Below are 54,839 nucleotides of genomic sequence, written 5' to 3'. Positions count from 1 at the left end.
GAAGAACAAGAGGAAGAAGATGAAGATGAAGGAGGGAGGGAGGAAGGTGAGGATGGAGTGGTTGGTTAGGAAGGTGTGGTGGCACACGGTAGACCTCCCTCCTCTCTCTCATCATTTACTCCATGCAAAAACTGAGGTGGTAAAAGAATGGAATGTCTGTACTTGCACCAGTTTTTTTGACTAAATCCTGGCCGTTGGTTCTTGCCTCCCCTGGGATCTGGGTTACTTTAATCCTCGAAAAACTACTTATCCATTTTTCTCTTTGCTACCTTTGGTCTTTAAATTACAGATCATCTACCCCCGTTAGGCTGTTACCATGTTAGATCGGATCTCTATATTCCCACCACCCTTTTGTTCCATCGGTGAAAGGGTGCCACTTGTATCTGGTTTATGTGGTTCCTAATGATGGGTTTTCCTCTTCTTCTCTGAGTAGGAGGAGGAGGAGGAGGAGGAGAGAGAGATTTTGAGAGAGAGAGGTTGGGATGAGAGTTGGATTTTAATGGGGAATGTAACATCTGGTGTGGCTGCAAGATTTGCCTTCTTTCCACCAGACCCACCAAGCTATGATGTCTATAGGGATGAGGGGAAATTCTTTCTCAGTGGGGTGGCCCCTGATAAGAACATGGATGTTCATATGTTGGAAACCAAGGGTGGGAACAAGATTGTTGCGGCCTTCTGGAGGCACCCAGTTGCCAAGTTCACCGTCTTGTACTCTCATGGGAATGCAGCCGATCTTGGTCAGATGATGGAGCTCTTCTTTGAGCTCAGGACTCACCTCCGTGTCAATATTATGTGGTACTCAGAGATGACATTTAACTGTTCAATTTCTTGGACATTTTTAATAGAATTTTTATTGCCGCTTTTCCTGGTTCATTTTTCTTCCAGTGTTTCCCCTTTTCTCTTTGGTTTTGTTGTTTCTCTATGTCAACGGAGTCCTTTTACATGGTAGCTCTCATTTTTCTCCTTTTCCCTCTGATCTGTTTCGATTGATTAGTCTTAGCACTGTTGATGGCGGTAATTTGTCCTTTTCTTCTTTTCTTCGGGCGGCTCTCTCCAACCGTCATACTGGACTTTTATGCGATGCACCTATTGGTTCTCTTGGCTAAAAATTTGGTTATCTCAGTGAGATTTGAGGGACACCCATTTCTTTTTTCATGTCATTTTTCCTTCATCTGGTAGCCTGGTGTATTCCTGATTGGAAACATATGGATGAATTGGTTCTTATTTCCTATGCGTGCTGTGGGGTTAGTTTTTGGTTTCCAAATAGCAGGAATTAGAAAAAGTCGATTATTTGGTCGTTTCGTTTTCTTTCTTCCTAGACCGAATACGTGACCCTTCTTTTTCTTCTGCAGTTATGATTATTCAGGGTATGGAGCTTCTTCTGGCAAGGTAATAAAATAAATTGTGTTATGTTCTGTATATTTTTCATTTGGCCGGATTACTCGTTCAGCCTGAGAAGAATGGCTATATAACTCGATAGATTATCTGTACAAGGAAACGAAGGAATCTCTATATTGCTACATCCATCTAGGTCTCATTCTTTGGCGAATAAAATAAAGGAAAATAGGTAGGTATCTGTAAGATTTAAGATGGTTCGTTGGATTGTTCATCTGAGAGAATTGTCGCGCCAAAATACAAGTACCTGAAATTTTGGTTCTTTTCAAGCTACAAAGATTCAGTGTCGATATTTCATTTTGATCAAGTTTTGTCCCGTTCCTGATTTACAGGCAACCGAGTTTAACACGTACTATGATATAGAGGCTGTTTACCAGTGTTTGAAAAGAGAATATGGAATAAAGCAGGAGGATATTATTCTATACGGGCAGTCGGTAGGGAGTGGACCAACATTACATTTGGCTGCACGTTTGCCAAAACTAAGAGCCGTTGTTCTACACAGTGCAATCTTGTCAGGCATTCGTGTGCTCTATCCTGTCAAGATGACCTTCTGGTTTGACATCTTCAAGGTAAGTGCAGCTTCTGCAACATTCTCATGTTTCATATATGTTAAAAAACAGAATGTGGTCTTTATTGTGTATACTTTGTAATCCCTGGTTTATCTGCAGAACATTGACAAGATCCGGCATGTCAACTGTCCTGTCCTTGTAATACATGTAAGCCTCCCGTATATCTAAGAATCTTTTAACCTGTAAGAGTAGTTGCTGTCTTAATTGTTTTAGTTGGTTGCATACATGGTTTCTTTGGTCAGGTATAAAGAGTAACACGGATACAGTTTGTTGATGATGCATGCTTTCCATTTTTGACATTTATGTTTTGTACCTTATGTGCCTAAGGTTATTGGTCCTTCCTGTTTCATGAAAAGACAGCAGTAGAAGGAAGTTGGCTATTAAGTGCCACCAAAACATAAATACCTAGAGTTCTTATTATATCGTCTGGTGTCATGGGCAAGCTATTTTTTTTTTCCTTTCCAAATATCTGTGCAAGTAAATGAGGGCTTTTAATTGGAATCTTGGTTGTCTAGCCAATGCCAAATTTGTCTGAGTGGACCTGCAGGAACATATTGACATTCAAGAATTTAGAAAGTGGTGAAATTTCCTATTTATTGTTTCATGTGCACATTTAAATTCATTCTCATGAAGAAAGTGCAAGGGTGGCCATGCATACAACGTATGCAAATAATACTACTTTAAAGAAAGTTGAATACATTATTCGACTTTAATGAGAGATGAACTGCCATTTGTTACAGCAAAAATTTGTGTTACTCTTGTAGGACAGTATATATCATTTGATATGGACAATGTGATGTGATGCATAACTCCACAATCAAGAAATTTATTTTCTTGTACAAGTGCAGAAGTACCCAATAGAGAGAAAAGAATCAGGTATTTGTGAAACTTTCCCCGTTGCCGTAAAACTTCTTCAATAGTTACAAACTTCTTTCATTACAAATCCATCGAGCAAGTGGTTCTTCTAAGTAAGTCATTCATTTGCCTCAGAAAAAAAAAAAGTTCTACTTTTCTACTTTCTGATGAATTTTATACTAAAACTATGGTATCTATCTAGCACATTGAATACTTTATAAAATGATGCTTTGTCTGTCAACTGAAGACAAAATGTCCTTTGTAAAATTGAGAAATTTCCCAATCTAAACTTTATATTCAAGAATTGTCAAACAGCTTTAACAAATCTCCCGTGCTATGTCCTTGAAATTCAAGCCTATGTAAAACCTCTAGAATGTTTTTTCCGCCTTCCACAAAATGCGATGGCATGTCCAATACACATAAATTTCTTGGTATATAATCATCTAAATTTTTATCAGGAAATTCTGAATCTTCTCAAGGTTAAAAGTGAAATTTCATTATTTGACATAATTCAAGGATAAAACTTTTAGGAATATGAGGGAATCTGTGGATTATGGGAAGTCAGGAAATTGTTAACTGTTCAAGACATTTATATGTTATGATGGTATACCTTTAAAATGAACTTATGGATCTGCTGGAACATTTACCAGTTATTCTTTAATATGGGATAACTGAATTTTCTGTGCATGGGAGAAGGAGGGGAAGAGGAGGTTGTCCTTTTATACATAGTTTTCTTTCTTATAGGGGAATCATTTGTTCAAAATTATTTTACGTCATCCAAGTAAAATCCTCTGGGGTGGTTTCATGGAAAGCACCGTGTCATATATTCAGGTCGATTTATTGTGCATTTCACAAACAAAATATTTTCCTCTGAAACAGCAACCTTTGCATTCTATTTTGTACATTTGGTCATAAAGTAAGAAAGGGCGGTTTTGAGATACATACTGTTTGTCTGACTGTGTGGGTGTGTTTTTTTTTCTCGCTTTATTTATGACTGGCAACCATAGCAATGTTATTGTAAACATGAAAAATATCCTCCTAAGAAAATGTCATTGGGTGTTTAGACATCTTGATAGGGAGGTGGAGTTGAAGTTTGAGATGGTCAATAGGCTTTCTGAGATGTAGACATGGGGGAAGTGAATGCATTCACAAAAGTGAACTTGTGTCACTCTGTTGGTGATGCTGATAGAGGCAAAATTGCAGTCTTAGTGAATTTCTGTGGTGTTACTGGTATGCATAGATGTTGCATGATAATTACATTTGGTGGCTGCAAATTGTGGTTTTAATGCTACATTGCTAATGGTGAAATCAGTATAGAGGTGGAAATTAAGTTGGTTACTGCAAAAGGCTATTGATGGTGGACCATTGGCAGTGATTGATAGTACTAGGTACTGAGTGCTTAGTTGGTCTACAACATAGCAGGCAAATTTACAAGTCATGCTTGTCTTGGCGGTGGTGGAATTTTGAAGGCAGATAGTGGTACCAGTTGGACATTGGATGCACCGAGTTTGGTTGCTTAGAGCTTGATGGTCTAAAATGATGGCGGCACCTCTGAGCTTATGGCTGCACAACCCTGAGTACAGACTAGAGTGATATGCCTGTGCAAATTTTGTTGCATATTATTAGGTCCAGTTATTGGCAGGACTTTATGAATGTGAATGACAAACGTTAAGACACTAGTGAGATAGTGCCTTCAATCACAAGATATCTATGCAGAACATGAAGCATGAAGGATAGGCATCTTGATGCAGATGAGATACGCTATTAGTGTTGAGATGCCCAATTTCCAAGTGTCATGACATGACGTAGTGATCTTACTCTAGCCATGTATTTCTAGAATGGAATATCCTAGGCTTTGTACAGATGAATATGTCCAGGTTCATCTGGACACCCTGGAGGTGTGGCAAAACCATGAGTGCCTGGCTTAAGGATCTTAGTATGTTACCCTTGTAGGTGAAGTTGTATGTCTTTTTCAAAACTTACTGGCTATGGCTGTGTCTGAGACCCGAGAAGGTATCGGAGAAGATAAAGCTCCTGAAACAGAGGAAATCCTGTCTTTTCTGTTTACATATCCAAAAGAAAATGACATTTGAAAAGTCTGGAACTTGTCTGATGTCTCTGACCAACAGGTTGTTGATATAAGGTAACTTATGTTGTAGAGATAAAGTTGAAATCTTAAACTTAAAGGGATCCAGCTCTACAAGCGCGCATCCTAAAGAGATCCAGCTCTACAAGAGCGCAACTGAATCTTGGTATGCCAAAAATAAGGTGGCCCAGTGAGTAGCTCAGGCGATGAAATTTAGCAATGTTACGACTGTACAGGATTGAATTCTCTTTCAATTAAATTCTGTCCATCCTTCATTGTATTTTAAAGTGCCTATTAAAGTTAGCAAGATTCATGGATGAACTTGCAACATATTCTACATGAGTCTTCTCTATATTGAAGTGCCTATTAAAGTTAGTACAAAACCTCATGGATGAACGCGCTACATATTCTACATGACTCTTCTCTAACATTCCATTGAATTCATTTGTAATGTTATGACTCGTTTAATGTATTATTACTTCTGTTATCCATTTATTGCCTGTAATCTGGTCCACATGATTAAGACTGCGTAAGGTGGATGCTACCACCTTGACTGCAACATTATTTATCCGAGCATGTAACGTCTTTGCCCGGAACTATGACAGGGAACTCAGGACGATATAGTTGATTTCTCTCATGGCAAGAGACTGTGGGAGCTTGCCAAGGAGAAGTACGAGCCTCTATGGATAAAGGGTGGAGGCCACTGCAACTTGGAGACTTATCCTGAGTACATCAAGCACCTAAGGAAGTTCATACATGCAATGGAGAAACTATCTGCCATCAAGCCGTCGAAGCTGACAAATCCATCAAATGACAGCTTCGCAGAAGCAAAACATAATAGATGCTTGAGATTTGGCAACAGATAGTAGGGTTAAGAAAGCAAATAGCAAAAGAAATTGAAAGGCGGATTCACATCTAGTCAGAGCTGAACCGGTGTACCATATCTGCTATTCTGGTCAAGATGGCGCAAACAGAAGATGGGGTTTGACAACTGACGAGGTTTTGTTAAGTGTAGCAGCCAATGTTAGCCATGTTTTAGTCTTATCCAATTCCTGACATCTGTAGACACCCCTTTTTTTTTTCCCGTTTCCTCAAAATCAGCTTGCGAACTGTTGTAGCCGATGCAATCGGTTGCTGCCTCGTCATACTAGCCTAGGATGGGATCTAGACTTGGTCCATCAACTACTTACAAAGACTAAGAAATTCACAAAATGTGTCCATTGTCATCCGGTTTTATGGTCTCTTCATCTCTGTCTATCTTATATTTCCTACCCCCATGTCAAACTGTTATTTGTGGTGGTCATATACACTTGCAGCCTTTTTGTATCAAATGAATCAACTTTTTCTGCAGGGGTGGTCACACACACTTGCAGCCTTTTTGTATCAAATGAATCAACTTTTTCTGCAGGGGTGGTCACACATTTGTACACTACGGGCAATTATTCCTTCTGGCTCTGCCTCTGCACCTGCCTGCATGTGTGTGTGTGTGTGTGTGAGAGAGAGAGAGATTGTTAAGTTTACTTGGGCAAGGTGTTGCTCAATGCCACTACTATCGTCATCCGTGAGGAAAATGAGCGTACTATTGCGATAATGTACGAAAGTAAGCTATTCGTTTCGTCGAAAACTCGACAATCGACATGAAATACTACAGTAACAAGAGCAATAACAGTAGCAGCGCACACTTGATAATCTTTATCGTGACTATATATACAAGAAAAATTGATTGGTCTGATTCCCTCATTCTGTCAAGAAGCCTTCTTCTTTACCAGCCTGATCTTGACCGGAAATCATTGTTCTCCCGTATATGCTCTTGTAAACCACTCTTGTCCTGTAGACCAACACGAGGCTGGACACTGATGCAGCAATGCAGACTCCAGCCATGATCAAGTAAGCAGCAAAGAAGCATGAATCTCCCACACACTCTTGTCCATATCTACCGTATCTTTTTTGCTGTTTCTGAGCTTCCAAATCATACATGGTCCCTGCAACTGCACTTGAGAAGAAGAAAGCTCCTGTAGGGCTTGTCATGGTGAGGAAGTTGTAAAGAGTTGCAAAATGTTTCAGACCAAATATTTCAGAAACAGTAGCCGGTGCAACAGCCCAGTGTACTCCATGACCAAGGCCTATAAGCATGGTTCCTATATACATTGATCCTGCTAATGACATGGCTAATATTATCAGTCCAACTGCCATAGCCACCTCTGCGACAATCATGGAGACAGGGCGCGGACAGGCGTGATTTCGTACGAGTAATTCAGAAACATAACCTCCTGCAATCCTACCAAGGAAGTTCCAAATGCTCATGAGGGACACGAATACATGGCTACTTTTGTAACCCATCGACTGACTCATCTGTCCAAGGTTGTCTATAATGGTTAGACCAGTGCCAGAGGCGAAAATCAGAGACATAACCATTAGCCAGAAGTCAGCCTTAATTAGTGCCTGTGTGAGAGTGAAGTCTTCTCCTCTCCTCGGGCCTCTCCTTTTCTTGATTCTAAGTGCACCTTCTGCTACTGCGTACAGGTAGTCAGCTCTCTGGTGGGGAACGGCTCTTCTGTCGCATTCTGGCCTCAAGTTCACATCTTTGAAGCTTTCATCTTCTGTTTCACTTGTCATCTCCTCTGCTCGGACCAGAAGACATGAATCGAGATTCTGGCCTTTCTCGTCCGTCCTAGTTCTATCGTTCATGTTCCTCAAGGTGGTTATCACCGAAAAAACAAACGGAAAAATCAACATTATCACCAACAAGACCGTAAGAATTTCGTTTACAGTGTTACTCATCAGTTTCTTCAGTAGCACATCTTGGAGAAGGACGACTAACATAAGGTAAGCAGCCAATAGGAGGCAAACGGCATAGAAGAAATTGAAAATGGTCTCATCAAAGGGGTACGTCTCTTTACATCCATCTACTGTCCTTAAAACAGGCATGGTTGAAAGAGCAATAACAGAAGGAGCAACAGCCACCATGAGAATGAATTTCTCCTCATTCCCCACGAACATGGATGCATAAATTTGAGCAAAAATTGCACCACACAGAGCCGAGAACCCCTTGAGCATACCAACTACAGGTCCCCTGCTCTTAGGAAAGTTCTTGACACTACAAACCAGAGCAACAGTAGTGAAATAGGTTTCTCCACTAGTTCCTAAACATATAAGGAAACAAACAATCGAGAAACGAAGGGAGTTGATTTCATGGGAGACCACAAGGTAAATGATGCCGTACCCAACAGAATTAAGAAGTGCACCAACCAAGAGAAGGGCCCAGTGCGGGAAGACATGAGATAGGCAGCCAGGGATGAGTCCCAGACTGTCTCCGATGTCCTTTGCCACTCCAAGAGCACTGATCTGCTTCTGATTGTATCCAAGCGATGATTTTATTAGTGGAGAGATTATACCAAAGAGATAGCCAATGCCACCGAATGTTTGTAGCCATATCCCACCAACGAACACCAACCATCTATTGTTCCTCAGACTTCGCATATTTGTCACAGCCATTTCTGTCAATTAGAACAGTTGGCAACGATGGTTGTGGTGGCGCTGGTGGTGGTGAAGGCGGCGGTATTCAATCAAATCGAATCATAACCCAAAGGCAGGGATGCTGGTTTAAATTAGATCGGAAGTGACAAGCATGCCTACCAAGTGCCTTCAATGATCTCCACAATACTAAAATTGATGGAGAGAGAGACATGTGCACGCCACGAGCATGGCTTCTTTCCATGGAGTTCGGTTTCTTTGTGACAGGTGGTGCATGCAGTTCTAGCATCTGAGGTGGTGCAGCCACCCTTCTGAGTCAGGTTGAGACTGGACCGGTTTGTATATTTTTGTTCCTTTTTCCTTGGTTTCTCGGATCAGCTAAAAGATTATTCCTACTAGAATCTCGACTTCCACAATGGGGAAATGTCCTCCATTTGTGACCGTAAAAAGTTTAAACCGGCGTTTGGGAGAAGGGAAATGAAGGACCTGACATAAATGCTGGTGAGGAAGGTTGCGTCCCGGTACCGTGGGATCGTGAGAGGCCTGTTGCTTTCTCTGTCTACCTTGCTTGTTTATTAAACAAAACATAGCAATTGTGCTTCTCCGGTACCGTGGGATCGTGGGAGGCCTGTTGCTTTCTCTGTCTACCTTGCTTGTTTATTAAACAAAACATAGCAATTGTGCTTCTCCGGTACCGTGGGATCGTGGGAGGCCTGTTGTTTTCTCTCACTACCTTGCTTGTTTATTAAACAACACATAGCAAGTGTGCTTCTTCGACCCTAAAATCTGTACTATCACTGAAATAACCACAAGTTCACAAGTCGCAGAATTTATTTTTATTTTTTAAATTTTATAGATTTAATTGTTTTTTAAACAAAAATGGGCCTTTATGATGCAGTTTTGTCTTTGTTCATTGTAGTGTCTTTTGGGTGCATGCTCCAGCTTCTTGACCGTCAAGATGGTATGTTTACTGGCCCAAGTATAACAAGTTCCTATTTTCATTACTCACATGATTATTCTTACAGAGGTCCTTTTCTTTTTTCTCCTCAATCACTTATTAGGAGTTTTTTTAGCTCCAGTGCTACCGAACTTAAATCTTTGGAATTTCAAGAATACTTCTACATAATCTTTCATATGAGCTTTCTAATCCCAACTACAGTAGGAGTACTTAACCTGAAAAGGCACTCTTGATGATCATGTGTTGTTCCTTCTTCTTCGGTCAGCAGAATGGAGGATTGAGACTTGATCCAAGGTTTTTGACACGACACTTCTTCAATCTCTTTCTTACCATCTACTTACCATAGCATCATAACAACTCCAAATCTTCAAAGACTGTCAATGAGATGTCTTTATTGTTCACTTCTTTGTCATGAATAATTAAGAAAAAGAAAACCCAAAATGAGTTCTAAGTCAGCAGCCTAAAGGGTCAAGCTAAAAAGATACATGAGCTCTAAGTTAACAGCTACCATTACGGCGTGCAGGAACCTAGGAAGCCTACAAAATTTCGCTGTTTTAGAAACCATCATTCAGTGCTACACAAGTAGTTGCATCCTGACTAGGTAGAAGTGTTCAGTTAAACAAAAATAGGATCAACTAGATTGTTTTTAACAGGCTTTTGACTAACACCATTTGGTATTGAAATCTTTGAACCAAGTTTCTTTTTTAATTTCAATTTCCCAATCATGTGGTTCTTGCAGCAACACTCTTTGTGTTACATGCTATATGCTATGCCATGCCATGCTTCAGGAAAGACCAATCTATCTCATCGAATATTTAGAAAAAAACACAATACAATAAGCAATTAATGAATAAAGGGATGTAAGTGGGATTCCCTTGAGAAAACCTACCAATTCAATGTGATTCAGAGGTAAGAGGACAAGAGATAGAAATCAGATGATCAGGATCCTCATACTGAAATTCAACAGATTAAGGAGGGCCAAATCCGAAAGCTGATAAATGACATTAACTATACAAATTAAAGAGAAGGATCTGCGATTCCTATCAGAACGGAAGATGTGGAAGAGTTGCCAAATATTGTTCCTGAAAACTAAAATTAAGAAATCAATGTCATGTCACTGTTCTTATGAAATGTATACAACTAGGTTCATGAAAGGAAAGAGTTGATTAAAAAGCTTATTTAGATAAAAAAAAAAGAAAAATAAATAAAAGATTAAATAACACATTGATTTAAAAAGAAAAGAAAAAAAATGAGTAGTATTACATTCTTTCTTTCCTTCTTTCCCAATCCGTCCAAAAAGGAAAATGATTTATATTATATAATCTCTTCTTTTCATTTCCCTTCTCTTACGCCAAATGAGACTCTTTGCCCTTTGACAGATTGCTCAATGGCCGTTATTTCTCCGCATTTATCCTCTTCTCCTACATTCACTTCTCCTATTTTTCAATATCAAGATTTCTCAATCCCCATCGATCGAACCACTGAGAAAACAAAAGAACTTCAAAAATTAGAGGAATGGGGGAGGGTGAGGAGGATGTGGTGCATCAGTTACAGAGAGAGAGAGAGAGAGAGAGAGAGAGAGAGAGAGAGAGAGAGAGAGAGAGCTTGTCAGGGAGAAGTTAGGGCCTGTAGAAGGACAACCATGATGACTTAGACGATCGCCCAGGAAGTGAGAAGGACGACAATTTTGGCATGCGGGTTCTTGCTGTTGATGGTGACCCCACATGCCTGAAACTACTGGAATTTCTGCTGCATCTCTGCCAGTCTCATGGTTGGTCTTCCTTCTGGTGGCTCTGTCGTATATGTTTCGTGTTACTGGAATTGGTTGTTTTGGTATGACTAATGGAATGAATAATTGTGTAGTACATTTACGAATTCAATGGTTTTTTCTTTATCTGAAATATTTTTGGTGGTTTTGATCTATATTCAGGATCTGAGGTGTTTCGTTTGAGGAGTTTCTGGATGATCCATCAGGCGTCTGACTGGTTTCTGAACCCTGGGTTTTTCCTACTTCCCAGGCGATCACTGCTTTGAAGTTACTGAGGGAAAACCCAGATAGTTTCGATCTTGTTTTTGAGCGACGTGCACGTGCCTGATATGCATGCTTTCAAACTCTTGGAGCTCATAGGGCTAGAAATAGACCTGCCTGTGATAAGTATGTGCCTACATTGTTCGTTGTTCCCTCGATGATTTTGTCCTCAAAGGTCTTTTGTCTCTGCAAATTTTCTTCATATCTTGTTGGTTTATATACTCAAGAATTTCATATCAATTATCTCGGCCTCAATTTCTCATTGTTTGCTTCCAGATTTGGTCACAATGCCAATTTTTAATCCATCTCATCTCATGCTTCATGCGAACATCGATGCAGAAACCTCTTATGGCTTGCTTAACGATTCTTATGCCGTAAATTTTTTTCATTTGACACAAATGGATGGGCTCATCGGCCATGACGCCACCTTTGAAATTCACCATTCTAGCCGTACGTCATGAGCCGAACACTCGGCTGGATGTTCCAATTTCGACCTCAAAGGTCTTATCTATCGATGCCTGCAAGTATGTGGTCAGTTATGGGGGAAGATGGCCTATGGAGAAAAACCAAGAAAAAATTCCAGTCCACATTTGTTTACTGCGCTATGCAAGTCCATTTCGCATAGCCTATTCTCCCCTTGAAGGATGGGAATGGATTTTTTCTCTTGTTTGTTAAATTCTATTAGCAGAGTTTCTCTCTGGTATTTCCATTCTTTTGATTAATGGCTTTTTGTTGCATCTGTGCTTCTGCAACTTCTTGGACGACATATTTTGTTGGAATGATGTCTGTCAACGACTCAACAGTGAAACTAGCACTGAAACATTTGGCAACATGTGGTCAGAAGGAAGAAAGTGGGGCCAAAGGGTCGTAGAAAGAAGGGCAGTGATGATGACTATAACAAATTTTCCCATGGCATTGATTGTGCACAGGGACATAGTGCAGCAGGACAGGCGCATATCAACTGCAAACTAGCTAAGAAACGAAGAGATGGAAACAATGCAGGAGAAGAAGATGATGAAGAAGAGGAAAACAGCAACGAAAATGAGGACCACATGACACAGAAAAAGACAAGGGTGGTCTGGTCTGGAGAGTTTGCTTGAAATTTGTTGTTGCTGTGAATGAATCGGGAATAGATAGTAAGTGCTCTTGCAAAATTGGCACTTACAATACATTTAAAACGTAGTACTTTTATAATGCAGATTTCCATTTTTATATGTTTATTTTTGGTGGAAACAGAAGCTACTCCAAAGAGGATACTTGATATTATGAATGTTGACAAGCCGACAAGAGAGAAGGATGCAAAGCCACCTTCAGGAAATATACCTTCTCGTTATCTCATGTTTCTGTAAATGTTGAATGCATTTAAATCAAAAGTAACCATAGTGAATCACTTCTATTTTTTGGCTAAAGAAACCTCTTGAAACTTCTATTTCTTACAACCAATGATGGTTACCGTTGCAGAAATATAGGCTTTACCTGAAAAGGATTAGTAATGCTGCAAACCAGCAGGGAAATATGACTCCTTCTTTGGGAGTTGAGAACTTAAGAGATTCCTCTTTTGTATCTACAAGTTCAATGGCCACTTTCAGAGATTTTTCATTTCTTGGATCCGAGCAGATTTAAAGCACCAGACTTTCATATTTTCAAGAAGGAACCAGAGCTCTGGGCAATTTAAACTCCAACAGGAATTTGTCAAGCACATCTAGCTCTACCGAGTTCGTTCAAATGGGTTCATATGAGCAACTTGAAAGATCCTTTGATGAATTGGGGAACTCCCAACTGTATTCTTCTTCCGGATGCAAATTTACCCAGGGGGTTGCCCACTAGATTGGAACTTGACCGCCTGCAGAACAAATCTTCGATCCACAACCTCAAGCTGAAAAAGAGGAATCAAATGTATCTAAAATTGCAGCCGGAATCACTTGTTGCAACTTGAGATTTCGGATAAATGCAATTTCTTGTTTTTCATTTTTAATTGATTTTAATTGCTTTCTAAATAAAAATAGGCCTATATGATGCATGTTCCTCTTCCTTCATTGTCTTTTGGGTGCAGGCTCCTTCTTGACCGTCTATTTGGTATTTATTTCTTCACCCATATAACAATTTGGAAACAGAACTGATGCTGATATTGAACTTCATACGTCCTTGATCAGCTTCAAGATTTTTAAGCCAATCTACCTCGCAAACCGAACCCTGGTGGGTGCGTAAAGATCCTTACAACTCTCAAACTGGTAAGAATTTCGAGACTTGTCATGGAAAAGCTTCATTACTCATCCGAGACTTGTCATGGAAAAGCTTCATTACTCATCCAAGGCCTAATAGGTTCAGTTCTTCTTCAATACTGACATGATTTGTTTCATAAACTCTAAAATGCTTTTCACTAGAGCCCACCTGCACTTGCTTCCTTTTTTCTCCACTTATTTGGTCTTTTTCCCTACTTCCAATGTGGATCTTGATGCTACAATTGCTGCATAGTGATCCTGCCGGACCCACTCGCAGTGCCTCACTGGACATCATAGGAATCAAGGGGAATATACTGCATATATTCTTTAATTTAATTTTATAGCCCCAGAATCCTATGCTTAGTTGAGATGCAGCTTTTTTAAGCCTGATAAGGGTCTCACGTAAGCTACATCTGCACTTGCCCCTTGTTAGTATTAAGAAGTGTTTCTATGGTATTGTTTAGCAGTAACGATATTGTGTGAGTTTCTCATGAATCTACCGAAAAAATTGCATAGCCCATCCGAACTTTCCTGGGTTAAGCTTCATGAGGTTAGACAGAAAAAACTCCATAGCAAGTCCATGGATTTGCAGGCTTAAAAATGGAGTTAGACCACAAGGACTAAACCAAGGTAAGGCAGACCTGGTCAAGGTACTGCCCAAGAAATAATCAATACCTAATCACCTGACTATTTTCACAATATAAAAGGACGACATGAAGGTGGATTCTTGTCAAATCAGCTATACATGAAGATTGCTTCTAAGATGTAAAGATTTGATTAGAACAACTTAACTATTAGGCCGGAGCAAGAGGGGCCCGGCTGTGAGGGAATTTTTGAAGACGTTACATTCACATGTACGAAGAAAAAACCATGTCCTACACTTTGACAAGGACATAACTTTTAATGTGATGGCTTTGATGATGCTGCTGAGAATGACATGAATCCAAATAAATCTTTGTTTTTTTTAATCTTTTATGTTTTCCAATATTTAGCAGCATAATCTCTCATATAAGCTTTCCAAATCCCAATTACAGTAGGAGATAACCAAAAAGGGCCCTCTAACCTCTTGTAGACCTTTTTCTTTTCTTTCATTCTTGTGGCAGTAGAATGGAAGATTGAGACTTGATCCATGGTTTTCAACATGACACTGTTCACATTTCTTTCTTACCAGCTACTTTCCACAGTAAGCATTTGAAAACTGCGGAAGTGTTTTTTGTTTACTTCTTGCCAATTGTCATGAAAATGATTAAGAAAAAAAAACCCAAAAAGAGTTTTAACTTTTAAGCTAGCAGCCTAAAAGGACAAGGATGAATAGATGCATGATGTGGGTCTTGTGCAATTCTGCTTATGAAATAAAACATGGTATAACACAGAAGGAAAGCAGCTTGTAGTTCCCTTGCAAGCAGCTTTATATTAGTTTCCTTCAGACCTAAGCAACCACATGTTTAGCAACTGTCCTCTTTTAAGTATCCATTCATGATACGTCCTACTCATGCATATTGACAGTGATACATGCTATTACAAAGATGTTAGGCAAAAAGACTACCAGTAGTACACTTATCATTGTAAGCCAGCAAAACTTAGATATTTAACAAAAGGTTTAACAAAGATCACTACGTTCTTAGATACATTGCTCATACAATGACAACAATAAACTAATTTGAGTCTCATTGCTGGGCAAACCAATTTCTTCAGTTCGATTTTTATTCTTTAGGTACAGCAGGTTAAACCAGCAGAACAGGGCCTCTACTCCGAGAATTGTTGATCCGCGAATCAAATAGACAGTCAAAAAAGGAATCTGCATGTCTCAATCCACAAGGTCAAGCACATCTCAAGAGGACTAGATGGCTCTAAACTATGAATAGTCATGAACTTCCAAATGGAAAGGGAAAATGTGTAGTTCTCTTCAGTGGATGAAGACTCCAGTGGCTGGCATCGTTTAGGTTATTGCTACCTGCTTTCTTTTCCAAAATTTTGCTTTGATCTTCATGTCTACCACAAAAGTGAGTCGGACGTCATCGCTTGCTTCATATTAAAAGAGAGGCGTAGGAAGTGGAACAATATTTTAATCCAGCAAAATCACGCCTGATATGGTGGTGTGGTTAGCACTTATTCAAAGCACAACTATGTGGAATAAATAAATACATAATTAACCGGTTAGGCTGATTAAGCAATTGACCGATGGAGACGATAATCGGATGATAATTACATCATTAAGTTTATAAATAAAGACACGGAATAGACTTTGGTGAGCTAGCCATTTAACTTTTAATAGTCAACACGAGCAAGAGGGATTTTGATTCATTGATGTCACAAACTTTGACGGCTCTGGTCCAAAAAAAAGTTGGTTTTACTCGAAAAGAAAAAGTAACGTTTTATTTCAGAAGTGAATGTAAAAGAGCTAGTATATAGCCAATAGAGAGAAGATGAATTTGCGACCTTTTAATTGCATTTGGTAAGAAAAACATCATGGATATATATATACTTAAACAAAAAAAGCACACGTTCATCGACTACCCAACTCAAAAACAACAAGTTCTTGTACAAAAAACGTGATATGATGATGAATGTTGCTCTTAGATATAATCATATCATTTCTTCTGGAACAACAACACAGCATTCTTAAAGCATGTGCAATAGAACACATGTTCCAAGAGCGCGTACTCTTTTGAATTTGGAGATATTAAAGAATAGCAGTCAAGGCAAGCGTGTGCATGTAAAAAGTCAAGCTCGGCAGGTTGGATTGCATCAACTCTTTGTCAAATTATACCGCGAGGTGCACCTCGGAATCAAGCTCTTGATCTTTTTAATTTGAAGACCTCATGCTAAACGCTTCTGCATTTTATTCGTAAGTGTCTTAGTATTGACTTTGAAGCAGTGGCAGAGCTATAAATTTTATCGAAAGGGCGCTTACCTTAGTAGGTTGGGCTATTGACGTGAGCTTGGTGTGGGCACCATATGTGGCTGGACCACGGTCCATCTCCTTCCTAATAAAAATTTTCAAGGACCGGTGTTGCCACATGTAACTCCACTACTGCTTTGAGGATTATGATAATCATGGGACTCAAATAAATCGAGGTCGTTTGAACTTGAGCTGAGCTCCATAGAACAGGATCGACCCCTCAATTCGATGATATGTTAAGTTCAATTCGAGTTCTTTTGAGTGATTTTGACTCAAGCTCGAATTGGTTCAACTCATTGTGTAGCGCGGCTACATGGTTGAGGATGTATGTGTCGCGTTACGTCCAACTAGAAACAGCTTAGTTTTACGTTAACGCCCTTCTTTTTCTTTTTTGGTTGTACAGTGATGGCTTCATATCCCTGTAATGAAAAAAATTTGATATCCAATTAAGGAATTGGATCAGATTCAAATTTAAGCAATGACTGTTTGATCGGGTTCAGATTCCGGTTTTGATTCATATTCGATATAGGTTTTAGTAAACATTCAATCATAGTTAGATTCAGATTCAAATTCAATGTTAACTTGAAATAAATACCTTATGTCCAATATCATCATCTTGAAAGTTGCATAGCGACATATAGTAATGCAGCTTAAATTTATTTTAAAGGTCGGATTCAGATTCTGATGGTAATCTAAAAATCGAATTTAGACTAGAATCGAACTATGAATTCAGATTCAGATTAAGATGTGGTATAAATTTTTCTTCATTCGTATTTGAATTCGAATCCAAATATATGAACAACTGAGATAGCGAATATGGTAAACAATGTATTTGATTCAAATTCGATCGATTGGCATCTCTAGATTTGGCAATGGCGTTGAAGGTTTCAAGGGCTGCCGATGAAGTCTTATATATATATATATATATATATATATATATATATATATATATAGCTCTACTATGGCGTCAAAGGGCAATTAAGACATTGAACATTGGTTGTACAAGTTAGGCTAAATATGCTTCGTGTTGGGTTCCACAAATATTATTGCTTCGACAAAGCACCAGATTCGAATTTTCTCTTTCAGACTATAAAGGGCTTGAGTTAATTGGGATCAAATTGCATTTTATAATCAACCTGTTGTTCTTATTTAAATGTGAGACAATATCTAACAACTGCACGCTCCCTTTCGTGAGATCATCCATACATTATGTACTAACTTTGTCCTGTTCCCTTAATTAATTATCGCTCTGGAGACTCCCATGCTTTGGCGCAAACAGGAGTCTGAAATCCCAGACGTTTTCATCCCAACTTTTCTAAAACAGAGACACCAAAAAAAAGTGGCGGTGTGGACATGGACTTTTTTTTTTTTTTTTGGTTTCTTATACAAACTGCTTTTGTTTCTTTCTGGATGGGGCAAATTTTTTCCTGGTCATGATGTCCCATGAAAAGTTTGGCCAACAAATGATTATGAGCATTGACAAATGACAATTGACATCTCTCTCTCTCTCTATGTGATTGAACCCGGATTTGAAAATTCCGATCCAGAACGGCTTTATTTGTTATACCCAAATCACATAATAAAGTAATTAGCTGGATTCATTAATACCCATTTAATTCAAATTCAAATACAATATTAATGTGACTGACTAGCCAAAGTTAGGTAGAAATAGCTACGTCCTCTCTATTATGCAAGCTATAGGTACAGGTACGAGTAAGAATGCGACCAAACAATGAAAAATTAGGAACTACCAAGTAACAAGCTATGACTTTACCAATGATAGAAAAAAAAAAAGAAAGAAAGAAAGCAAATTGTTTGCTATTGCAAGCAAGCCGCATCTGCGCCCAAGTCAACACGACTTAGGTGCAGCAGCCATTTTGAAGGGTCCATATTACTTTTTTTTTTTTTTCTTAATAAAATTCTTTGACCACTTGAATACTATAAATTATTTTGAAAAGAAAAAAAATTATTTTATAATGTGCGCTGAACTGTTTTTTTTCTTGTACTCTCAATTTGTTTTCACAAAACTTCAACCACCAATGAATTGTATGGAAAACCCCAAAGACTTGGTAGCTTTTGGTTGAAACCTCGAAAGGGTTGGGTCTTGGCCTTTATACCTACTCTTCGGGTCATATTCTTGAAACAGTTATATATTGTTTCGCTTGTCAAACGGACCCAAGAGAGAAAGAAAGACATTATATTTCTCTCTAAAGAAAATTCGGGTCATATTCTTGAAACAGTTATATATTGTTTCGCTTGTCAAACGGACCCAAGAGAGAAAGAAAGACATTATATTTCTCTCTAAAGGAAATTCATGAAAGAGAGAGAGAGCTCAGGACCACTTTATTTTCATCTAAAAACTGAAAACAGAGGAAAGGTCATGTTTGCAGCATGGTGGGCCCAAATTAATAGAGAAGAAGGACCTTCTGATTGTGATGCTTTTTTTTTTTGTGGTCCTTTGCACTTGGAGTGAAAGATCATTAAAACAAATGGAGACAAAATTGCCCAAGAATAAAAGGAGCTGATCTAGCTAGCTAGGCAGCCCCCTTTCCCCCACCACCAACATTCTGATCTTCCTCTAAAGAGGATATTCTCTTCATCAATGAATCACACACTTATGCACATAATGGCTGTCATGGACTACTCCTGAAAAAGGACAACTCAATGCTCATGGCTTTCTGAACATTTTACTCACTTCCATGGAAGCACTGTTGCAGAAGAGATGTGAGGAGTTGGAAGAGGATAGAATTGTCCTTCCTCACTAAATTATTAGAGAAAATTTCATGTATGAATTGAGATAGCATCTCTCTCATCTTCCTCCCACTTACATCATCTTGGCATCATTGCCATGGCTGCCACTGTTGTTGGTACCTTTTTTTTTCCTTCTTTCCGAAATATCTTGCAGATCTATGAATTCCTGCATCTTTGAATCTCTTACTGCGTGCAGGAACCTTAGAAGCCTACAAAAGTTTGGCTGTTTTAGAAACCAGCAGTCAAAGCTGCATGACCAGATCCTACTGAAAATCAAGCTTTGAAAACGAAAAGAATGGCCGCTTTTTAGTTGCATCCTGACTGGAACCGTTGAATTGCTTCGATTGTGAACACCAACCAGATGGTATTGAAACCTTTGAATCTCTCGTTTCTTTTTTTCCATTGCCAATCACGTGGTTCTTACAGCAACATCCTCTACGCTGTATACTGTATACTATCCTTTCTGCTATGCCATGCTTCGGGAAGCACCAATCTCATTAACTGTTAAAAAAGAAAAGGAAGAAGAAGAAGAAGAAGAACTTAATAAGTAATTAATAAATAAAAGGACGTACTTGGATTGGATTCCCTTGAGAAGATCTACCGAGTGAATATATGGTTCAGAGGATTTCTCCATGCCCATCGATTAAACCACAAAGAGAACGAAAAAGAAGTTTTAAAAATTAAGAGGAGAAAAAGCGAGGAAGTAAAACAGGTGAAGAAGCCGAAGCACATGTGACATTGTGGTTAACAAGAAGTCAGCAAACAAAAGCGGTGGTCAAGTCAGTACAAGAAAACCCATAATTTTTAAATATTTCCGTCCATCCTAAACTAGAGAATATTACAGCTTTTCAACAGTAAAAATAAATAAATACATAGACAAACCAGAAAGGAGAAAAGGCATGTTGGTCTCTCGCTATTAATATTTTAAAACCAATAAAAAAATGTGCCCCGATTAAAATAAAACACCCAGCCCGCACCTACACGGTCCTTTTCTCAGCACGGCTGGTGCACGCGCGCCCGCGCCTGCCGCTCTCTCTCTCTCTCTAACGGCAGCGCTGGAGTGGGGCCCGCAGAATATCCAGGCCCTGCCGGTGTCAGGCAGCAGCCTGGCTCGTGTGTGGGGGTTCGTATTCCGTACTCCCTCCCTCTCTCTCTCTCATCGGATTATTTCGGGGAATTCTTTAATATTTCTTGCAGTTTTTTACGTTTCTATTTTATTGAAAATTTAAATTAATTTTTGTTGGCTGGGCATGGACCTGTCAACGTTCCACTGGGCCCCTCCCTCTCTCTCTCTCTCTCTCTCCTCTTATTGAAGATCTTCATCGGGGACTGCACAAATGTGTTAGCTTTTGACACGTGGCGGTGACAGAGTGGTTCTCCCCGCGAATGATCCCTCCCCCCACTCTTTCCCGTTCCGCCTTTCACCGAACCGTCTCGCTTCTTCTCACCTCGGAATCGTCTCTCCCTGTCTCCACTTTTACACAAAAACAAACACAGTATGAATAAAATTGTATAGGGAATTGACTGCTCAGAGGAGGAGGATGTATGAGTCCCTCAAGCTCTGGCGAGTCCAGGTTTATTATTAGTTTGGGAGTTAATGAGTGTTCAGAGTGGATAGAAACAGGAGAAGAAGACTCGGATCTTATTTCCAACTCGGGCCGAGACTGATGAGATCTCCATATTGGCAACAAAGAGAGAAAAGGCAGAGCATAAATTTTACAAAAGCAGGGTGTATTAATGACACTGATTTGCTGTTACATTGTTTCTCCTCATTCCAAAACCAAATCTCCTGTTTAAACGTCAATAATTGACGCCCCAACATAAAGTATTGCTCAAAAGAAGGCCTACTCTCTCTCTGTCTGCTTCTCTCTCTAAGCTACCTCCTAGATCCCAGGTTTCCACTTTCCATGCGTTTTTCTGCCCTTTGCCACACTAGGCAAAGTGATCAGTCACAAAGATAAGGATGGATTTTCTCATTTTTCATGCTGTGCTTCGGTTATAGAGTTTAGAAGGGAGAGAGAGAGAGAGAGAGAGAGAGAGAGAGACCCTGTCCACGTTTCATAGACTCAGCCTTTTTCTTTTTATGCATGTAGCTAGCTTCCCTTGGTAGCAGAGAGACCCATTTCTCCTGTCCCCTTTTCCCCCTCTGTTGGTTGTTCTCCTCTTTTGTTGGGGCGTGCTGGTTTGCTTGTTTGCATTGTGACACTATATCTGCTTCTTGGGTGGTGGATTATCTGGGGGTTTTTGGAAGCACAGGAAGAGCAACGTTTCGTTCCTTGTGCAGAGAGAGAGAGAAAGAGCTTCCAGGCGAAGTTTGGTGCTGTGGAAGGATAACTAGGATGACTGCAGAGGATTGCCCGGGGAGTGAGAAGGACGATGATTTTCCTGTTGGTATGCGGGTTCTTGCTGTTGATGATGACCCCACATGCCTGAAACTGCTGGAAAGTCTGCTGCATCTCTGCCAGTATCATGGTTGGTCTTCTTTCTGGTTGCGCCCTTGTATGTCTTAAGAACTAGCTATGATCTTTGATCTTCTGAAGATAAATCCGTTACCCGTGGCCTCTCTCTCTCTCTCTCTCCCTCTGTGGATTTACTTTCTCTGTTGATAAATATTAAAGACCATAGCTCTGTCGTGTATGATTCGTGTTACTTGAATTTGTTATTTTGGTATGACTAATGGACATTCTTGTGAATGAATTAAATGGCTTTTTCTTCCCCTGAAAAATTTTGGCGGTTTTTTTTTTCTATTTTCAGAATCGGAGGCGTTTGGTTTGTGTGGTTTCTGAATGATACATTAGGCATCTGATTGGTTTCTGAACCGTGATTTTTACCCTCGCAGTTACTACGACTTCCCAGGCGATCACTGCTTTGAAGTTGCTGAGGGAAAACCCTGATGGTTTCGATCTTGTTTTAAGCGACGTGCACATGCCTGATATGGATGGTTTCAAACTCTTGGAGCTCATAGGGCTAGAAATGGACCTCCCTGTGATAAGTATGTACCTGATTGTTCCTTATTCCCTCCATGATATTGTCCTCATTTTCTGTATATTTTTTTCATATCTTGTTAGTTGGCTTGTATACTTGAACTTGATAACAAGTATTTCAGCCTCAATTTCTCATTTTTTGGTCCCAGAATTTGGTTATAAACTTATAACATCCATTTTTAGTCTACCTCATCTCATGTTTTATATGAACATCGATACAGCAAGCTCTTTTGCACTTCTATCACTTGTGCTTTCTAGTCCTAGATGACAACTGCTTATCCCACATAATCTTATTGCTTGCTCACTTTCCCACAAAAGGATACGCTCACCGGCATGGGGCCTCTTGTGACATTCATCATTCTAAACGTATGTCATGAGCTGAACACTCGGCTTGGATGTTTGCTTGTTGTCATGTTGACCTCAAAGGTCTTATCTACCGATCCCTGCAAGTGTGCAGTCTGCTATAGGGGAAGGTGACTATGGAAGAAAAACAAAGAAAAATTTCCACCGCCACCTTTGTTCACTGCCTACGCAACTTCATTTGACATAGCCTCTATTCTCTCCTTGAAGGATGGGAAAGGATTTTTCTCTTATTTGTTAAATTTTAAACTTTTATTGGGGCTTCTATCTGGTATTTCCTTTGCTGATTAATTGCTTTTTGTTGCATCAACATTTCATTGCAGTGATGTCTGTCAACAGTGAAACTAGCACTGTTATGAAGGGCATAACTCATGGAGCTTGTGATTATTTATTGAAACCAATCCGCATAGAGGAGCTTAGAAACATGTGGCAACATGTGGTCAGAAAGAAGAAAGTGGGGTCTAAAGATCGCAGAAAGAAGGACAATGATGATGATTATAGCAAATTTTCCCATGGTACTGATGGTGCACAGGGGCACAATGTGGTAGGACAGGCACATATAAACTGCAAATTAGCTAAGAAACGAAGAGACAGAAACATTGAAGAAGAAGATGATGATGATGAAGAGGAAAATGGCAATGAAAATGAGGACCAGATGACACAGAAAAAACCAAGGGTGGTTTGGTCTGTAGAGTTGCATCAGAAATTTGTTGCTGCTGTGAATCAATTGGGAATAGATAGTAAGTGCTCTTGCAAAATTGGCATTTGCAGTACTTTTAAAACATAGGACATTTACAATGCAGGTTTCCATTTTTATGTGTTTCTTTTTGGTGGAAGCAGAAGCTTTTCCAAAGAGGATACTTGATATCATGAATGTTGAGAAGCTGACAAGAGAAAACGTTGCAAGCCACCTTCAGGAAAGATACCTTCTTGTTATCCCGTCTCTCTGCAAATTTTAAATTCCTTTAAATCAAATGTAACCATAGTTTATAACTTTATTACTTCTATATTTTTTGCTAAACAAACATTTTCAAACTTCTATTTCTTACAAACAATGATGGTTAATATTGCAGAAATATAGGCTTTACCTGAAAAGGATCAGTAATGTGGCAAACCAGCAGGGAAATATGACTGCTGCTTTAGGAGTTAGAGATTCCTCTTTTGTATCGATGAGTTCCATGGGCACTTTTAGAGATTTTCATTCCCTTGGCCTGACTGGGCAGCTTTCTAATACCAGACTTTCATCTTTTCAAGAAGGAGCCAGAGCTCTAGGCAATTTAAACTCTAGTAGCAATTTGGCAATGAGTGCACCTAACCCTTCTGGTTCTGGGTTGGTTCAATTTGGTCGTATGTGCAACTTGAAAAATCCATTTGATGAATTGGGGAAGTCAAACCATATTCCTCTTCCTGGAAGTCAGCATGCAAATTTACTCCAGGGATTGCCCACAAGATTGGAACTTGACCGCCTGCAGAGCAAATCATCCCTTCCCGACCTTAGTGGTTCCACTACATTACTTGATGACTCGTTACCGTTTTCAGGCTCCCAGTATCAGCCATCAGATGTTTCCAGTTTCAGTGTTCCTGCAATGGCTAACAGAACTTTTAGTAGCCCATTTCTTAATGTTCCGGACGATCCTCTGATGCTACAGCTTTTACAACAAAAACAGCAGCAGCATGGGGAAAAGTATAGGGGAATGGATGGCCAATCCACAAGCAATCGGGAAAACTTTGAGGTCAGTTCTGGCGTATGTTCTCGTATACCTGATCTTGATAGATGTAATAAAACATGGCAGAATGCTGTGCAGTTAACAGGATATTCAACTGCTTTGCCTGTGGCTCAACCCTTGAAGGACGATGACCATTCGACAGCTGGTGTTAGAAACAACATTTTGTTGCAATCCTCATGTGCAGATGCCAGCACACTTCATTTGTCTGGCTGCAGTCCCCTGGCAGCAACTTCACATAATTCAATAGTTGGAAGACAGCCAATTATGCCACAGGCCACTGCAAGTGATGGAAACATGAGACATTTCTCCATGGGCAATGGTTATGCTTCAAAGCTCTCCTCTTTAAGCCCTACTGGTGGAAGTATGACACAGAATCTTAACACTGCATTGAAGCAAGATTGGAACATACAGAAGCCTGGCCATGCCAACTCCTTACATACCACTTTCCAAGATCACCACCTTATAGCTCATGGTGCCCAATATCCAGCACAAACTAATTGTACTTTGGATGGAAAGGTTAATCTTGATTGGGGTAGTCAGGAAACTTTGGGTAACCCATTCTCTATAAATCAATTTGACACTCAGCAGCTAGCCGATGGACTAGTGAAGATAGATAATCACCTTTCAAGGAGAACAAAGTTCTCGGGCATGTTTGAGGATAATGGTTACAATTGTCTGGGTGATGTGGTCAATGCAGCTTTAAAAAGGGTAACATGATTCTTCCTTGTTCAAGTGATGTACGTCTGTTGTATTGGTACCTTTCTCTTTGCTTTTCTGCTATAGCTGGTGATAATGGTAGAAATTTGCATTCTAGCTATTAATCATGTATTGCTGAGGGTGTGGTAAGTAGTCTGAGCTTCCATCATCATTTATTCTTTGTTCAAAAGCTCATAGGTTGCATCATTAACCACATACCTTATAAAAGGTTCCATTTCATCAGGCATAATTAATACAACAATCAGATCTTGATTCTCAACTAAGGCCTTATTTGATTCAGGTTTTGGAACCTAGACTCACAACCTCAAGCTGAAAAAAGAGGAACCAAATGTATCTAAAATTGCTGCTGGAATCACTTCTTGCAACTTGAGATCCTATCCAGTATCCACCAACTATAGCAACGCCACTGTTCATTCACAACTCACTATTAAGCCTTTAATAACAATGGCCAGGCCAAGAATGCTAGTATGGTTATTTTAACCGACTCAGAACTGTACAGATATACAGGTCAAGGGTGAAGATCGCAGTTGCAGTTGCAATATTGCCATGTACATGGGTACAATTGTAGTTGTCAGAAGTGTTGGGCATGTAGATTTTAATTGTTAATATATGTGAATTCAACTTTTTGCATCAAAGAGAAAACTTTTTGCATCCAAAAGAATTTCAAATTTATCAGTCATCTCTCAAGCAAGATATGATTGTTGATATGCATAATGCATGCCTTCATAATAACTTGTTTAGGAAATCTTGGAGATCATTTGTTTAACATACTATTAATTTCTTAACATGGTCAAAGATATCATTTTTGAGTTCTTATTGGCAAGGTTTTTCTTGGTTAACAATCAGATATTTCGCTTTTACCAGGAGAATCTTGAGAACTAAAAAAACAAAATATAGAAAATAATTTTCTATAAGTTTTCTACTAATTTTCTTACAGGAACATTGACATAAATTTAAAAATGCTATTAAGATGTTAAAAGGAAAAAAAAACATTAATTATATTAAAAATTATTTTTGGAAATCTCATGAAGATTTTTGCAGTGATATTGTGATGTTTTTGTGATATTTTTTTTGTTGGTTATATTTTCAAAAGATCGCAATATTTTCCTTTTCTCTTTCACAGTTTCACTTATTTTTGGTGTTTTTGCCATGATATTTTGGATATATTGCCAATACTTGTGACTCTGCTTCTTATTAGGAAATACTTGGAACTTTACTTTTAACAAAAAGCCCAAAACAGTTGGACTATGACATGTTTCTATACTTCCATCCTAGGGAAAAACTTGGAAGGCATGATATGAAACATAATTGTAAGCAGTCCTGTCCAGGAAGGAACACTTCATTAGGCATTCCATTGCTCATTAATGGGGAGGCAAACTGAGTAAAAAAATATTATTCTTAGACTGGTTTAGTCAACTTGTATGTTTCTCGATTAAAATTGGTAATTGCCTGCAGTTGAATTGTGATCTGAACTATTTATTTGTAGACTGGTTTAGTCTTTCTCCTCTGACGTCAGGCATAGTCTTGATCTGCTCTGAAATGAGCAGCCTGCCTGAAGTTATAACCAGCATGGGGGGATTTGAGGCAATCAAGTCATCCCTCCTTAATGTAAATGGCGATCACCTTCAAATTTTTTGGAGCACCATCTAATGGCTGTCTTACGAATTTATACGTATTATCATCTTTCTCTGGTTTCTCTAGTAGTTATTCTGATGTTGTATTAGCATTAGCCAATTGTTTCACTTTTCTTTTGTTGTAATTTCAGAAACAGATGCCACTTCATGAATACATATGGAATTTAGATTATGTTTAGTATTACTCTGATGAAAGTTAGCGTGCCATATGTCGATCAGTGGCTTTAACATAACATCCATAGGCAAATCTCTACCTTTGTCTTTTTTAGGTGCAGCACATTTTGATGGTTCCCATAATTTATTCTCTGAGGTCTTACTTGTCTTATGTCAGCATTTGACTTTCTTTGTGACACATTCTTATGTTTGACAACCTGTTAGTTATGTGTATCATGGTTGTCTGTGCAGGATCAGGGTGATGTTGGATTCATCAACGGACAAGAGGAATATGATCCATATGCTGTTGAGAGATATAACTGAAATGTACTTCTTTTGCTTTTGTCTCATCTGTCATCAAATGATGCTTGAAGGTGTTTGTATCATATTGTAATAGCTTTTGTAGCTGTATGTATCAAGCCTTTGTGCTTCCATTACCTTTTATTTATAGATTTCATATAGAATGTTTGATTTATTCTGCTACTACAAATTTTGGATATATCGTTCCAATTTCCTCGAATGTCTCCAAAGCGACTACAAAATTTTGGATGTGAAGTCTAAATTTTTTTATGTGAAAATTTTCTAACAGCTGCTTTAACTTTCAATATTTTCCTGACATTGCCCTTGAAAATCAAGGTTCCTAGTTCAATGAAAAATCAGACACTTGTCATGGGAGAGTTCTATCATCTGTGGTGCTGAACTTGGAAGATTTTCATGTTATTAAAGATATGCAAATTGAATTTCCGACCGAGAAGTCTGGATGGCTTGTTGTTAAGGATTGAGGTCCTGAACTCAAGTCTAGGTTTGCTAGATCTTGTGCCATTTTTATAGATCTTTCGATGTTGCAGGCCCATTGCTTCATGAGCTGAAAATTCCAGATCTTGGGGGAACTTTCCGGTCCTCCAGTCTGCCTTCTGTATGTTTCGTTGTACGTCAACCTATATTCGGAAACATATCTATACTTTCTTCCGCAGTTATGAAAAAATATCGTTGTAAACTGTTGGGCTGGTTAAAAAAAGAAAACATAAGCTACTGAACGTTTCAGACTTGGGGTGAGTCTTCTGGTTCTCTCTGCCTTCTGTATGTTCTGGGCTCTTCGTCAACGTGTGAGGATTAAGAAATAAATTTCTACTTTCTTCCAGAGAAGCTTTACTTTGAAAAAACAGTTGGGCAGGTTAAGAAGACATAAACTTCTGCTGCATTGAAAATCTGTCTGAGCTTAAGCGGCTTTTGCAGACATGCGTCAAAATTTTGAATGCAGAGCTGCATCAAACAAATTGAGCAGCCTATCCTTTTGAATCTGATGAATGGTGACCGCCATGGCTGAGACAACTACTGATGGCCATGAAGAACTCTTTCCATTTGCTATATCTAGTAAGGCCAGCATAATATATGGTAAGAAGGCCCGTAGTTAGCTTTTCTTTTTTCCATGAAAAAGGAAAAGTTCTCTGAACTTTTCTGATACATAAGCTTTAGTATAGATCTAATTGCACAACAACCAGATGAGAGGCATAAACTCGCTCGTGCATGAACGCAGTCGTCACTTTCACGAGTATATATTCCTCTTTGCTTTGAGCGAGATGCTGCCATTTTTGCACGTAGAAGGCATGTTCAAAGCACGCCCATACTAGTCAATATCTAAAGAGCAATATGCCATTAAATGCACATATCAGCTAAGCGTGGAACAAAGAATCCCTTAGAGCACATGGCTACCTCCGAATTTCTACCCTGAAGAACAGGCTACAACAATATATGGCAAAGCATTAAGGGAATGGTTCATGAGCATCTACAAAAGCGAAGGTGCGAGATTGTTCGTGGAGAAAAGGAAAATCGGTGCCTGACAAGCTTAGGAACTGCACGAAAAGCAAACAAAGATGGCCGAGACGAAGAGTGTTGGAAAAAAGGGGGCGGAATGAGACAAGTTCTGCTTCACAAGCACGCATGCTATAACACGAAGCTGGCTACATACACCGTTCTTATGTATAACATTTCATGCATTATTTTAATAATAACAAAAAATATAAATAACTAATACAAAAAGAAATTATAGGAAAAAAAACTGCAAAAAGAAAATTTAGAGATTTGATAAAAATAAAATTTGTATGTCCATACGTTATGACCAATATATTTTTTTAAATAGTAAAAAAATGTTTTCATTTTTTTGTCCCGTTTATAACATTGTTCACTAGTATAACTTATATATATATATATGTGTGTCTGTATAAAGTAATTAGCATGTTTGTGTAGTGAGCCAATTGACACCATTTGTGTTTGTCTTGAAATGTTCATACATATATAAAATTTAAGATTTTTTTTGTCATATGTAAACTGCCGCTAAAGCCAAGAAAATTAAGATTGTGGACTTTTTAACTTTTTGACATTGGAAAAAACCATCTTTTTGTTTTCTCTCTGTATTCTTTATCATACAAAACTCACATGTCTAGTGAGATTTGGCATCATGGTTATCACATTAAGTGGGTACGTCTTCCTTCCCCCACACTACCCCCCAGGCAAAAGTGACGCAGCCCGTTGACACAACCACGGAATGATGAGAACAAACTTTCAACACAAAATTCCACCTTGACTTGACATCATATGATAACATGCACTTATCCCCAAGCGGAGGTGTTATAATTTTGTTCATGCAGCTTTTGACTTGCGCCGGCGGCGGACCATTATCAGTCGGATAAGACAGCTAAATTGAGAAAGGAAAAAAAGGCAAAACCCGCTTTAAGATGCATGTTCTAACAAATGAAATATACACTTTTGCTTATTGCTGCTACTGGACATATCTTGCTTCAGCTTCGCCTAATCTACTTGCATGCAATAAGATTTTTTTTTTCGAAAATGGAATTTAACTAAAAAGCTTTATTTATTTTTTTCGAAAATGGACTTTAACTGATAAGCTTTAGTGAAGGCAACAGCACTATAAGAAAGTTCAAAGAACAGAATGCTTGAGGGTTGCGACTTGATCTAATGTTTCCAACTTGACGCTCTTCACATTGGTCAACTGGATCTGCTGTTCAGATATTTAAGTTTGATGAGATATTTGATTTTGGTATTTCTAACTTTGGTTATAGACGCTGAAAGAGAATGGATCGGATTCACTTTCACTTTTTTGAACGTTCACATATTCAGATTCGGATTCACATTCAAATATCAATAAAAAAAGACATTTGAAATGGGAATCAAAAGTCTAATTTCACGATTTGAACCCGATCGATCGTAAATTCGATAACGGCAATGCTTTCTGGTTAATTTCTTAGAAAAGTTCATTCATATTGTTTATTTGCCCTTACATATATGTAATTAGGCTGTATTTTTTTTCCCGAGATATTTCAAGATAAACAAAAATTAAATTAAAATATTTCAAAATTAAAATTTTCAAGAAAAACTCCCGAAAAACCTATGCGCCATTTCTACGAATTGCAAGCTTTTTTCATTGGATTTTAATTTCCAAATAAATCATAAGCGAGGGCTGTGCGATTGGATTTTGTCACCAACAGAATATAACAATGCAAGCCTACATAAAATTAAGTATGCTAGAGTTCACGTATTTTCTTACCATGCTGTTTGTTGCTCTCAGATTAGCTAAAGAAAATTCGCCATTTCCGGAGCACACATCATATTTCGGCAACAAAATCCGAAAGACAATTGGGTCTAATCGATCCAGAGTTTCTTCCCAGGAAAAGTTTCCTCAAGAAGAAAATACTGATGGAAAGGACTCCGACTTAGCGGGGAACAGCGCTCGTGATTGGGATGCGAACTGACTGCAAGGACGTGCTTGGCTCGACGTTCCAACTCCTTCACCACGTCTTGGTCATCATCAAGCAACGGAGTGGGAAGAAGTAGTAGTTAATTAGATCTGCTGCCGAACAACAATCCCTGGCTCTCTTCGATCCTTTCGTTTCTCACCTTCTCTCCTTCGTTATGGCAGAATGTGGGCAGCAATCCTGTGCACGTTGTTGTCCATGTTCAAGAGGAAGAGAGAGTGAGAGGAGTTGTGTGTGTATATATATGAACTCGTGCCTCTCATGCTCGAAGCCAGGTAGTCTATTACCTTTAGGATCATCATCCATGGAGTCTGAGAGCGTGACGATAAAAAATTTCACTTCTGTCTGCCCAGACTTTCTCCCACTTGCAAAAGGAGAGGATGGGGAGCTCCTTCCCCTCTCCAATATCGATAGGAAATGTCCCATGCTTATGTACACGATCTTCTTCTATAGAACAGCTATTCATGATTTTGAGTCAGTTGTCCAGAAGATGAAGACGGGATTGGAGAAGACACTGTTTTATTGGTACCCAGCAGCTGGAAGGCTCCACACAAATCAAGAGAGTGGAAAGCTTGACATCATCTGCAACATGAAGGGTGCACTCTTAGTGGAGGCTTCCACAGAGGTGGAAATATCACAGCTTGGGGACTTGTCACAGTACAACCCATTCTATGAGAAGCTTGTTCATAGGCCACCACTTGATGGCTACTTCTCTGACATGCCTCTAACTGTCATTCAGGTGAGCTAATGGACTCGAGGACCTGTTCAGTTTTGTGAAACAATTAACCAAACCAAATCTGACCCAAGCTTCTGATCCTTAATTTAGATTAAGACCTGTCTCAAATAGTAGTGAATTAAGACATAAAGTAGCACTTGGACCCAAGTATACATGCACATGTTACAGATATCTTAGATGCATCAATGTCTACACATGGATGTTACAAGCTGCACTCTAGGTCGTTCTGGCATGCCGAACCTCAAGTCAAGTGGAACAGAATTATACTAGTTAAAATGGCAGAGGCTGGAGTTAATTTGGCAAATCTGTGCCTGCCTGTTTCATGATCATCTTAAGTTCAGCCCAAATATAAGCAGGTCTTGATTTTCACATAATTCTCAGATGCGTGACCATTCCCAAGTCGTTCTCATAGCTGAGATTGCATTCGAGTTTGTTTTTGATCTACAAAAGACTCATTCTATCTATTTGGTAGCGCCAAAAAGCTAGGTCACATAAAATCGGTTCCCTGTTTATCAAGAAATATCGAATTAGTAAATGGAAAATTGACGCATCTCGTGATCCACTTATCAATTGTGCAGGTAACAAGATTTGGCTGTGGAGGGTTTGCAGTCGGTGTTGGTACAAGCCACTCCTTGTTCGATGGTCCGGGAAAATTCAAGTTTTTAACTGCATGGGCTCTGTTAACATCAGGAAGATCAGATGTGATTCCCATGCTTATACAGCCGGTGCACGATAGGAGTCAATTGCTGGTGGCTCAAAATAATGAGAACAACACAGAGTGTGATGATTGTGATGATAGTAGTGATCCAATGACGAAGATGGTCGTGCCGTTTTATCATCTAATTCAATTGATTGAACAGGCAATGTCATCTGCTCATGGACCTGAAACAACAGCAGGAGAATGCAACTACTCACGGATCGGCAGCACATTGCACGACGGTTATGTTTTCAGAACTTTTACTTTGAGCGGCAGATTCATTGACGGGGTCAAAAGAGAAATAGGGCCTGATGGAAACTGTTCCACATTTGAAGTTGTAGCAACCCATCTATGGAAGGTACTCTCTCTCTCTCTCTCTCTCTCTTATGGACGAGGGTAGGTGGATGACAAACATTTTCAAGAATGCATTCTTTCGTGATGAAATATTTCACCACTGTCATTTCAAAGATTCGGATCTCGCTACAGCGATCATATGATCTGTCAGACTAGCTTTTGAAAATTCTTGGAGATTTTCGCTAGCTTATCAGTGGTCAGCGATCATCGACGATATATGTGGCTGAAAATCATAAATACGTCAAATCTTATTCATAAAGAGACAAGAGACTTCATCGCCTATCATGAGCATTGACGCTGCTCATTTAGTGGACAATTAAATTTGCGTAAGAAAGTCTGTATTAGCCAACATTATGAATGTAGTATCCCTTTAAAGATGTAACCGGAAGATGACGTATCTGAGACTTTCACCCCATTTGATCTTAAAAGCTATGACGGTTGTTCTTTAATTAGCGCGTTCTGTTCGTGCAGTATACGCGCCTAGAAGCATTATACTTGATGAAAGCATGCTAGCTTATGCGTCCTTTGTAAGGAAAAAAAATTAAGATCCTTGTTCAAATACCAGTATTCATCTCGTAACGTTTTGTAATTTTTGAGAGCAAAGATGTTTCAAGGATTGAACAAATTCGGTTTCCAATTTGCTCAAATCTTCTTTTCAACTGGTTAGGTTCAACTGATGACATATTTCACCCATAACAGGCAAGAAACAAGGCGCTAAATTTTGACAAGGAGAGGAAGGTATGCCTGCAATTCACAATGAACCTCAGGAACAAGTTGGTGCCACCACTTTCAGAAGCCTTCAGCGGCAATGCATACGTACTGGCTTCTGTCTCATGCACTGTTGGAGACCTAGAAAAAGAGAGTTTGGACGAGACAGTTGGCAAGATCAAAGCAGCTCAAGAATCAGTCACAGATGACTATGTCAGGAAGTATCTGGAAGCACTTGATGCTCCCCAAGTGCCTCTCCCTCCATTGATGGAACTCACCATGGTCAATGACTTGTCCATGTGCCCATTCCACAAGCTTGATTTCGGGCAAGGACGTCCAACATGCATGTATGAACTGGCCCCTGCTCTTCCATATGCTGCGTGTCTTACCGAGAACTTCAATGAGGAAGGGAGCATCAATGTAACCATAGGGCTACTCCCTCAACATGTGGATGCTTTCACCCATTACTTTCAGACCAAACTTGTCTAGCACCACCCAGGAGAAGCTTATGCCACAGAAGGGTTCTTCTCATTTTCTACGCAGACGTTGGTAGTGTTTTGCTACTCAAGAGTCTTTTCTTTTCCCTTTTAAGGACTTCGTTTACATAATCTTGAGGCCAACGGTTGTTACTGTATGTGTTAAAATATCAGTAATGGACAGAATCATTGCTGTAGCTGACTACTTTTTCCTTCATTGAAAGGATACATTGGTTTAATAATGCGTAAACAGGTTTGCTTATACAAACACGTACACTTGCATTAAGCAACTATTGGCTGCGGTAACAACGTTTTTTTTTTTTTGAACTTTTTAAACAAGACTTTCAAAATATGAATTTCACGAAAAAAATGATCTCCCATGGGCAAGGGTGCATTTGAGCAGGCGTTGATGTGCTTTATAATGGATAAGATTGGTAATCGGAAGTTCAGAGAAAGCCAACAGTTACCAAAACAAGACAACAAAAACTTTACAGAAAGGTCGAGTGTTAGCACCAAAGCCTCTTCACTAACAAAAATTCCAGAATACAAACTCTCTCAAACAAAACCCTCCCCCAAAACTTGGTTATTTGAATTGATCAAGTTCACTAATTAACCATCTTCGACGAAGGTCTTCATTCAAAGTTGCAAATGCAACTCGATTAAGAGGATCTTTGAGAATAGTGACTGCTTTGACACAATCCTCAGGATCCAATCCTTCCATGTTTTGGAGCTCTATCATACATTGTCGAAAAGACGCATCATCCTCAGAGGCCATCTTTTGCACCATTCGACTATCAGCAAACTCAAATGCTATGTTCTCTAATGCCACAGCAATTCTATGCCTTGGGCTTGAACAGACCCTTTTCTCATGGCTGCTGGATGATGTGGTATCACCATGCTTTTGCTGTTCAAGAACTTCATAAGGTGTTGCATCTTCAGAACTTGCTTCATCGGTAGAATATAGTGTGTCTGTGTTGGCTGCTGCATTTACGTCCTCGTGCATTAGCCCATTATGCATTCCAACCATTGTTCCACGCCCTTCAATTCTTTTTCCTGCATACAGAAATTTTTGTCCGTTTATATATTTAAAGTTTTAAACAAACGGAAACAATTTGGCAGAGTACTTACCATCAAATAAAATGGAACATTCATCATAGAAGGGAAAGTATTTGCTCTTGTAGTTTCTTGCGTCTGGGTGTTCCTGCAAAATGTGAATAGCACGCCATAATACAAACACTCGTGACAGTTGATGCAATATTTCTAGTCACGTATAGTGAGAGAAAAAACTGACTGCAATAAGAACTTACCGAGATATACTGCTCCCAAACATCCTCAGATGCAGTAACCACTTTCAATTCATCATCCCATCCAAATCCATTAAGATTTCTGAGAGCCTTGATCATCCTATATTGTGTTTTTAGTCTTCTGTAACGACTTTTTAACTGAGAAATGGTATAATTTAAATTGAACCTCTTGTTGAAGGCTAGAAATATCGATTTCCAGGCATCCTTTGTGAACCCCACCTCAGTTCTTCTGCCTCTATTAGTTTGTTCAAGCAACAGATTGATAAAGAACTGATCACGACTAGTTGTCCAACCAGCTCTATCTCCATCTTGGGTTGGAGGTGCTGTCGTGGGCATCTTTTACATTGATCAACAACAGATAACTTATATTAGCTTGCCAATTGTTCAATATAAAAGTACACCGATAAGGGAGGCAACATTATTAACATGCATATGCAAGTTGAGACTCTGAAGTACGTTTGACAAGTTGAGCACTGGTGTGAACAGAGCTTTCCAAATAAAATACTACAGCTTGACAGAGAGAGTACAAACATACATAAACTAGATTTCTGCCGTCTAGGGTCAAATAAGTTGAAAAACGCATCAAGGAATGCAATTCTTTTGTAGCTTCCTTTTTGGAATTCTAGAGACCCATAGAAGCACCACTGGTTAAACAGCAGACTCCTTTTCTTCCAAAACAAGAATGAGAGAGAAGTTTCAGCACCCCATCATGTTCCAGAATGCACTATGAGTGCCCTCTCTAGTTGCAACTAGGCCTAGTTATAGTTAATGGGGTTCTGAAATTCAGTCTGCGTAACAACCCAGTAATATGTAAAAAAAGCAACAGTATGCTCGGAAGAAGGGGCACTGCTGCTTTTCAGCACACTTAGTATAGCTGGAAGACAACTTAGGGAACAATTCATACTTTTTTTTTTCCTTGCCACTCGCTATGATGACTCGTTGAGAACCATTGATAGTGAACCTACTGAAGAAACAGTACTCAGCTCAAAAATATTTTAATGCACAGCAATCAAACATTTGATAGTAAGATTAGATATTAAAGGCTCATACATTTTCATGAAGAAGTGGCTCCATCGCTGAAATAAGTCTCTGCACAAAATCTGCCGTTAGAGCTCCTTTAGATGCACTGCAGGAAGAAAGGAAAGAAGAAGCAAGATAAAGACCAAGCGATGCAACCAAATCATGACCATTGGTGTCTTATGGCCCTAGTTGACATACTCATAGAATTTAAGTATTACAACCAAGCTATGCATAAAAATGCAGTTCCAAATCTTTTCCCTTCCTCTGCCACTTTAGTGCACCAATGCTTAAGTTTAAGAAGCAGAATCAAATCTTGATTTTAGTGCATCTATTGCAAGATCTGAATTTTTCATCATTATGGTTTTTGATGCAGTATCTGAATTTGTAAATCTTTAGTTTTGAATTTGAATGAATATCCATGAAGCAACAAGGCAGATAAAAGAGTGCATCAAAAAAATTTACATAGTTACAAAATGGAATGGTACCAATTTAAGCTGTAAAACAAGAAGCTACATCTGTTTCTAGGTCTTGCTACACCACTAGTCACCAGTTCTTTTTCAGACAAAACAAATTGAAGACTATTAAAAAACAAGCTTAGATATGAAGAGAAATGTGACAAATAAAAATAAGCTATTGGTATTAGAAAATTATGTTCCACGCCTCATAATTCATACGAAAAGAAAAGAAATAACCCAATCTTCACAGACTACAATTACAGCCAAAGCTTGAAAAATATTAACAGAGTCCAAGAAAAATAAAGTATCAATGCTCTTAAACATAAGAGGAAGCGGAGCATCTAAAAGCAGAAATCAGATTTACCCACGTAAAATTGTTTAAGGAGAAAACATGTGGATATAACAGCATATATGATAACATGCACTTAATGTCGTAGCCATGTTTAGATTTTTCAGACTCCAAAAGTTATGGTGGACAAGCATATGTCATATGCAGCTAATTTTGGAGGATAAACTGGAACATGCCATAATTGAACTAAATTAATCACAAATGACCACTTGAAGAAGATGCCAAGAACAACCACCACCACTATTGAGGCTAATGCAGCAGCTAACGTGAGCAGAGCATGAGCAGTAGAAGGTCTGAGACTATAGAAACACCAAAAGTTAACAGAATACTCATACATATTTCTGTGCCTACAGAAGAGTACCTCACAAAATCTGGGGTTTTCTGCTCCTTCACTGCTCGATATCGATCTTCTTTGTTTACCATAGCTCCAGTAAATTTTCGAATTTTCCCACTTCCATGCCAATCATTCTCCATTTTCCTTTTGCAATCAAATATAAAATGAGAAACTGCAGTCTAGAGATTCTTACCATTATTGTCTTCAAGAACACTAGCATCCATCCAGGCAAGAAAAACCCCCAATGACATATTGGACCACATATAGTTAGAAGAAGGATGAATCCAAGAAGTGAATTAGGAATTTTAAGTAGCATAAAATTCAACTGCCTACTATGTCCAAGAATGGGTTCAGGTTCCCTGATACACCTAAAATTGTTGAGATTTAGAAAAGAGATGACACTCTCCTTAGGTACTCGGTTCCCATATACAGGTCAAAATATGATCTCATACATTAGATTCAAGCCTTCAACAATTCTAGATCTTCCCTTTTGGTGTACATACTGTTTTTGACAATGTTACGGCAGAGAAGGACCATGCCAAGAAGACAGTGAAGAGGATGGCCCAGTATTAAAACCTGTGAGGTTGAAGAAGTTTCAAACAAAGGCTTCCACAGAAGCAAGTCTATGTACCTTTTAAAAAACAGACTTAAACTTAGCCAATAAAATTATCCGTTTTTTTATTCTACCAGATCTTAATTTAGAAGACCTCGAAGAAACAACAGTTCAAATATAGTCACAAACATCACAATCAGGCTTTGTTGGCAAGGTCTTTCTCAGGAAAATCTTCAGATTCGAAAAATTAAAAATTATAAAAAAATAGAGGAAATTATGAAATTACAAGTTTTTTACAACATTGATAAAAACTCAAAATAGTTATTGAATGTTAAAAGGAACCTAAAAAAAGGTGTAAAAAATTAAAAATAATCGTTAATAAAACTCATGATGTTTTTGTGATATTTCCATTTTGAAGATATTCCAAAAGAAGATAAGAAATTTTCTTTTTTCATTTCATTCTGAAACAAAATTTTGTATAATATTGCCAATCTTTGTGACTGTGGATCAGAAAAGTACAACTACAACACAATTTCTAAATAAAGAAGCCTTTTTTTGGTCAAAAATCTTTTCTTGGTCAAAATCATAAGTCATAGCAAAAAGGATAGTTAGGAATAATAGGTAATGATGCAGGAAGCCCACAAGGACAAATAGATGAGTTATTTGTGGATGCATAAAAATTATATTGATTTTGGGAATGAATGAGTGCACATAAGAACCAACATTTGAGAGCCATGCACAGAACAGAGCACCCTCTAATCAGAACTTTACAACCTATGATCTGAAGGTGTTAATATGTTCTTTCCTATTTGTTTCCTCTAAGGATGCGAAAACCAGCCCCGGGCTAATTTAAGATGCTCTTCAGAAGCCTTACCGGAATTCAGTCAACACAAGTTGAAGGTTTCATAAACACAGCACATGTTGTAGCTTTCTGCTCCATTCTGAAAGTGGAGATGTGGAGTCAAACACGGATCACTTGACTATGAAAAGTATGTTAGAGAGACTTTTGGAACCATGTTTTGTCTTTATGATAAGCTTAACAACAAAAACGACAAAGAGCGAACAATTCCTTGTAATGTTTTACAGGTGGAGGAATAGCAAAAGCGAGCCTGGTTGTCAATAGATACATATACTGAACCAGCATGATAGTGCTCTCTGCTTGCAGAATATGTTCCCGCAACAGAAACCTGTGAAGTAACAAGAGATGAAGGAAAATGTGGTACAAATGAAGGTGAAACAAGGACAGCGTGGTTGAATGCAAGTGATACAATCAATATTGGTTTGGGATCTTTGATAAAGGAGCCTAAGGAGGAAATAAGAACATGCCCAGCGATTTGCTTACTCATTTTAGCTGCTTATACAATTCACAGGCAGTCGACAGAAGTTTGGAGGCAATTCGCCACATCGCCATAGCTCTAGAGCAAGAATTGATCCGTGAAGCACATTTCTGGTACACAAAACACTTTGAGAATTCCAATGGTACATTCTGAGGCTGTCACCAAGCAACTGAGCCAACCATGGCACCACCCAGTTAAAGCGGAAAGAAACTACACTAGAGTACAAATGAGGAAGCAGGGACCACTCCTTCATTAAGTACGCAGTGCGATGAGACACACAATCTAAATCCTGCAGCAGTTTCCAACAAGAAATGGTCCTTCAAATAGACCGATACATCTCCTCGTCGTCAGGAATAAAGCCAATAGTCATCTCTAGCAATGTCGTTTGACTTAACCTACCAAATCACACATACCCAACACTCAAAATCAAAATATTAAGTCCCTCATTTACAAAGCCTGACCTAAATGCCGATGGTTTCCTTCAGTCTGTCATGCTCTTAGCACCACGATCAAGTTGTTGGAAGATAGCAGAGTTGCAACTCGTAATTAACGCACTACAAGCACCCTGGTAAGGCGAATTGGAGTAATATAGCTTCTGCCAACTTGAGCAACGAGATGAAAACAAGAACTACTGAAGACGGGGTGGTGCAGTCGAAATACGACAGCATCATGGATCAAACTGCATTGGTGATTCTCCTTGTTTCCCATACAAAAAGTTCCCATGAACACAAATAGGGACGGAACACCTAGATTTCAGGTAAAACAAGAGAAAGAAGTCGCAAAAAAAAAAAAAATCATTTGCTTACCATTTAGGCCTAGGAGTAAAAGCAGCCACATTCCCTAAAACACCGCATGAAAAGGAAAGGTGAACAAAGGGAAACTAATTCTACACAAACACTGACACCCTAAATTGATCAAACTAGATGAATAAAAAGCACAACCCTCATCATGACACCGATTGTCGCCAAGCACTTATAGAGCTAACAGATTCAGAGGAAGAGAAAATGTCAGAAGCATATGAAAGGAAGAAGAAGAAGAAGAAGAAGACTACCTCCCAGAACCAGGTCTCCTCTGCCTCTTACTCTCCCGCAGCCCATCATCGTCATCGTCATCGTCCATAGGACGCTTGTCTCCTACCATCCTCTCAGATCCAACGGTTCAGAGGGAGAGGGGAAGCTTCTCGCCGTCTGTGAGTCAACCGGCGGCCTACTCCGGCGACGGCACCGTTCTCCGGCTTCTTTATCTTTTGTGCTCGTGGAGGGCGCGTTTCGGGGACGGGACCAAAAACGTGACCAAGATCACGCTTTGCACGATCTCTGCCAGGCCCCACCCGTGAAACATAAATTTGGTCATGTTCTGGTGAACATCCAAATGCGGCCCGCACTGGAATCCAGAGATATGTACACAGCATTTTAGCCCGTTTCTCGCATGAGAATTCCCTAAACCTAAAACCCCCAGGGAAAATCTCGACTTAATAAAGGAAAAAGCGGAAAACCTTCATCAGATTTTGAAAATTCTGGTCTTCTTGTGAATGCATTTCAGAAAATGTGGTCGTGTATTAAAACATAAAAACAACAAATCAGGACCATTGATAATGAAGAACCTAAATATGGTAACGAGTTTTTCATTGCTACGTCGCACCAAAAAATAATATTATTTCAGAATATTGATTTATATTTTAGAAGTATAGAAACTCACGACAGACATTTACAACTATTTTCCTTGCATCGAGCGCAAATGTCTAGGAGGTGGGTTGGACTTGGACATGTTAGAAATGTTTGTTCAAATGTATTGCATGAAGTAGATTTACCCACCATATATCTTCAAATCAAACATGATAATGGGGCAAATTTATCTATATGCATTAGCCACACACCCCTTCGGCAGCAACATGCAATTAAAGTATCTGTGCTTTTTGACAAAAATAAATGCACATACAGCAGAACAAATCCAATATCCATAATCAAATCAATTGCTTGAAAGCCAAGTTGGTGTCTGATTGGATACACCAAACTAAACTATAAAAATATATCCATGCATGTCAGATCCGACCCACTTGCATGCATAACTGATCTAGAGTTTGATCCAGTGTAGACAGTAAATTGTCTTCTGATCTGGATCAGAACCACATTTTCAATGCATTATTTAGTAAATTTGTTCTTGAATTGGAGCACTCAAACTAACTAAAAGGCCGAAGCGCTGCTTATCAAACGTTTTAACATGAAAATGCAGGGGCCAAGTTAAACGAAGGAATTTATTACAGATTCTATGCCAAGAGAAAAGCCGAAGAAGAAGTAGTTTGTTCCCAGCACGTCCATGTAGACCAATGACTTTTCGCCACTGTTAAGAGTAGAAGACACCATTGTGATACCATATACATTCATGGGGCACAGCCATGGATTTTTTATTAAGAGGGTGAATTATAGTTTCAAAATTTTAAGAGCGTCCAAATATAATTTTTTGAAACTTTTATATAAAGCTAAATGAAAATTTGTAAAAGTTGCAAGTAATTTTAAAAAAAAAAAAAAATTGGAGAGAGGCCAAGGCCCCTGCCAGCGGCCCACCTTGGCTCCACTAGGAACGTACAACAAATCAAGCTAGCCAACTCGGGCTTGACTCAAACTCATTCTATAAGATCGGCTCGACCTAGACTCATTTATTAAATGAGCTGAGTTCGAGCTTGAGTTAATTCTGGAGTTATAAACCGAGCTGAGTTACATGAGTTTGATCGTTTGTTTTTCATTTCTCCTGCTGTCTTTTGACTCTATGCCTCTTTTTATGTTTCATTTCTCCCTCCCTCTCTCTCTTTCTCTGTCTCTCTCTCACATTCTACTTTTTTTCTTTTTCTTTTTCCCTACTTTTTATCAGGCTGCAAGTTGCAAACCAGGTAATAGTTTTTTTTGTTTCAATGCTAGGTTGTATGAATCATTGTATAATTGATTTTTAATGTAAAGTACTCTTCATACACTGTTTTTTGGTGAACAATTATGTTTTAAAGAAGAACAGTGGAATAATATTGCAGCTACTTTTTTTTTTCCATAACCTGAAAAACACCAATGTCATTGGGTAGCCGGCTATCCAGGCGCAGGCAAGTAGAAGAGTACTGCTGCCTGACGCTGCTTCCACCAAGACTTTTGATGCTGCTGCTGTCGTTGCTGTCTTCTCCAACTTTGACCACTGGCCTAGTTAGCTGCAGCATGTCTGCAGCTTCCCAATCAAAGTGGGAGCCAAGAACTTTCAGAAGAAGATGGAGAGGATTATACGGAAAATTGGTTCTTTCTCTCGACCCACACATCATACGGGCTGCTTCGTCATAGGCTCTATCTGCATCCTCCGCCGTCTTAGAATGTTCCAAGCCACAACCTTGTTTTCCTGAGACAATGGAAGATAATTTGTAAGCAAAATAAAAAACCAAGGCAACCCTATTTTTTTTTCAAAATTTGCATGTAAATTTTAAAGAAAATTTATTTATCTTAGACAAAAAATAAAATAAAAAATTATATTTCGGCTCCTATTATAATTTTGATATTATAATTTGATCCCTATAAAAAAGTTTCTACCTCGGCCCCTGACCAGTAGGAATTTGATCATGAACGACGACAACCCGAGAGAGGTTGTATTTATCTCCTAGACAGAAAGAAGTAAAGGAACTTACAATAAAACTCTCTTATACTAAGACAATATGGCATAAGATGGGAGGAACAATGAACGAAATTCATGCCTCTGATGCATAAGAAGCTCTGAGCTCTTTAAAGCTTTTTCCACCTCTTCTCGAACCTGTTTATTGATTTAAATGAAATCAAAAGTGGGAAGGCAGTCATTCTCTTCTTCTCCATAAGAAGATTAAAAATTAAACTTACAATCTTTCAGAGGGAGCACCAAATGATGAAGAAGATGCACACCTACAACTTCCATAAGTGCACTACTTGCAGATGCAAGTGGAGGTGAAATTCCCATCCGGAATATAAAACTAGTGAGAGTACCTTTCAGCAGCGTCATGAGTACTCTCTTTCTTCCTTTCCTTGGCCTCCTCGTCCTCCACACCTGCAATTGCATGATTCTCTGCCCACATCTCCTCCTATCCGTCCCCTGATGCACAAATAAAATAGAAGAAGCATATGACGAAGATACATTGCTCCGACGTTTATACTTAACGAGAGCACGGGCTCTCCGTCGTCCTCAGAGACGGCAAACTCTATGATCTTGTTGTATTTCCAAAGGTTATAATCCATTCCATACGAAACTTCTTCCATGTAAATCAAATTCAGAAGAAACACCAGACGTCATTCTCATGTCCATTTTCAGCAGAGAGGTAGGACGCCTCGAGCTCGGACAGCAGCTCTACCAGAGTCGAAGAGATTACGCTGCTCCGGCAGCACTCACCGACAGGGTTGTATTGAGTACCGTTGACTCACGAGCTCAGGCACATTTTCCTCTCAACTCTCTCCGTCTCTCACTCCCTGTCATTCCTTCTCCGATCGATGCGGTGATAGTTGCCCCCTGCCGTCTCCAAGTGAGGTACCCAAAGGCCAAAACCCCTTTTGTTTTCATGAGGCGGTGAAGAACAGAAAGAAAAACCTGTTGTTGAAAACAAAGAGAGGAAAAACTAAAGTTAAGGTGCTGGAGGCACTTCACGGTGATGTGTGAGGCGCACACCTCATCCTCGTGAGGCGCATGCCTGAGGTCAAAGACGCCGCGCCCAAACGCCTTGAGGCGTTTTTCTGGGAGGCGCACACTTCACGAGACGGGTGCCTTGAACAACACTGGTAAAAATCCAGAAAATCCATAGCTTTTCTTCATGATTGTTCAGTCTATAATATCTTTGAAAAGTGAGTTCAGTCAACACAATTTTGTAGCTTTCTATGTCCAATCATGTGGAGTCAAACGTAAATCACTTGACCATGACAAGCATGTTCGAGTGGAATTTTAGAGAGAATTTTTGTCTTCATGATATTATGAGCTTACCAACCAAAAACGAGAAAGAACCAATATTTGTCATAATGTTTCACAGGGGGAGGAAAGGCAAGAGCAAGCCTAGTCTTGATAGATCCAGCATGATGACGCTCTCTACTGACAGAATATTGTCCCCACATCCGGCAATGTGGTAAGACTTTAGGCTACCAATCGCACATACCCACCACTCAAAATTAAAAAAAAAAAAAAAAAAAAAAAAGGAAATCAGCTTAATCTAAAAGCTGATGTCTCCTCCATTCTGTCATGCTCTTACCACCACGAAATTTCAAGCCCCATGGAAAGGCGAATTGGAGCAATATCGCTTCAATCGCCTAGAGCAATGGATGAAAACAAGAACTACTGAAGAAGGGGCGCAGTCGAAATACGACAGTCATGGATCAAACTGAATTCGTGATTATCCTTGTTGCTCATACAGGAAGTGATGAACACAAGTTACACAACTAGGGACGGAACACCTAGAGTTCAGGGAAAAGAAACGAACATATGGAAAATTTTCATCTGATTATCGTCTTGATCTAGGAGTAAAACCAGCCACATGAACTTTCCCCCAGGACACCGGGAAAAAAATAATGAAATGAACAAAGGGAAACTAATTCTACATAAACACTAACACTCCTAAAGTGATCAAGGTAGATGAATAAAGAGTACAACCCTAATCATGATACCCAATTTGGAAAACCACCTATACAGAAAAACGATTCAAAGGAAGAGGAAAGGTCAAAAAGATATGACATGAAAAGAAAGGAAGAACGAGAAGAAGACTACTTCCCAGAACAAGTCTCCTCTGCCCCTTACTCTCCCGCCGCTGATCATTATGGTGGTGATCGCCGTTAGGACGCTTGTCTCCTACCATCCTCACAGATCCGAGGGTTAAGAGGGAGAGTTACCCGGCGCCTATGAGTCAACCGCCGGCGTGACCAAGGTCACGCTTTGCACGATTTCTGCCAGGCCTCACCCGCGAAACATATGTTTGGTCTTGTTTTCTGGCGAACCTCCACATGCGGCCCGCACTGGAATACGAGATATATCCAGCATTTCCGCCTTTTTCTAGCATGACAATTCTCCAATATCCAGGGAAAATCCCGGCTGAGGGAAAAGTAGAAAGACTTCGTCAGATTTTGAGAATTCTGATTTTCTTGGAAAAAATGCATTTCACAAGATGTTGTTGTATATTTACATAAAAAGAATAACAACAAGATAATTAAGAACATACTTGACCATAAAACATTGAACACGATAACAATTTTTCATTACAATTATTTCGCTACGTCACACAAAAAAAAAGTCATATTGTTTAGAATATTTATATCGTAGTTGCATATAACTCACTGCAGGCACTCATAGTTTCGTGTGGACTACATAATGCAATTTTTCATCTCTTCGACGAGACCTTTGATGGGCCGAAAGGAATTTTTTTCGTCGAACATGTTCTTGCATCGCGCAAGAAATATTTATGGGGAGCTGGATATTTTAGAAATGTTCTATCAAGCGTATTGATTGGAGCAAGTTTTAACAACCATTACATTCAAATCAAACAAGTTACTCACATGTCTGAGCAACCACAGAAGCAGACATACACGTTACAACAACAAATGTTCCAAATACACAACCTCTACGAGAACAGACTACCTGGAACTTTATTCTGGTAAGCTTACAGAAGTGACTAAACAGCATATACACCGCAATTTCCATGCGAAGCGGTTCCCCAACCCTGCTCCATAAGCCGAGTTCTGTTCCTGGTTGCAAATGTTCTCATAGAAGTGACTGCTCGAAGGGCAAGTCTGAGTTTAAGCCAGGAGGTAACAGCCTTCTGGGAATGCTGGTTGACTGGTGGCCAAAATTCAGAGCCTGCATCGGCCTCCTGCAGAGTGCTGTACGAGAAGCATAGATTATCACAAAGGTCGCCATCCAGCAAGGGGGACATTTCAGCCCAATCGATGTCATCAAATGAAAGTGGTGCATCTTCCAGTGAACCAGATGTCTCGACCTGAGTCTCCCGTGGAAAAAATAAGCGTGAAGCAGAATCATCGAGAAGAGGGGCATCATTGGGAGCAGTTGATGCAGTAGTGTGCCTGCTGGAGGCCAAAGCTGATGATTGTCCCAGTTGAGTATCCTGCACCGCTTGCTCTTCAGGCATGGAAGCGGGAATTACCTTATTGTTCTCCCTGGGCATTGAAGGGTTGGAGAATTCTTCAACATGCTGGCCAGCATTATGAACAGCAGGCAAGCATGGTCCCAGAATGGGAGGACGAAGATGAAAATCATGTTGCCCAAAACGATGAACAGGAGGGCACGATCCAAACATTCCAACCTGGGTCTTTCCGAGAAACGACGAACATGAAGCAGATTCAATGAAAAGAGGTGGATCAGTGGGAGCAGTTGATGCAGTAGGGTCGCCGCTGGAGGCTGCAGCCGATGATCCTCCTAGTTGACTGTCTTGCCGCGCTTGATGTTGAAGCATGAGAGCTAGCGACCCATCAGTATGCTCCATGGGAATTGAAGGGATGGAGAATTCTTCAACAGGCAGGCCTGTCTCCACAGTAACAGGATTAGGTTCAGTAATTTCCCCTCGGCGATCATGCCAGGGTAGTGCTTCTTCATCAAACTCCTTGAAGTTTATACGATCTCTATGTGCCTTCTTTTTCATGGAATCCAAATAAGCCTGCTTGTGCAAAACCAGTTTAGACATGGTCAGAATTAGGAGAGAGAATCTAAAAATAAGTTCAAAAATTAATATATTCAGGCATCCCGTCAGAGTACAATGACACTCCAGATAAGCGCTCGATTAGGGCATCAACTAGGCAGTTTCAACTGACTCCCAAGTCGCTTTCAAGCTTTCCATCTAACCATTTTTCAACAAGCACATGGAATTGCTTTTATCCAGAAAGATGCGTTCGACTGAGAGTGCGATAGTCCGATATAAAGTTCATCATTAAGACCATCTTTTCTTGAACAAAAAGGCAATATTAACACTACGCAATGGAAACCACACTGTGAAGGTCACATCACAACATCATCCTATCATTATGATTATACAAAGGATGCTGAGGATGCAACGTTGCTTTCCCTGGAGAATATCTTTCATAATCTGAACAAGGTTGCAGAATTTCTTTCAGAAACGGATATTCAACTTTGTATTCTTCCTATCAAAACAATGAGATGCACAAATGACTCATTTGGATGCGTCCTTTTTTGGCATAAAAGTATTGCAAGTGGGAGACTTGCAGTATTTCAGTTTTGCACCATGATGCTACACATCATCGCAACTTTTCTCATCTTGTGGATGAAGAGATGAATCAGAACACACCGAAGGACTTACAAGATGGCATTCATCTGCTTGATAGTTGACAAATTATATGTTGCATATGGTCATCTCTTGGAGACCGCAATGCATGAACTTGCAGCTAGGTCAACTTAGTGCCATCCACTGGAGTCACCAAAATGCTTATGTATGATGCACTCTCCTGTCAATGAATGAGAAAATAGGAAAATGCATTCTAGCATTTCACCAATTTCTGTGTGTTTGTGAGGCCATCTTTTGACGGCGTGTAGCCAGCTTGTGGAAGGAATGGAACATGTACCTTCTCATGCCCAGGAAGCGACTCTGTGGGGATATAATTATCCTTTACTGAAAGGCCTATAACTTCATAGACATTGTTGAACACGAGAGTTTTCTTTGCTTCATCATCATAGTATGCATATATCTTCTTACTGGGTGTGCAAGTCCTGGCATGCTTCACTAATCTATCCCATGTCTTCAACTTGTTTCTAAATATCTACACAAAATCATCGAAGAATGTCATTAAGGAAGCAGAAGCAAAATATTTGAGACGATCTGTGGGAACGAAGCAGACTTGATTGAAAAAGTTGGAAAAAAAAAAAGGAAACATCTTGAAACAGGTATTGGAGAAACCTACATTACGTATCCCTTCTGGATTCATGACCAATTGCCGTACGAAACCCTCAACAGTGAAGATTGACTCCTTGGTAAGTGCATTATGATAAGGCCCATTCTTCGCTATTCCCTCCAATCTCCAAACTTCGCTATTTGGCTTGGGTGGATAATGCTTCTCAGAATCTGCAATTTAAGCACAATGAGGCTTTTATCTGATGAAAAAGAGAGGGAGAGTGGGAGAAACATACCTTCTCCTCTATTTTCTTTGACAGAGAAAGCCTCTGACTTAGCCTCTCGAACATGAAGACCAAATGATTGTCCTGCAACAGCTCTTACCCCAAGCCTGAACTTCTGGCTCCTTGAGCATCTAGAATTGTCTGTAAATAGTATCTCCCCAAGGGCGGCAGCTCCATTGTTTAAGGCAACCTTCAACTGGCCTACAAGAAGTGGTCTCTTGTCCTTCCGCTCTTTTACAATGTGCCTTTCAAATTGCTCATGTGTCCAATCAGCATGTGGCAAATTATCAAAGTCACCATCTACAACAACAATCTCTAAATGAAGAGATGATTCGGGCCCAGATGAAACAATATTGCCGGTATTTGCATCCATCAACATGATTTGAATGTCACCACCCTGCTTTCCTTTAAGCTTTTTCCCTGTAAAAAGTTTTTCTGGAAGACATGTCATGAAGTGAAGCTGTAGCTTTCTTCCATCCGATTCCTGAAGCTGTTTTGTAGGTAACCTGGAAAATTTAACAATGAACTTTTGTATGCTCAATCATGACTTTAAATTCCGAAACATTTTAATGGTCTGTGAAAGCTGCTTGTAAGGTCAAATGGCCCGCAGACCATAAGTTAAACTGAAGAAATTCTTATGCAGCTACCTGACTAAAAGCTTAGAGTTGTGAATTTTAATATGATGATGAGCATGCGTACAAGAAGGATCTACGGATAGGTGAAGTAATACACAGGTGTACCTTCTTTTGTGTTATTTCTTCTGTTTTTACTTTTTAGCTTATGGAGAATATTCATTTCCTGTGAAGTAATGAATCCTATGTCACCCCAGTTCTCCCTTTTTGCAATGCTTGTGCACTTTTTGCAATCCATGTCTACTTCTTGTGAGTAAAATTAGGTGATAGTAAATAGTTTTCAGACTTTCACTTTCGAAAGTCAAGCCACTTTAGTTCTAAAATTTAATCATCCCAACTTGTAGCTTTCGTTATGTTCTCCTTTTCAGGAATGCTGCAGCTAAAGAAAACCATACCTGCCAGGCATAAGAGGCCCTAAGTGCTTGAAAACCTTTTCCAGCTCTTCTTGCACCTGTTTATTCATTGAAATGAAATGAAAACAGGGAAGAAAGATAGTTTGTGATGTTCTTGAAAATCTTAAAAGATTTACAAGAACATGAGACTACTAAAGAATAGCTCCAATTCATTCTCTTGTCCTCAGGCAGCCTTTCTAAAGAGGCGATAAGTTTTAGTGTTTCACAAACTAAAGATTGGAAAAAAGAAAAAGCAGACTTTGAAGCTTGAAGCAGAGAATAAGAAAGGCAGCAACTGTATGTGTTGGAATCTCATTTTGCTCCTGGCGACTTAAATGGCAATCAAATAAAGGATGTCAATGCCATTTCATGGCATGTCATAGCGTGACCATGAGGAGAAACTACGGCAACTATTAGTTAGTTTGTGTACAAAGAATGTGGTAGTTACATCTTACAAGAGGATAGTGCCAAAGAGCTCTGGAATATGAATAAGTTCGGTTCCTTTTGCCTGCAAGTTCTTTCTTTATTTAGATCATTTATGAGTATAGAACTATAGATCTTCCACATCAATATTCCAACCATAAAGTCCTTTCCATTTCCTTTGAAAGGTCATCCAGGAGTGACAAAAAAAATTAACAACATTAGGTTATTAAACTAAATGATAAATTTGCCCTTGTCCTTAACACCAGAAATGCCATCACTCGAGAGGAGTTGAAAGAGCAACAGTAGAAAGCAGAAACAATTAAATCAAGCAACATCTATTTACAGCAGTTCTTTTCTTGCTTTTTGTAGTTCTCATGATTCAAGTCTACCAAATACTATGTGCTTGAGAAGTTGAGATCTCATTCCACTGATTTAAGACCAAATTTTGTTTACAAACAAGACCCAACCAGCAGAGTGAATCACTTTTTTTCAACCCTTGGGATTAATACATGGACATGTACATTTAATAACGTGGTAATGCAAGAAGTTAACAGAAAACTAGCTTAACATTCACTGTGATGGACCCCTGCTAAAGAGCGCGGGCAAACACACATGCACACACACAAAATTTCAGGCTGGACTCCAAATATAAAAAGAATAACATACGTTAAATAAAAAACTTACAATCTTTCGGAAGGAAGGCAGCAGGTGACGAAGAAGATCCACCAATAAAGCTTGCATAAAAACACTGCAAATAATATTAGATGCAAGACACAGATGAATCAAATCAATGTTAACAGAAACAGGTAAGGGATATGCAACAAGTGGCATGATAAATATATTGTTGTTGAATTTCTTTTGATAAAAAATAATAAATCCCTAAAGTGTCACCATGTTGCAAACCTTTTTCTCGTTAATATTTTTAACAAATCTTACTCTCATCTGTTTATCACAAATAATTAAGAATAAATCCGATGGAAGCAGGTAAAACAAACCTTCCCAGAAGTTCAAGCTGAATTTGCATAATAATATGTATATGATGCACTTTAAGGTCCCAATTTAGCATATCTAGGATTTGATGCATTAAAAACATAAGAAGAAAGAAAACCATAATTTCATAATCATGCCATCAATTAGACAAAAAATTATCACCCTAAAGCGTGCCCGAGATGCCAAGTTTTCTGAGTCACCAAAGAGAAACCATCTGTATCTTAAAGCAACTCCATGTCTACAAAGGTCGGAGAAGGGGCAATAGACATGCTCAAACTTCCTAAAGGCTTTGCCACTATATCTTTATTTCTTTCTCGTTGTTCAAGTTTCACCAGGCCTTCTCCAAAAGGAACTTCGTCCGCACTTCCCCCACAAAGTATGCTGAAGTTCCTTTTCCCTCTGTTTACTTTAGTAGCTCAAATTGACAAGGTAGTGAAAAGCAATCCAAAACAAAAGGAACAACATAATCAACCTTAAATCCGAAGCTCGCTTACAATCAAAGTTCAAACACTCAACTCCAACTCGGGGAGGTGAAATTGCGATCAGAGTTTGGAAAAGATATACCTTGCAGCGTCCGGAGTCCTCGGCTTCTTCGCCCGCTTTCTCTCATCGTCTTCCGAATCTCCAATGGCACGCTTCTCCGCCCTCATCTCCGCCTATCTCTTCTCCAAAGGCCGGCTTAAGAGAGACGGGGAACAATAGCCAAAGGCACGGCTGTATAGTGTATTTATAGCTTCGAGAGAGGCGAAATTTCAGAGGAAACGCGGGAATGGGGCCCTTCTCATCTTGACGAGTTCATCCGTCCGTCTGATTTCGTTCAATCTCTCTCTCTCTCTCTCCCAGAGTCTCTGTAGCAGTCGACTGCCGTCCTGGCTTTCGCCTTCTTTGATCATCGATTTAAAAAAGGATGGGTCCGTCGCGGTCTTCCCGTTCCCGCGTTTTTATTACTTTTTTTTTATTTTCAGAATCAAACCTAAAGTTATAAAAAACACGTACAAACTCAATCTGCCTCTCCAATAAGCAATATAAGCAAAACTGCAAAAGAATTTGAGCGTTTTCAAAATTTTGCAATGTTTCATATCAGTCTTACCAAAGGCTTCTCAAACGCCAAAATCATTCTGGGCACCTTTTTCCCTTGTCAAAAGGACCTTGAGAATTTTTCCTGATAATTAGACAGTATATCTAATTTTATGATTTTTTTAAAATATTTATTTAGTTCAGTAATATCAAGAAGCAATAAAATGTACAATAATTTTTATTGAAGTATTTAAAGATAAGTGAAGGTAATTGATAAGAGTGTGATCGTAGTAACTTTTCTAAAAAAAAAAAAAAAAAAAAAGTAGTGTATCTTCAGCAACATAGAAAACTTGACTTCGTAGTCTGTAGAACCAAAATTTTAAATTGCATTTTTGAACATTATCCTCTTGCCTCGCCGACTTTTTGTGGACTTTTTTTGGACCTTTGAGAAGACATAATTTATTTAACTTGTTTTATTTAATTGGGATGCTTAGTTTCACAAGAAGTTAAAATTATTCGCTTTATTTTTTTAGGCATTTGAAAGTTTAGATATTCTTTGCTGGTCCCCAGAGAGGAAGGAATGTCAAAAAACTGTGGGCGGTCACACGTCACACGTCAAGAAGGAGAATGTCTCGCATATCATAAGTTTAACAAGTGAGCGATTTTTGATAAGAAGAATGAGGTTCTTGTTTCCGGACACATGTAGTGATTATATCCAATGAGTTGATTATTGAATTCGAAAACAGCAATTATAAGCACATTAATTTTTCTTTTTTCTTAATCAAGAACATGCTGTTATCGGATCATGTATAGTTGACAACACTTATTTAAAAAATACAAAGTTATCATTATCAAACACTTTCTTATGCATTCATGAAAGTTGACAGCCCATCGTATGAGCTTTGTTTGAACACCTAATTAAAAGTCAGTTCTGTTTTTCTTTTTTTTCACCAGCTTTCTTTCTTGTTTTGAAACTATTAGTTTCTTATTGATCGAATCAATATCCAAATCAGTTTGGCTGCCGATTCGGTGAACCAAACGACTCATAAAAAAAGAAAACTATTTTTTGGAAAAAAAAGGAAATACTTAAAAATAATAAAAAGTAAGAAAATTTTAAAACATAAAAAAATATTAAGACCAACACATGGCGCTCTTGAATCATCCACCAAATCAAATGGGTTTGGGAGTTTTCGAATTTGAGTTGGCCGATTCACGTTGATTTTAATAATCCAAGCAGCAGGGCTAGAAATTGTAGATAATGGGCATTAATTATAAAATTCCAAATATTTAAAAAGCATCAATATAAACAAAAAAAATCCTAAAGTATCAATATATACTTTTTTTTTGCAGGCAATTGCCCACACAGTATTCACACATGCCTCTGTCCCTACCAAGTGGGACCTTGTTTGAATTTCTTTATTGTTTTCAGGTAGATAATTTGTTAGGAAAAAAGAATCAATTATATGAACTTCGCATATTAGGAATGGCGACAATTTTCTAGAAACAGTCTCGGGTGAACCATCGCTCAACCCTTTCCCCCTTCACAGGAGTATAAGGCTGTGTGGGCTTTGCAAAAAGGGGTTGACGCCCATGGGAATTGAACTAGAGATTGGTTTCCACCAATTGGTTAACTACTCCAAACCCTTGGAGCTATTGCCCACAATTTTCTAGGATATTACACGAAGACTTTCGTTGTTTTATGAGTATGTAACGTAAATTTCTTTGGCGATGACTCATAACAATCCAATTTTTTCATTATTAACATGTTAATGAAAAATAGAAAGCTTTGGGCCGCGCCAATTTATTCACTTAATATATATATATATATATATATATATATATATATATATATACTCTCTCTCTCTCTCTCTCTATATATATATATATATATATATATATATATATATATATATACTCTCTCTCTCTCTCTAGCAGTCGCAGTCGACTGTTCCTCGTGGCTTTGCTTTCTTTGATGATCGATTTAAAAAAGGATGGGTCCTGGGGGTCTTCCCGTTCCCGCGTTTTTATTACTTTTTTTGTTTTCAGAATCCAACCTAAAGTTATAAAAAAAAACGTACAAACTCAACCAGCCTCACCAATAAGCAATTTAAGCAAAGCTGCAATAGAATTTGAGCGTTTTCAAAATTTTGCAATGTTTCATTATCAGTGTTACCAAAGGCTTCTCAAACGCCAAAATCATTCTTGGTACCTTTTTCCCGTAAAGGACCTTGAGATTTTTTCCTGATAATTAGATAGTATATCTAATTTTATGATTTTTTTTAATATTTATTTAGTTCAGTAATATCAGAAAGCAATAAAATATACAATAATTCTTATTGAGTATTTAAAGATATGTGAAGGTAATTGATAAGAGTGTGATTGTATAGTAACTTTTTTCTAAAAAAGTAGTGTGTCTTCAACAACATAGAAAACTTGACTTCGTAGTCTGTAGAATCAAAATTTTAAATTGTATTTGTGAACATTATCCTCTTGCCTCACCGACTTTTTTGTGGACTTTTGAGAAGATATAACTTGTTTTATTTAATTTGGATGCTTAGTTTCACAAGAAGTTAAAATTATTCACTTTATTTTTATAGGTATTTGAAATTTTGGACATTCTCTGCTGTGCGTGCATAGAGAGGAAGGAATGTCAAAAAACTGTGGGCGCCCTTTGGGTCTCATCTCATGTCAACAAGGGGAACGAGCTTTCACACTCTCTCGCATATGAGTGAGGGAAGTAACAAGGGACTATGTGTTATGGTGTAGAAATAATTAGAACCTGTCTTTGCGATCATAACACAAAAATCATCATGCATTTGCATATGAACGACCATGCAAAATTGGAAATTGAACTCTGAGAAAAATATTATTATTATTTAAATGAATTAATTGTTAATCACTTTGAACGGTGAAAATCGTGAAATGGAAGAATAATCATTTCGATAGAAGACAAAAAAAAAAACATGTACTTTGTTGTTGTAGGTCAGCTTCTTCCTCTCTTCATATAAGGAACGTCATATCTTTAATACGTCCAAGCCCTAGTCATAGGGTACGGCCCAGCCCAAGTTCAACTCCTTATAGGACCGAGCTGGGCCGGCCCAATGCCCAGACCTACTTACCTTATACGAGCTGCTGGCCCAATCAATTCTAATTAGTTATAGTATATTACATCATCCATCTACCTTCTCAACATAGCTGAAAGGACGGTAGCCATTAATGCAAGTTTAGTATTTTGAGAAAAGCAAATAAATAAGTGCCACCTAAACAAACGTAACTCAGTCATTAGATTTATTTTTTAAGAATATAGTGTTCGAAAATATAGGTCATCACTTTTCATGAGAGGAAAGTGGAAGCACAGTCTGAGTCTA

The 54,839-nt window shown here is 38.9% G+C and overlaps 8 protein-coding genes across 15 annotated transcripts; 4 read left to right on the top strand and 4 right to left on the bottom strand.

Moving 5' to 3' along the window:
- Positions 1-174: 174 nt before the first annotated feature.
- Positions 175-6,312, top strand: LOC116250691 (uncharacterized). Its single transcript, XM_031624514.2, has 5 exons — positions 175-795; positions 1,353-1,389; positions 1,728-1,964; positions 2,064-2,111; positions 5,511-6,312. The coding sequence occupies exons 1-5, from the start codon at positions 500-502 to the stop codon at positions 5,769-5,771; spliced, it is 879 nt and encodes a 292-aa protein (XP_031480374.1). The 5' UTR covers positions 175-499; the 3' UTR covers positions 5,772-6,312.
- A 227-nt stretch (positions 6,313-6,539) lies between these two features.
- Positions 6,540-9,237, bottom strand: LOC116250379 (protein NUCLEAR FUSION DEFECTIVE 4-like). Its single transcript, XM_031624008.2, has one exon. The coding sequence runs from the start codon at positions 8,398-8,400 to the stop codon at positions 6,643-6,645; it is 1,758 nt and encodes a 585-aa protein (XP_031479868.1). The 5' UTR covers positions 8,401-9,237; the 3' UTR covers positions 6,540-6,642.
- A 961-nt stretch (positions 9,238-10,198) lies between these two features.
- LOC116250378 (two-component response regulator ORR24-like) lies at positions 10,199-13,334 on the top strand. The gene is given in 7 exon segments (XM_050076796.1): positions 10,199-11,106; positions 11,337-11,409; positions 11,411-11,492; positions 11,643-11,740; positions 12,197-12,458; positions 12,461-12,502; positions 12,603-13,334. Coding segments are annotated over 7 exon segments (747 nt in total). The 5' UTR covers positions 10,199-11,029; the 3' UTR covers positions 12,716-13,334.
- Positions 13,335-21,090: 7,756 nt separating this feature from the next.
- Positions 21,091-27,291, top strand: LOC116250634 (two-component response regulator ORR24-like). 2 transcript variants are annotated; one of them, XM_031624418.2, is made up of 7 exons: positions 21,091-21,713; positions 22,081-22,233; positions 22,909-23,325; positions 23,426-23,502; positions 23,659-24,318; positions 24,391-25,020; positions 27,069-27,291. In XM_031624418.2, exons 1-7 carry the CDS (start codon positions 21,581-21,583, stop codon positions 27,138-27,140), a joined length of 2,142 nt encoding a protein of 713 aa, XP_031480278.1. In that variant the 5' UTR covers positions 21,091-21,580; the 3' UTR covers positions 27,141-27,291. The 2 variants fall into 2 exon arrangements, with proteins under 2 accessions (XP_031480278.1, XP_031480277.1); XM_031624417.2 differs by having other exon boundaries at positions 21,092-21,713; positions 23,659-25,020.
- A 3,294-nt stretch (positions 27,292-30,585) lies between these two features.
- LOC116250377 (brassinosteroid-related acyltransferase 1-like) lies at positions 30,586-33,587 on the top strand. The gene is made up of 3 exons (XM_031624005.2): positions 30,586-31,328; positions 31,904-32,380; positions 33,076-33,587. The coding sequence occupies exons 1-3, from the start codon at positions 30,747-30,749 to the stop codon at positions 33,571-33,573; spliced, it is 1,557 nt and encodes a 518-aa protein (XP_031479865.2). The 5' UTR covers positions 30,586-30,746; the 3' UTR covers positions 33,574-33,587.
- A 418-nt stretch (positions 33,588-34,005) lies between these two features.
- LOC116250003 (uncharacterized protein At2g29880-like) lies at positions 34,006-40,332 on the bottom strand. 3 transcript variants are annotated; one of them, XM_031623319.2, is made up of 7 exons: positions 39,964-40,330; positions 38,450-38,516; positions 37,050-37,166; positions 35,915-35,990; positions 34,868-35,200; positions 34,689-34,761; positions 34,006-34,613 (listed from the first exon to the last, which is right to left on the bottom strand). In XM_031623319.2, exons 3-7 carry the CDS (start codon positions 37,160-37,162, stop codon positions 34,144-34,146), a joined length of 1,065 nt encoding a protein of 354 aa, XP_031479179.1. In that variant the 5' UTR covers positions 37,163-37,166; positions 38,450-38,516; positions 39,964-40,330; the 3' UTR covers positions 34,006-34,143. The 3 variants fall into 3 exon arrangements, with proteins under 3 accessions (XP_031479179.1, XP_031479178.1, XP_031479180.1); XM_031623318.2 differs by lacking the exon at positions 38,450-38,516 and having other exon boundaries at positions 39,964-40,329; XM_031623320.2 differs by lacking the exons at positions 37,050-37,166; positions 38,450-38,516 and having other exon boundaries at positions 39,964-40,332.
- LOC116250004 (uncharacterized) lies at positions 40,057-42,618 on the bottom strand. Its single transcript, XM_050076795.1, has 4 exons — positions 42,473-42,618; positions 41,956-42,284; positions 41,174-41,252; positions 40,057-40,295 (listed from the first exon to the last, which is right to left on the bottom strand). Exons 1-4 carry the CDS (start codon positions 42,501-42,503, stop codon positions 40,057-40,059), a joined length of 678 nt encoding a protein of 225 aa, XP_049932752.1. The 5' UTR covers positions 42,504-42,618.
- A 14-nt stretch (positions 42,619-42,632) lies between these two features.
- On the bottom strand, positions 42,633-51,310 carry LOC116250002 (calmodulin-binding protein 60 D-like). Of its 5 annotated transcripts, none has more exons than XR_004171293.2 (9): positions 51,019-51,310; positions 50,149-50,212; positions 49,045-49,100; positions 48,030-48,523; positions 47,804-47,964; positions 47,468-47,662; positions 45,516-46,548; positions 42,773-44,972; positions 42,633-42,689 (listed from the first exon to the last, which is right to left on the bottom strand). XR_004171293.2 is itself a non-coding variant. In XM_031623317.2 (8 exons), the coding sequence occupies exons 1-7, from the start codon at positions 51,102-51,104 to the stop codon at positions 45,550-45,552; spliced, it is 2,055 nt and encodes a 684-aa protein (XP_031479177.1). In that variant the 5' UTR covers positions 51,105-51,310; the 3' UTR covers positions 42,701-44,972; positions 45,516-45,549. The 5 variants fall into 5 exon arrangements, 3 of the variants coding, with proteins under 3 accessions (XP_031479177.1, XP_049933022.1, XP_049933021.1); XR_004171294.2 differs by having other exon boundaries at positions 42,896-44,972; XM_031623317.2 differs by lacking the exon at positions 42,633-42,689 and having other exon boundaries at positions 42,701-44,972.
- Positions 51,311-54,839: the final 3,529 nt, after the last annotated feature.

Source organism: Nymphaea colorata, chromosome 3 (genome assembly GCF_008831285.2).
Source record: "Nymphaea colorata isolate Beijing-Zhang1983 chromosome 3, ASM883128v2, whole genome shotgun sequence".
Taxonomy (NCBI): domain Eukaryota; kingdom Viridiplantae; phylum Streptophyta; class Magnoliopsida; order Nymphaeales; family Nymphaeaceae; genus Nymphaea; species Nymphaea colorata.
The sequence above is the reverse complement of the archived record's forward strand: the minus strand, read 5'-3'. Positions and strand labels throughout refer to the sequence as shown.

Excerpts from the sequence above, each read along its gene's own strand:
- LOC116250004 (XM_050076795.1), bottom strand. The coding sequence starts at position 42,503 with ATGATCAAATTCCTACTGGTCAGGGGCCGAG. Across the intron at positions 42,285-42,472 it reads CCTACTGGTCAGGGGCCGAG|GAAAACAAGGTTGTGGCTTG; the intron begins GTAGAAACTTTT and ends CCATTGTCTCAG. Across the intron at positions 40,296-41,173 it reads TTTCTCTTGGCATAGAATCT|TGCGGGCCGCATTTGGATGT; the intron begins GTAATAAATTCC and ends TCTGGATTCCAG.
- LOC116250691 (XM_031624514.2), top strand. The coding sequence starts at position 500 with ATGGGGAATGTAACATCTGGTGTGGCTGCAAGATTTGCCTTCTTTCCA. Across the intron at positions 1,390-1,727 it reads ATGGAGCTTCTTCTGGCAAG|GCAACCGAGTTTAACACGTA; the intron begins GTAATAAAATAA and ends CCTGATTTACAG. Across the intron at positions 1,965-2,063 it reads TCTGGTTTGACATCTTCAAG|AACATTGACAAGATCCGGCA; the intron begins GTAAGTGCAGCT and ends GTTTATCTGCAG.
- LOC116250634 (XM_031624417.2), top strand. The coding sequence starts at position 21,581 with ATGACTGCAGAGGATTGCCCGGGGAGTGAGAAGGACGATGATTTTCCT. Across the intron at positions 23,503-23,658 it reads ACGTTGCAAGCCACCTTCAG|AAATATAGGCTTTACCTGAA; the intron begins GAAAGATACCTT and ends TTAATATTGCAG. Across the intron at positions 25,021-27,068 it reads TCAATGCAGCTTTAAAAAGG|GATCAGGGTGATGTTGGATT; the intron begins GTAACATGATTC and ends TTGTCTGTGCAG.
- LOC116250379 (XM_031624008.2), bottom strand. The coding sequence starts at position 8,400 with ATGGCTGTGACAAATATGCGAAGTCTGAGGAACAATAGATGGTTGGTG.
- LOC116250377 (XM_031624005.2), top strand. The coding sequence starts at position 30,747 with ATGGCAGAATGTGGGCAGCAATCCTGTGCACGTTGTTGTCCATGTTCA. Across the intron at positions 31,329-31,903 it reads TGCCTCTAACTGTCATTCAG|GTAACAAGATTTGGCTGTGG; the intron begins GTGAGCTAATGG and ends TCAATTGTGCAG. Across the intron at positions 32,381-33,075 it reads TAGCAACCCATCTATGGAAG|GCAAGAAACAAGGCGCTAAA; the intron begins GTACTCTCTCTC and ends CACCCATAACAG.
- LOC116250002 (XM_031623317.2), bottom strand. The coding sequence starts at position 51,104 with ATGAGGGCGGAGAAGCGTGCCATTGGAGATTCGGAAGACGATGAGAGA. Across the intron at positions 50,213-51,018 it reads AGGACTCCGGACGCTGCAAG|TGTTTTTATGCAAGCTTTAT; the intron begins GTATATCTTTTC and ends TATTATTTGCAG. Across the intron at positions 47,965-48,029 it reads CAAAGAAAATAGAGGAGAAG|ATTCTGAGAAGCATTATCCA; the intron begins GTATGTTTCTCC and ends CTTAAATTGCAG.
- LOC116250003 (XM_031623318.2), bottom strand. The coding sequence starts at position 40,052 with ATGGTAGGAGACAAGCGTCCTATGGACGATGACGATGACGATGATGGG. Across the intron at positions 35,201-35,914 it reads AGCCACTTCTTCATGAAAAT|ATGCCCACGACAGCACCTCC; the intron begins GTATGAGCCTTT and ends TCAATGTAAAAG. Across the intron at positions 34,762-34,867 it reads TTTGGGAGCAGTATATCTCG|GAACACCCAGACGCAAGAAA; the intron begins GTAAGTTCTTAT and ends CACATTTTGCAG.